Here is a 70459-nt window from a genome sequence, read left to right on the forward strand (position 1 = left end):
CTAAATTCATTTTACTTTTCCTCTGGAACAGTGATTGTTGAGATTGGCTACTTGCAGTGCAAAGAGACTGAACTATGCTGTGCTTTTTGGATAAAACTTTTTCTGCCACATGTATTCCATGTAATATACTTGTACCATGCTTAAATAGTATTCCTTCTCACTGCCTATTAGGAAAGGGATTATAGTATTAATATAGTCTTGAAAATTTAGAATGAAATGTTTATTTTCAGGGAAAATTTTCAAATAACATGACACTATTTGTTAACCCTTACAAGGTTGATGGTGTCTAAGGTGCCCAAATTTCATTAAAATTTCTAATTCTTTAATTTCTACATTTTAGAATGTCAAAAGACCCAGATTTTATCAATTTTACCTGAAGAGACTCTGAAAAAAGTACAGACAAGCGGTTTTTGGAGAATTAAAAAAATTGAATGTCCCAAGTTCTTCAATATAAAATGCATCTCTCTGGCTTTTTAGTTATTTTTTCTACTTTTCCTCCATGCAGTAGATTACTGTTCCATTGCTCATTACAAGCCAGGCATCAGTTTTCAGAGAACAAAATCGCCATCTGCATTTGCAGTATCAATCAGTAACATATATCCTTAGGTCTTTAGATCTGAAAGAGATGTTGGATATCACCTTAGGTCAATTTTACATTTATATTTATGTGTGTGTGTGTGTGTGTGTGTATCATGGTTCTACCATAGATCTACTATGAACTATATGTTGTTCCAGCTAGGGAGAAAAGTCAAGTTTAAGTAGATTTCTGTTCTCCAGAGATACTAGTCTAGTGAAGAATCAGAATTTCTCATTGCTATGATTTGAATGTGGTTTCTCTCCTCTGAAACTGATCTTGAAATGTAATCTCCATTACCAGATATTACAAGAACAAAAGTGGAACCTGTAATAGGTGATTAGAGCTCTGCCCCCATGAATGGATTAATGCATGCATCCAATCAAGGATTAATGTGTTTGATTTTCTCAAGGGTATTTTTTCTAATATCCTTATGAGAGTATTTTTCTCATACTTTGAATCAGAGTATTATTTTTCTAGAAGTTCTTGTGGGGAGCAATCCGGACTAGACTGTTACTCGAATTAGGACTTATTCTATGCATCTGCTCTCCCACAATATGGCGCTGGGAGAGAAGTAAACAGCTTCCGCACAGCTGCCTCCAGTTCAACCAATTAACTGTAGGACTTGCTCCTGATTGGAGAGCAGCTTACTCGGCGTGTGGGCAGCCGAGTTGGGATTGGCAGAGAAGGACTATAAAGGAGGAGAGAGACGGCATGCACCAGGAACATCTATGGGGAACACCTAAGGGGAACACCTGTGCAGCCCCCGAGAGAACCGGCCGGCAGTGTGCCGCTCCCCTGCGGAAGTGGGGAATGCGGCCAGGGGGAACTGCCCTTCCACGGAGGTGGAAGGGATAGTAGCCAACCCGGGAAGAACCAGCAGCAAACCCGGGGAGGGCCGAGCAGACGAAAGAACAGCGCAGGGTTCAGTGTTGCTCCTCCACGAAGAGGGGGAGCGACATAATGGTGCCGTGACTCGGATAGGAAACCTGACTCGGATAGAAAACCTAGGACGGATAGGAAACCTAGAACGGATAGCAAACTTAGGAGGGAAGAAACGGGAAGAATTGGGAAAATATCGGAGAGAGAAACTAGCAAACAGCCTAGGGAAAATATCGGAGGGAGAGACTAGCAAACAGCCTAGGGAAAAGCCGGACGAAAAGGGTGCCGGAAGAAGCTATTGAAAGCCTAGGCATAGACTCAGATACGGACTACGGACTACGGGGGGAAGCTGGGAGAAATCTCTAAGGTCGAAAGCGAAAGTGAAAGCTAGAACAAACAGACTCGGATGCGGACTGTGGGGAGAGGCCAGGAGAAATGAGGGAGGAGTATCGTTGGAGGAAAGTTTGGGGAAACATACCGGGTAGAGAAAACTGTTAGGGAAATTGAAGCCGCGGGGGGCAGGCCAAGGCGGAAACGAAAGCCACTTTGGGGTTCTCAAGTTAGCCCGGGAATAGGGGACGAAAAGTTGAAACCAGAAGCTGAGACGTAAGCCAGATTGGGATCCGTCTGATTAGCCCGGGGAGCAAAGGACGGGAAGCCAAATCGTGGGGCGGAGACGTACGCTGGGTTGAATTCGCCAGGCTAGCCCGGGGAACTTGGATTGAATGCTAGTGGTGGAGACGCAAGCTACGCTGTGTTACTCGCGGAAGCCGCCGCGTGCAGAGAGCACGGGGCGTGAATAGATAGGGAACGGGGCTGGCGTAGGCCGTGGTGCGGACGCGAAGGGCGTGGAGACCGCGGAGCGCGGAGCCAAGCCGCACAAAGCCGGGAAGCCGCGCAGATGAGGCGCGGGCTGAAGCGGCTCAGAGCCGGCGAGGCGCGGAGAAGCAGCCTCGGGGCGGAGCCCGCTGGCGGGGCGAGGCGCCGGGAAGCTGCGCGGAGCCGTGAAGCTGCCGGCAGGGCGAGGCGCCGGGAAGCCGCGGGGATAAGAGAAAACAGAAGTTTGGAAGTGAAGTAAAAGAGAAATGGGAATGCTGGAAGATAGAAGTGAAATGGGAGAGGTAGGAATGCCCGGAGATAGAGAAATAGAGAAAAATAAGGCCTCCCCTCAACATGCCAATTAGAAGGCTTGGATTCGGTCTGCCTAATCAAGTGAGGCGATGAGCACCTGCGGGCAGCTAGCAGCTTATGCGCCGCAGGTCACCGAAGACAGGCACGAATTAACATCAGTAAGGCTTCCCCACAATACAATAATATTAAGCTTGGATTCGGTCTGCCTGATTTAAGGCGGTAAGCGCCAGCAAAGCTCGACCAGAGTATGAGCTGCAGGTCACCGAAGATAGGCACGAACCAACACTAATAAGTCTCCCCCACAATAAGGCAATGAGAAGGCTTGGATTCGGTTTGCCTGATAGGTCTTGTAAGTCCCCTGCAGGCAGAGCAGAGCATGCGCTGCAGGGCACCGAACACAGGCACGCATCAGCGCCTAAAAACCTCCTCACAACATGGCGAAGAGAGGACCCGGATTCGGTTTGCCTGATAGGACTTGTAAGAGCCTGTGACAACTCTAGCAAGTAGAGCAGAGTGTGTGCCACGGGACACCGAAGACAGGCGCGTATCAACGCTAAAAAATAAAAAGAAAGGGGGATCTGTGGGGAGCAATCCGGACTAGACTGTTACTCGAATTAGGACTTATTCTATGCATCTGCTCTCCCACAATATGGCGCTGGGAGAGAAGTAAACAGCTTCCGCACAGCTGCCTCCAGTTCAACCAATTAACTGTAGGACTTGCTCCTGATTGGAGAGCAGCTTACTCGGCGTGTGGGCAGCCGAGTTGGGATTGGCAGAGAAGGACTATAAAGGAGGAGAGAGACGGCATGCACCAGGAACATCTATGGGGAACATCTAAGGGAACCCGTGCAGCCCCCGAGAGAACCGGCCGGCGGTGTGCCGCTCCCCTGCGGAAGTGGGGAATGCGGCCAGGGGGAACTGCCCTTCCACGGAGGTGGAAGGGATAGTAGCCAACCCGGGAAGAACCAGCAGCAAACCCGGGGAGGGCCGAGCAGACGAAAGAACAGCGCAGGGTTCAGTGTTGCTCCTCCACGAAGAGGGGGAGCGACAGTTCTGGATGAGACGTTTCTGAGTTTCTCCCATGCCCCTGCCTTTGCCTAGGTGATGCCCTACACTGCCTCAGGACTCTGCCAGCAGTAAAGTGGTCCCCAACTGGGTCCCTATTTTTGGGCTACAAATGTCAGCCAGAATAAACTTTTTCTTTTGAGAATTTATTCAATCTGTGTTACTGTGTTTTTAGCAGCAGAAAATAGACAATGAGAATAAGCGCCAATATCAGTATTAAAGATGTTGATTAAGATATTTATGAAGACACTTTGGCTCAACCATGGAGGTGATAAATGAGAATATTGAGTGAATGAAAATATTAAGTTTGCTAATTCAACAAAACACTGATTTAAAAACCACTCATCTTGTTTAATTCCTTAGTTTTTTTCTGGTTACTTTCACCTTTATTATTAAAACATTTGTCCTTGTTTTCTTTTTTTAACTTTTATTTAATAAATATAAATTTTCAAAGTACAACTTTTAGATTATAGCCACTTTTTCCCCCCATAACCACCCTCCCACCCACAACCATCCCATCTCCCACTCCCTCTCCCATCCCATTCTTCATCAAGATTCATTTTAACTTATCTTTATATACAGAAGATCAATTTAGTATATCCATAGAGAATTGGTATTAAGCGAGTGTGACATATAAAATCCTAGAGTAGGGGCTTGTGTTGGGGCATAAATCCAGTTAAGCCAGCAACTCCAGGCATCCAATACGAATACTGATTCTAGTTCCAGCTGTTCCCTTTCTGACCTAACTCCTTACTAATGCATGTTGGAAAGCAATGGAAAATGGCCCAACCTGTTGGACTCCTAGTACCTACACCAGAGACCTGGATGGAGTTTCAGAATCCTACTTTCAACCTGCCCCAACCCTGAGCATTACTGCTATTTGGGGAGTGAACCAGTGAATGGAACATCTTTCTTTATTCTCTCTTCTCCTCTCTTCTCTTTCCTCTCCTCTTCTCTCTTTCTCTCTCTCCAACTCTATTTATTTCAAACAAATAAACGTTTTTTAAAAATTCTGACAAAATATGTATCTCTTTTAAAAAAGTCTCAGCAGTATAAGCACAGAAGTTTATACCATTAATGCTTACATTAAAAAAGAAAGAATTGGGGCTGGCATTGCGGCATAGTGGGTAAAGTAGACACTTGAGACACCTTTATCCCATATAGGTGGTGGTTAGAGTCCTGGATGCTCCACTTCCAATCCAGCTCCCTGCTGATGTGCCTGGAAAACCAGAGAAGGATGGCCCAAGTGCTCAGGCCCCTGCACCCATATGGGAGACCCAGAAGAAGCTCCTGACTCCTGGCTACAGATCTGCCCAGCTGTGGTGGCCATTTGGGGAGTGAACCAGCAGATGGAAGATTCTCTCTCTCTCTCTCTCTTTCTTTCCCTGTAAAGTCTGTTTTTCAAATAAAAATAAAGAAACAGCGGTCTCAAAGCAATAATGTAAACTTCCCCATTAAGAAAATGGAAAATGAGGACCAAATTAAATCTAAAGGTAAATAGAAGATAGAAAACAATCAAAATAAATCAGTCAACAAAGTTAAAAATAGAAAAAATTAAGAAAAACCAATGAATGTTTTCTTTTAAAAATGAATAGATTTAATATGTGTATTGACCAAACCCAGCTACTTTTTAAATATACATATGAAAGAAAAATAACAAATTTCAAATATCAATGAAAAGGATTTCACAAAAGATCTTACAGGTACTGAAGGAAGTGTATTATGACTAATTTGACCTCCATGAATTCACCAAATTAGATAAAAATGAAAAAAAAAAGAATGTGAAATAGCAAAGCTCATCTAAGAAGAATTAACAGTATTGTATATACTAAATAATTGAATTTATGATTAAATATTTCCCACAAAGAGACTCCCAGGCCAACTAGAGCAAGTGGATTCTACAGGATATCTTAAAAAAAATACTAATTCTTGACAAACCTACCAGAAAAGTGTCCAGCTCATTTTATGAGGTCATCATTAGCTTGATATCAATATTTGACAGAGTCATTACAAGAGAAGATGAAAAAAAGATATCTCTGATATCTCTCACAAATATGAACATAAATTCTTTATCAATATTAGTAGATGAAATCCATCAGTGTATTGAAAAAATAATTTTGATAATATGGGATTTGTTCCAAGAAAGAAAACTTGATTCAACATTTAAAAATTGATTGATGTGAACCACCTTATCAACAGATGTAAAAAATGATTATCTCAACAGATACAGGCAAAAGCTGGACAAAATTTAATACATGGACATTATAAAAACTTTCACTAAACTAGGAATGGAAGGAAATGTTTGCAATTTGATGAAGGTGATCTAGAGAAGCCTGTTTATATTCACTTACTAATGGAAGATCAAACTCTTCTCCACTAACATCTCAAAAAAAAAAAGCAATGATGTTCATTTTTACCATTTCTATTCATCATTCTACTGAAAAATTTAGTCAGTTAAATAATGGTAGAAAAATAAACTCAAAGAAAAAGCAACAATAAATATTAATAAGTCAATTGATTCAGCTTTTAGGATAAAAGATCAATATAAATATCCAGTGTATATCCAAATATTGGCAATAACAATTGAAAAGTTATAGAAAAAATAACATTGATAATAGCACTGAAAAACTTAGTTGTGAAACCACAGAAAATATCTGAAATAATCATATGTATCTAATTACAAAACACTGATGAAACTAATTAAAGTATACCCAGATAGACAAACACTGGTGTTGGGCTTATGGGCTGAAAATGTATATTGTTAAAGAAGTAATTTTCTCAATAAATATCTATATTCAGTGCAATCACAATCAAAACAGCAGATTTTTTAAAAAAAATTGTTTATTCAAAAAGCAGAGATACAGAGAGAAGGAGAGATAGAAAGAGAAAGAGAGAGAGAGAGAGAAACAGAGAGTCTTCCATCTGCTGGTTCACTCCCAAAATAGTGCAATGGCTGGGACTGGGCTAGGCCTAAGCCAGGAGCTTCTTCAGGGTCTCCCATGTGGATTCCAGGGCCCTAGTAATCGAGCCATCTTCTACTGCTTTCCCAGATTCCTTAGCAGTGAGCTGGACAGGAAGTGGAGCACATGGGACTTGAACCAGTGCCCATATGGGATGCTAGCATTTTAGGCTGAGGCTTAACCCAGTATGCCAAATCTCTGGCCCCAAAAACACAGTTTTTGAAGACACTGTTAACCTGATTTGAGGTTGTATATATTTATATAGAGATTCTACATTAGCCTACCATCTTTTAATAAATTTTTTAAAGATTTATTTATTTATTCGAAAGTCAGAGTTATACAGAGAGAGGAGAGGCAGAGAGAGTGCTTCCATCTGATGGTTCACTCCCCAGATGGCCAGAATGGCCAGAGCTGTGCTGATACAAAACCTGGAGCCAGGAGCTTCTTCTGGGTCTCCTACATGGGTGCAGGGGCCCAAGCACTTGGACCCTCTTCTACTGTTTCCCAGGCCATGCCAGAGAACTGGATTGGAAGAACAGCAACCAGGACTCGAACCAGCGCCCATATGGGATGCCGGTGCTTCAGGGTGTGCACCTGCTGCGCCACAGTGCCAGCCCCTTAATAAACTTTTAAAACTAAAATAATCAAGTTAGTATAGAACTGCCAAAAAATAGACATGTGGATTAATAAAACTACTTTAATAGAAACTAATTAATAGACTTCAGATGTAGACTCACAATACATATTCAGCTAATTTTTACAAAGTTAAAAGTACCAATTCTTCAAAAGAAATGAATTGAAGTCTTCTCAACAAATCGTGCTAGTTCAATTAAAATTAACATAAAAGTAACCTCACCTCATATCTTGACTGTACATAATATCCAATATTAAATGGATGACAGATCTAAATGTAAAACAAAACACTATAAAGTTTCCTTAGGAAGTAATAAGAAAGAAAAATAATTTTACAATTGGGTTAGAGGATGGTTTATTTTTCAATATGACAGAAAAAACATGAACAATGAAGCAATAATGAAACACACACTAATAAATGAAATTATCAAAATTCAATACTTTTGTTCATCTTGAAACATGATTAAGAGAGGTGTGTCATAGAATTATGGAAAATGTAATTCCCAATTACACTTTTGGTAATGATCTTTTATCTGGAATAAATGGAAAACATTTATAACATAGAGATCATCCAATTAAAAATTAGATAACTCATGTGAATAGGTAACTCATCAAAGAGAAGATTTACAACTAAGAATATAAATACCTGTTGAACATCTTAATTAAAATTACAATAAGGGGGCCAGTTTTGGCATAGCAGGTGTAGCCACCACCTGCAGTGCCAGTATCCCATATAGCTGCTCCATTTCCAAACCAGCTCTCTGCTATGGTCTGGGAAAGCAATGGGAGATGGCCAAGTCATTGGGACCCTGTGCCCCATGAGAGACCCAGAGGAAGCTCCTGGCTCCTGGCTTCAGACTGGTGCAACTCTGGCCATTGCAGCCAATTGGGGAGTGAACCACTGGATGGAAGACTTCTCCTCACCATCTCTCTTTGCCTCACTTTCTCTCTCTGTGTAACTCTGACTTTCAGATAAATAAATAAATTTTTAAAAATCACAATAAGGTATCATGACATACTACCAGAATAGCTATTATTTTTAAAAAACAGAAAGATTAATATGATCTCATGGATTCAGAACTTTTAGAAATATCACAAATTGCTGGCTGGAATGCCAAGCAATGCAGTCATTATGGAAAAAGCCTTTTCAGTGTCTTATTAATTTATACATACCTAAAGACACTGAGATACTACTTCTGGTTATTAACTCAGGAGATGAGAAGACATAAGTGCACAGATGGCTGGTGACATACTTACAAGCTTCATTCACAGGAACCCTCAACTTTAAAACAGCCCAAATACTCAACAAATTGGATTTGGACTAAGAGATATTGTGGCCTATGCATACTTTGAGTAATAACTCAAATAAAACAACAAATCACTGGCATATGCAACAACAGACCCAAATATCCATAACAGTCAACTCAGTGTGGACATAAACGCTTATGCAGTGTGTAGCCACATGACTTACTGGAAGAGGAAAAATACAGAAACTAAACCTAGACAGTGATTGCCCAGCCCTGATTTGATTAGTGATGGGAATAGGTGGTAGGACTAATTGTAAAGTGACAGGGAACATTTGGAATGATGAACATGTATACCTCAGTTACAATGCTGGATCTACCACTGTATAAATTCAGTAAACCACATTGCAATGTAAACCAAGAAAGTTTGGATACAAACTAAAAACTTTGGTGAACTGCAAAAATGTAAATGGAGTCCGTTAGAGAGGTAGAAGTTGTACATGTTTGTCGCTCCCCGTCTTCGTGGAGGAACGACACAGGACCCTGTGCTGTTCTTTTGTCTGCTCGGCCCTTCCCGGGTTTACTGCTGGTTCTTCCCGGGTTGGCTACCGACCCTTCCACCTCCGTGGAAGGGCGGTTCCCCCTGCCACATTCCCCACTTCCGCGGGGGAGCGGCACACCGCCGGCCGGCTTTCTCGGGGGCTGCACGGGTGTTCTCAGATGTTCCCCTTAGATGTTCCTCGTGCATGCCGTCTCTCTCCTCCTTTATAGTCCTCCTCCGCCAATCCCAACTCGGCTGCCCACACGCCGAGTAAGCTGCTCTCCTCCAATCAGGAGCAAGTCCTACAGTTTATTGGCTGAACTGGAGGCAGCTGTGTAGAAGCTGTTTCTTCCTCTCCCAGCGCCATATTGTGGGAGAGCAGATGCATAGAATAAGTCTTAATTCCAGTAACTTAGTCTAGTCCGAGTTGCTCCCCACACATGTTATGGACTAATCCTAAGAAAACTTTGGAGATGTTAGGGAGAAAGTTTGTAAAACTGAGTAACCCTTGGCCTTATGGTTAAAATCCCCATGACTTACATTGGAGTACCCAGGTTCAATTTCCAACTCCAGCTCCTGATTCCAACTTCCTGATAATACAGACCTGCAAGTCAATGGCAATGGTTCAAGTGACTGGATTCAGGCCACTCATGAGGGAAAACTGGACAGAGTTCTCAACTCTGAGCTTGTGCCTAGGCCAGTCTTGGCCATTGCCAGAATTTGGGGAGTAAACAAGTGAATTTTCTGCTGTCTGTTCCTGTTTTTTATTCTCTCTCTTTATCTACCACTCAAATTAATTTAAAAAAATAATAATCAAGTCAGCAAATGTGAATGTGAACCTTCTATACTGGCTGCTTGTTATATAGTATAACCATATAATTTCTGGTTTGAGTATAAATGGTGAACTTACATAAATTGAAGTCATTAACTTATGTATGAAGAATTGTAAAATAATTGTCTCTTCCTAGTTTTAAGGAATATAGCATGAATAGCTCAAAGAAACACTGTTCCATTTTCTTGTTTACTTTGATTTAATTTCAAAATTAATGTCATAGTCAAAAGCTATTAAACAAAATAATGTAAAGTAAAAATGAAATCCTATCCCAGATTCCTTCACAATAACCTCCCTGGAGTGGGCATTTGTTCTCATGGATTGAAATGCCAGTTTAATGTGCCAGAGTTCCGTATCTGCCAGTTAGGATTTGATAGCTGATTCCAGCCATTTACCAAAGCAGAACCCTGGTAGCTCCAGGTAACAGCTCAAGTAGTTGGGTTCCTTTCTTCTGTGTGGTAGACCTGGATTTAGTTCTTGTCTCTGGCTTTTGTCCTGACTCCTCCAGACCTTTGCCAGCACTGGGAGTAAACTAGATAATGAGAGCTCTCTCTCCACTGCCTCACCCCATCTGTCTCTTCGCCTTTCAAATAAATTAAATTAAACCAGAATTCTCCAAACTTAAAAGTATCCATTTAAGAGACATGTAAACAGTGATTGTGGACAACTGACTTGCTGTGTGCTGTCCACGGGCACAAAGTAAGTTGCATGTTTTAGGCATATTCTTTCAAGTTACCTGTGTTCAATGTCATGTGCTTAGATGAATCTAGTAAAGTTGTTAAGCACACCTCCACTTGACAAGCCTGAAGGGCTAGAGAGTGGACTGTTAGAATGGGAAATTCATGTTTCTGATCACTCAGGGTTCACATAGATGATCAGGCTTTCCAGGGCTATGCTTCCCTATGTACATCTTTCTTTCAAGAAAAAAAAAACAGACTTTGTGTGAAACAGGTTCACTGTGCCTTGGTTACCAGTGTCTGAGCCTTTTGGCACAGAAATCTCATGCACACAAGTTGCATAAAGCAGGTGTAGTACTCATGGATAAACAGCAAGGGACAACAGATGCCTAGGGCAGAGAGCAAGCCCGGCCAGTGAGGTTCAGGACAGCTGTCTAGGAATGACAGGACCTCCACTGCGTATTTCCCACTTGAGAGCTCCAGAACCCCAGGGCCACGTGAGTATGCACTTGAAGTGTTGAAGGACAACCTGTTTGTAAGGGAACTGGGACAGTAGCAGGCAGCTATGGTCCCAATTTCCACCCCATCTCCTTTTTTTCTCAGCAAAATTCATGGTTATTCTTCAAAGCTAAAGTGAGAAATGAAGAACTGGTGTCAACCCAAAGCCATCTGGAGACCTGTCCAGCACACTGCATGTGAGAGCCTGCTTTATTTCATGTATTCCATGAGCCTGTGCACAGTTAAACATAAAAATAACAGCTCTCAGACTTCACCACAATTAAGGTTTAGGAGTCAGGATTTCTTTTTTGGAAAATCCAAGTAAAAATGTGAAATATGTGAGTAAGCAACTCTAAAGACAAAGTTGAATCTGATATGTTTGGAAAAGATAATTACTGACATGCACACTGAAATACTAATGAAAAAGAAAACATTTTGGTCTTCAAGGATTGAGAAAGTGATTTTTCCTTAAAAAGAGAGATTTTGTTCCAGCTGTAAGTGGTCATCCAAACTTTCGTCTTAAGCAGTTTGAAATTGATAACAATATTTTTCCAAAACAATTATTATCTAAAGATAATTAAATAAAAGACATGTGACTCTAAAATATTGACCATTTCAATGATGACTTTACAAAGAAGATATGTAGGAACTTCCTATATCTAGATATTTAGTCTGCTACTAAATTATATTGAAAAAGCCTCTATCAGGAGTAATTATTTCTGTTTGTAGGCCATTGATATATTTGCTTTATTTATAGATTGATTTTCACCTCAGAAAATCAGCAGAATTATCACAAGTAATATTTCATCTAATGTCAAAGAAATTAATTTATTCTTTTCCATATTTACATCTATGGAGTTGTTCTATTTTCCAATTGTCATTTTTCAACCATGGCCTCTCTCATTGACCCAGAAAAAGCCCCCTTCCATGTCATAGATTGGTAGCTGAAGTTGTGTTACAGGCATCTTCTTGGTTGTGGGACAGATTCAAATGCTCACTTTGCTTACCTTGCTTTTTTTGCCTACACTAAACCAAATCTTTTCCTAACTATCCACACAATCACTTCTCCCTCCCCAGTTATTCATAATGTAAATTGTGGTGAGAGGTATTATGTTCAAAGTACCAAGGGAACAGTGCCTAGAATTTTTACACAAGCAATGACTGCATGTCATTTCTGAAACTTATTTTAAGATCCTAGAGTCCCAAGTTCATATTTGGCATAGATGAGTAAGAAAAACTCAGGTTCATGCCATTAACTTGTATTATTTCTGTTTCATTCCATTCTCTCTCTTCCTTACAGAATGATAGTAGCAGTAGTAGGTATCAGGTGCTGACCCATTGTATCTGATATTCTTTTTTTTCAGATATTATCTCCTGCATGTTATGTTTTATTGTATTTTATTTTCCTGTTGGAGGTGGAATTCTGTTTCTCCTTTTTTAAAGATTTATTTATTTTGAAAATTGGACTGAGAGAGAGAGAGAGAGAGAGTCTCATCTGCTGATTCACTCCCCAGATGCTCACAATGGACAGGTCTGGGCCAGGCCAAAGCCAGTAGCCATGAATTTCATTTAGGCCTCCCACTTGGGTAAAGGGACCAAATACTTGGGACATCTTCCACTGATATTTCCAGGCCATTAGTAAGAGCTAGATCAGAAGTGGAATAGCTAACACTTACATGGGATCTCATAGGTGGTGGCCTTTACCCAGTGCCCAACAAGACCAGCCTGGAATTTGGTTTTTCAATCATAAATTATAAATTTGGAATTTGGGTTCATAAAACCACCCCCATACACTTGGACAATGCCAGACTCATATCTCATCAGCCCACATAAGAAAATAACACAGATTTATAATATGGAAATTGGGAATGAAATTAACAGAATTGGCATTTGTCTTAGTGCGTTTTCTGTCACTAACAACACAATACAACAGATTGGGCAAAGTACACAGAAAAAAGACTTACCCTGGCTTGTGACGGTGGTCCAGGTTTGAGAGGCCACACCTGGTGATGGCTTTCTTGCTGGTGAAGACATCATCTTGCAGGTGGAGGGCACCAGTCACTACGGAGCTTCTGTTGCTGGTCTGTTCTCAAGATAATCTGTTAACCCAACATTCACATGCATAGGTTAACCCAGTCATGAGAAAGTCCCACCTTGGTCCCACTTCTTAATATCTCATAATGGGGATTAAATTTCAACAAGTGTCAGAGGAGGCAGATACATTTAGACAACAGCAGCAATCTAGAACTGTTTCAAATATCATCTGACCACGTGCTCTTCTTATAAAATTTTGTAGAACTCATTACTGAGACATTTTGTAAGCTTCACATGTCATGTTTTGGGTCCAACATATTTTAGTTTATTTTTATTCATTACACATAATACTTTTATTAAGCCATGGAGCTAAAATTATAACATGTCATTTGTATAGGAATTATTTTGAAAATATAATGAGACTATAAAAATATCTGGAAATAATATTTGCTGGAATAACCTTAATCTATTCCTCTGCAGTATGACGGATTTAAAACAGGTACATGAAAGAAGTGGTAAAAGGAATTGGATGCTATCTATATATTTTATGAATTAGTTTCTCATTTTTAAAAATCAAAAAGAAGCTTCAAGACACCAAGAAGAGAAATCTAGAACAAGGTTGGTTCATATTCAGTGTGTTATTGTTAAAATAAATTCACACAGTACAGTTATCTAGTACCTACCTAAAGGTTGAAAATAACAAGTGTCTGGAGCAGACAAAGTGATACAGCAAATTAACCAGGTGTTCGGGATGCTTGCACCCCATGTTGGACTACCTGGGGTCAAGCTCCAGCTCTGCTTCTAATCCAGATTCCCACTAATTAATCCTAGGAGTCTAGGGCTAATGGCCCAGGTGCCTTGACTTCTGGGGTCCATACAGAGCACCCAAGTGGATTTTCTGAGCTCCTGACTGTACTTTGGCCCAATTCTGGCTATTGTGGGCCTTTGGAGAGTGAATCACTGAACTGAAGTTTCTTTTTCTCCCTCTCTTCTTCTCTCTCTGATTTTTTTCTGTCTTGTTCTCATCTTTTCTGTCACTCTGCCTTCCAAGAGTGTGAAAACAAACATGTTAAAAAAAAAAAAACAGCAAGTGTCCAGTTGGTCTTGAACCCCAGCTGGCATTCCTTATTGAGGTATGATTTATGAAAAGACAAGCATCTGCAATTTCCAAGAAAACTGCTGATCTTTACTATTAAGAAATTCCTGGATACTAATGAGTAACTTTTCTAGGACCTGAGAAAGCAAGATTATGAAATGAAGAGCACATTTAAACATTCACCTGTCTCAATCCCACTCACTTTTCCTTTTTCTTTAAAATATTTTCTGACAGATTTATTGTTTTTAATTTATTTGTTTATTTGAAAGACAAAGAAACAAAGACAGACAAAGAAATCTTGCAAGCATGCTTTGCCTTCGGAATTCCTGCCACAGTCAGGATTGGGCCAGTGTGAAGCCTATGCCTGGGAAAGCAGAGGGAGGCAGCCCAAGGACTTAGGCCCCTGAACCCACAATGGAGTATTGAATAAAGTCCCTGGCTTCCGCTTCAGCCTGGCCCAGCCCCGGCCTTTGTAGCCACCTCGGGGATGAACCCCAAGATGGACAATCACTCAGAGAGAGAGAGAGAGAGCTCGCGATGCCCCCTGCATTGCTTCTCTCCCCAAAAGGCTTCAATGGCTAGCCTGAGCCAGGCAGAAGCCAGGAAGCAGGAGCTCCAGTCAGGATGCCCGCAACATAAGGGGGAAGGGTCCAGAGTACCTGGGCCAACAGTGGCTGCGTCCCTGGGTCAAAGCCTGGAGCAGTGGGACTGGAAGCGGCCCTGTGGCATCGGACACTGGACAAGGAACCGTGCATATGCGTCACGCGGCGCCATGGCGGCTTCGCATGAGGAGTGCGCCTGCGCCGGAGCTGTGACCCGGAAGTGCAACCGCACGCGCGGCCCCTTCTGCCCAGTGGTGCTCAGGTGGGAGTCGGCGCCGCGTTCTCTCCTGCCCAGGGCCTGCATGAGCCCTGAGGAGCCGTTCTGAGCGACGCTGCACGCCACGCCTGGGGAGACCCAGCGCCCCCAGGGTCAGGCCCGGATCAGGAGGGGCTGCGGCCCGAAGCGGTGGGTTCATTTCCTTGGGATTCTGTTAATTTCTGGGCTCGGTCCTCTTCTTCGGCCGCTTCTGGAAGTCTACACCTCGGGACTCAATTTCTGTTCCTAAGGAGCAGTGGCCTTCCTGTCACGGGGTAGGCGGGGCCCGGGTGCACAAAGCGGGGAGGGTGTGTGTGTGTGTGTGTGAGGGGTCGCGGGGACGGAGGAGGAGAGAGGGGGCCAAGGGGGAGAATGAAAAGGGGGCAGGAAGGTGGGGAGGCGAGGAAGGGAGGGGAAGAAACGCGCGTGGGGGAGAGGAAAGGGAGGGGAGAGTGACAGCAGTCCCTGGAGCAGCGGCGGGGTGGGGGGGTCGGGAGGTTGGGAGAGGAACTTTTCCCGCAGCCCCGGTTCCGTTTTTGGGGGTTTTCTATCCTTGGCCGGAAGTAGCCTTGGCCTCTTCAGTGAGAAGAGGCCGTGACGGCCTCCCTTATCCAGGTTGTTCGGGAGTGTAACCTGTGTGCAGGAACACAGGGGCATGGGGCGCTTGAATTAATATGCATGTAATCTGACTTTTCACAGTCTGCACACACGGAGGAGAAAGAAACGTAAGAGGAACCCAAGAATCGCTCTGTGCTCTGTTCTAGCTTGCCCCAGGCTTCTGACACCTCATACTAAGTACTAGTTTTTTTTCTTCTGTTTAAAGATTTGTTTGAGGGCCGGCGCTGCGGCTCACTAGGCTAATCCTCGGCCTTGTGGCGCCGGCACACCGGGTTCTAGTCCCGGTCGGGGCGCCGGATTCTGTCCCGGTTGCCCCTCTTCCAGGCCAGCTCTCTGCTGTGGCCAGGGAGTGCAGTGGAGGATGGCCCAGGTGCTTGGGCCCTGCACCCCATGGGAGACCAGGAGAAGCACCTAGCTCCTGCCATCGGATCAGCGCGGTGCGCCGGGCACAGCGCGCCGGCCGTGGCGGCCATTGGAGGGTGAACCAAGGCAAAAAAGGAAGACCTTTCTCTCTGTCTCTCTCTCTCACTGTCCACTCTGCCTGTCAATAAATAAATAAATAAATAAAAGATTTGTTTGAAAGGCAGAGTTATAGATGAGGCGGTGCGGGAGAGATCTTCAATGTATGGGTTCACTCCACAGGTGGCTATAATGGTCAGAGCTGCGCCAGGCCAAAGCAGAAGCTAGGGACTTTATCCAGTACTCCAGTGTGGGTTCAGGGGCCCAAGCTCGTGGGCCACTTCCTCTACTTTCCCTGGCATGTTAGCAGACAGCTGGATCATAAGTCGAACAAAGGGTGTGGGGGCGCAGAGCCGATGAAACTGCTGCCTCCAGTACTGGCATCCCATATGGGTGTTGGTTCCAGTCCCAGCTGCTCCACTTCCGTTCCAGCTTTCTGCTGGGGCCTGGCAAAGCAGTAGAAAGTGGCCCAAGTCCTTGGACCCCTGCACCTGTGTGGGAGTCCTGGAGGAAGCTCCTGGCTCCTTGTTTCAAATCAGCTTAGCTCCGGCTGTTGCGTCCATCTAGGGAGTGAACCTGCCGGTGGAAGACTTTTCTCTGTCTCTGTCTCCATCTGCCTCTCTGTAATTCTACTTTTTAAATGAATAAAGAAATCTTAAAAAAAAAAAAAGTGTAACAGGCAGGAATCCAGTTGGCAACTCTATGGAATGACATTGTTGCAGGCAGTGTCACAACCTGCCATGGCACAAGGCAGGTCCCTGTAAGTACTTTTCTGTCCACTGTTTCTTTTTAGCTGAGCAAAAACAGGATACGTGAATTTAATCACTAATATATATTTAATAATTTTCATTGTACTTTATACTTACATTTCTATAGTTATTATAAATGATAACATTTAGTAATTATGGAAGCATTCAAGTTTTTTGTTTCTCTTTATGTGAATTTTGGCATATTCTACGTTTCAAGGAATTCACATAATTATCTTATGAAATTTTTGGTCACAGAGTTAGTTGTTCATACTATTCCTTTACATTAGCTTGATCATGGGGTCGTGGTGTCACCGTTTCATTAATAATATAGTAATTTGCACCTTTTTTTTCTTGGTTGGTCCTGATAAGGAGTTCACGAATATTGTTGATGTTTTCAAAGAACCAAATTTTAGTTTTGTTGCTCTTTGTCTGCAGTTGTACTTTTTTCAGTTCCATTGACTAGTACTTCTAACTTTCATGGTTTATTTTCTTCACCTGGCTTTAAATGGTTAAGTTGCTTTTCTTCCTCTGACTTCTAGGGTGAAAGCGTAGTTCATTGATCTTGGTTCTTCTTTTCTAAAATAGGCATCTATTAATATGAATTGGCAGGATACAGTTTCAATTTAGTTTGAAATATTTTTTATTTGAGATCTATAAACGTGTTACTTTGAGGTTTGTTGATTGTTCTCCAGTTTTTTGTTATTTTCCAGCTTTTTCATACTGACTTTTTAGGTAGTTGCATTGTGATCTGAGAGCTTACATTGTGTGGCGCCTCTTAGGAGTTGAGGTCTGCTGTGCACCCATGAACGTGGTCAGAGTGGATGTGCTGTGTGGGTCTGAGAAGTGTGTCGTGTTCTGTTGCTGTGAACGGAGCATCCTCTAAGGATCCATTTGGCACATGGTTGATTTAGGTGCTTTTCTGTTCAGTTACATCCTTACTGATTGTCTAACTGCTGATCTGCTAACGAAAGAGATGTCTTGACATCTGTGAGTGTAATAGTGCATTTGTTTATTTCTCTTTGTAGTTTTAACAATTGTTGTTTATGTATTTTGGCATGAGGTTTATTTTTGAACTCACAATCGTACTCCATTGAAATGTGTATCGTCTATTCTTTCATGAATCCCAAACCATCTTGGTTATCATAATTTTATTGTAAGTCTTGAGACGCAGTATTGTGGTTTCACCCAGTTCCTTGTTTTTCATGGTGGACATGATAGTCAATTGTCTTGGGTTTTCCTGATTACAGTCAGGTTTCTTTGTTTGTTTTTCTCAAAAAAAAAAACTCTTATTTAGATTATCTTAAACCTATGGAACCATTTTACAAGAAACGGTATCAATAATATTCAACCTTCCAATCCTATACACAGTGTATTTACTTAGATCTTCTTTAGTTTCCTTCATCAGCATTTTAATCTTCAGCCAACATATTTTCTATTTTATTCATAGAGTTATAAGTTTTCATTTTTTATGCTATTTTAATTTTTATATCAGTATCTACCTGTGCATTGATGGTAGTATACAATTGATTTCCTAATAAGTAATTGGTTTTTATAGATACTTTATTTATTTGAAAGGCAGAGCTAGAGGTCTGTTCACTGATGGTAGTACACACTTGATTTTCTAATAAGTAATTGTTTTTTTAGATATTTTATTTATTTGAAAGGCAGAGCTAGAGGTAGAGGCAGAGGGAAAGAGACAGAGACAAATAGAGGTCTTCCAGAGGTCTTCCAGGTTCACTCCCCAGATGGCTGCAGTGGCCACAGCTGAGCCAATCAGAAACCAGGAACCAGGAGTTTCTTCTGGGTGTTACAGGGAGGTACAGAGGCCCAAGGACTTGGGCCATCTTCCACTACTTTCCCAAGCCATAGCAGAGAATAGGATCGGAAGTGGAGCATCCAGGACTTGAGTGGGTGCCCATGTTGGATGCCAGCACTGCAGGTGGCGGCTTTACCTGATGGGCCATAGTGCTGCCCCTGTAATTGATATTTTTACATTACCCTTCTACCCACCATGGTGTTGCTAAAATAATTTATTATTCCTAGTAGCTCTTTAGAAAATGCTTTTGGAACTATTTGTAATAATATGTCTTCCTGATTTTTTAGTGGCTTAAATAACAAATGGCTGTGGCCTCATTGCGATGGCTGCAAATGGCCCAGAAGTATGTGGAGTAAAAGTCCCTTGCACCTTCTGCACAGTTAGCACCAGTTGCTGCGGGTACACACATATGCTGTATGGATGTGCCTGCTTTCTGGATTCTCCAAGCAGAGAACCCTGCTGTGGGCCCCATTTTCCTGTGTTTCATAGTGGAGCTGGAAGGTGCAGCTGAAGGTTCTGGGTTGACTCCAGACTGTGCCCTGTACTGAGTGACTAATTTATTCTCCATGCCTCAGTGTCCCCAATGGGGCCATGGGGTTAACAGCAGTGTGACCCCGTGAGACTGCAGTGGAACTCTGAGGAATTTTATGGGACAGTGCTTTGTGTTATTACTGTTCTTTACTATTATTTATGTTATTTGCATCATTATTATTTTATTCTCATGAGTCTTTTGTTTGTACCTTGTTGCTTTCTTCTGTTTGCTTATTTTAATTTTGCAGGACTGGCATTGAGACAGAGCAGGTTAAGCTGCTGCCCATGCTGGCATCCCATATGAGTGCCAGTTCAAGTCCTAATTGCTCTACTTGCAATCCAGCCCCCTGCACATGCACACTGAAGACAGCAGAGGATGGCACAAGCACTTGGACCACTTACACCCACATGGGAGTCCCAAATGGAATTCCAGGCTCCTGGCTTCAGCCTGGCCCATCCCTGGTTAGTGAGGCTATTTTGAGGGTGAAACAGCAGATGGAAGAGATATTTCTCCCTTTCCCTCCCCATTCTCTCTCTGTATAATGTTGCATTTAAAAAATTTTATTTATATCAAGGGAACAAATTTCATATACTTCATATACACACTTATAAGAACATAATGATACTTCCCACTACACCCTTCCTCTCTCCCTCACTCCCACCCTGCTCCTCCCTCCTTTTATTCTTTTAATTTTTACAATGAATACTTTAAATTTACTTTATTTAGTGGAGGGTTAAGCTTGTGATTATGAAGAATTCAACAAGTAGTAAGTAGAAAAACTATTCCTCTAGAGTATAGACAAGGGCTATAAACAATAACCAAATCTCAAAATGCCAGTTTTGCTCATATACATCATGTTCCTTTGGATTATGTTAGTTACCACAAATCAGGGAAAACATATTTGTCATTTCGTGACTGGCTAATTTCAGTAAGCATAATGGTCTGCAGTTGCATCCATTTTATTGTGAAAGACTGGATTACATTCTTTTTTATGGCTAAGTAGTATTTTATCATGCATATACACCACAATATCTAGTCATCAGTTGTTGGATATTTGAGTTGATTTCCTATCTTACCTATTGTTAGTTGAGCTGCAATAAACATCGGGTTACAGCATCTTTCATATGCTGATTTCATTTCTTTTGGGTTACTTCCCAGGAGTGGGATGGCTGGGTCATATGGTAGGTCTGTTTTCAGATTTCTGAGGAATCTCCATACTGTCTTCCATGATGATTGTACTACTTTACATTCCCACCAACAGTATATTAGGGTGCCTTTCCCCCTACATCCTTACCAGCATTTTTTTTATATTTTTATGAGAGCAATTCTGATTGGGGTGAGGTGAAACCTCATTGTGGTTTTTTATTTGTATTTCCCTCATGGTCAGTGATCTTGAGCATTTTTTCCTCTGTCTATTGGCCATTTGTATCTCATTCTTTGAAACATGCCTGTTCATATCCTTAGCCCATTCTTAACTGGATTGCTTGTCTTATTGTTGGTTTTCTTGAGCTCTTTATCCTCAATATTAATCCTTTATCAGGTGTATAGTTTGCAAATATTGTCTCCCATTCTGTAGGTTAACTCTTTACTTTGTTGAGTATTTCCATTGCAGTGCAGAAACTTCTTAGCTTGATGTAAAGCCATTTGTCCTTTTTTGCCTTTATTGCCTGTGTTTCTGAGGTCTTTTCCAAGATGTTTTTGGCTCGGCCAATGTCTTACAGTCTCCCTTATTTATCCCTCTAATAATTTGATGATTTCCAGTCTTAGTTTTAGATCTCTGATCCATTGTGAGTAGATGTTTGTATCAGGTGTATGGTATGATGGGTTTGGTTTCATACTTCTGCATTCAGCAATCCACTTTTTCTAGAATCATTTGTTGAAGATACTGTCCTTTCTTCAGATAGTTATTTTGCTCATTTGTCAAAGGTTATTGGTTGTAGATGTTATGGATAAAAACTTCTGGGGACTCTAATCTGTTCCATTGGTCTAGATATCTATTCTTGTGCAAGTACCAGGCTGTTTTGATTGTATCATGTAATATGTACTGAAAATGGTGTTCTGATGCCTTCAGGTTTATTTTGTTGTTGTTGTTGTTTAGTATTGCTTTAGCAATTTGCAGTCTTTGTGATTCCATATGGATTTTAGGGCCATTTATTCCAGATCTAAGAAGAATGTCTTTGGTATTTTGATTGGAATCACATTGATTCTAAATTGTTTAGGGCAGGATAGACATTTTGCTTATAGTAATTCTTCCAATCCATGAACATAAAGATATTTCCGTTTGGGGGTGTGGTCTTCTATATCTTTCTTTGATGTTCCACAATTTTTATGTAGAGATATTTCACATTCTTGGTTATCCCAAGCTATTTAAACATTTTTATAGTTATTGTCAAAGGGACTGATCTTACAAGTTCTTTCTCAGCCATGGGATTTTTTGTGTATACGAAAGTTATTGCTTTTTGTGTGTTGGTTTTGTATCCTGCAACTTTGCCAAACTCTCTTATGAATTCAAATAATTTTGCTGTTTTTTTGGTTCTCCTATATATAGGATCATATCATCTGCAGGAATAATTTGATTTCCCCCTTTCTAATTTGTATCCCTTTGATTTCTTTCTTTTTTTTTTTTTTTGCCTAATGTTTCTGGCTAAAGCTTCCAGACTATATTGAATCTTATTGGAAATGCTTCCAGCTTTTCCCCATTCAATATGATGCTGAATGTGGGTTTGTCTTATATTGCCTCAATTGTGCTGAATTATATTTTTTGTATATCCAATTTGCTTTCGTATTTTTAATCATGAAAGGATGCTGTATTTTATCAAATGCTTGCTTTGCATCTATTGTGATAATCATATGGTTTTTATTCTTCAATTTGTTAATGTGATATATTACATTTCATTATTTGCATATGTTGAGTGATCCCTGCATAGCAGGGATAAATCCCATTTGGTCGGGGTGAATGCTCTTTTGGATGTGTTCTTGGATTCAGTTAGCTAGGATTTTGCTGAGGATTTTTGTATCTGTGTTCATCAGGGATATTGGTCTGTGGTTCTTTGTTGTATCATTTTCTGGTTTTGGAATTAATGTGATGCTGACCTCATAGAAGAAGTTTGAGAGGATTCCCTCTATTGCAGTTATTTGAAGTAGTTAAAGAAATATGGGGATTAGTTCTTTTTGGTAGAATTCAGCAGTGCAGTCATCTTTTCTTTGTTGGCTTTGTTTGTTGGGAGGGTCATTATTACTGATTGAATCTCTGTCTTGGTTATTGGGTCATTTAAGTTTTCTATATATTTATGACTCAAATTTGGTAAATTTTAAGTGTCCAGAACTTTATCCATTTTTCTAGATTCTTCCAATTTGTTGGCATATGAATTCCTGACAGCTACAAGGTGTCCATTGTAACATCTCAATTTTCATCTCTGATTTATGAGATTGTTTTGTGGCCTATGGTTTGGTCTATCCTAGACCATGCGCTGATAAAAAAAATGTGGGTTCTGCAGCTTTGAGATGACATGTTCTGTCAGCATCATTTAGGTCCATTTGGTTAGTCAGTAATGTAGATTAGCTCTGTTGTTTCTTTGGTTGATCTGTCCACTGATGAAAGTGTAGTATGGCATGTGGCTTGTTTAAAACTTTTTAAGCATTTAAATATGGAAACCCTAGGAATTCAGATTGAGCTTAGGTGAGAAACTTCCATGGTGTCCACCCAACATGTATTCTCCAAACGTGTGCTCACACCCAGCTATCGTTTTGAGCCAAGGGCCACAGTGGTCACCAGACAAGCTTGGGAAAGGGAAGGCTTTTCTGGACCAGGATACTGAGCACAGTGGCCATAGCCTGTCCCAGTGAAACTGTGCAAGATCCCACTATGCCTGAGCCTTGGTTCCAAGCACTTACCCCACCATCCTGTTTGACTTTACTTAAAAGACACAAATTCTAGTTAATTTGCTAAGAATGTCAACAGCAAACAGGGTGTTAATCCTCAACCATGAGGCTGCTCTCCTGAGTTTAGAACAGGAACAACTGTACTGGTCACATACTCATGAAGCAGGCCCTGCATTTTCAGTTCCATAGTGTAAATGGGCGAATTCTGCACTTACCTACAATATACTATGTATATGCACAATGGAGTGTATGCATGGTGATGGCAGTATAGCATGTACTAGTTTATAATTCTCATTTCCATTTTCATTTCCTGGTTTCCGTCAAATGCACATCCTTTCATTTTCTATTTCTGAGCAGTGAGTTTGATCAGGGCAGGGTAACCATGTAATTTGTTTCTTGGATATTGTCTTACATATTCTCTAAATAGGCTTCCCACTGTCTAATTTTTTTTTTGACAGGCAGAGTGGACAGTGAGAGAGAGAGACAGAGAGAAAGGTCTTCCTTTGCCGTTGGTTCACCCTCCAATGACCGCCGCGGCCAGCGTACTGCAGCCGGCGCACCGTGCTGATCCGATGGCAGGAGACAGGTACTTATCCTGGTCTCCCGTGAGATGCAGGGCCCAAGCAGTTGGGCCATCCTCCACTGCACTCCCTGGCCACAGCAGAGAGCTGGCCTGGAAGAGGGGCAACCAGGACAGAATCCGGCGCCCCAACCGGGACTAGAACCCAGTGTGCCGGTGCCACAAGGCGGAGGATTAACCTAGTGAGCCACGGCGCCGGCCCCACTGTCTAAACTTTCGGGATACAAAACTTTTGAAATTTTAGGTTAGTAAAGTTTATGAATTTTTTAAAATTTTTATTATTTTTGACAGGCAGAGTGGACAGTGAGAGAGAGAGAGAAAGGTCTTCCTTTTTCCTCCAGTGGCCACTGTGGCCGGTGCACCTATCTGATCTGAAGACGGGAGCCAGGTGCTTCTCCTGGTCTCCCATGCAGGTGCAGGGCCCAAGGACTTGGGCCATCCTCCACTGCATTCCCGGGCCATAGTTTAGAGCTGGACTGGAAGAGGGGCAACCGGGACAGAATCCAGCGCCCCGACCTGGACTAGAACCTGGTGTGCTGGCGCCGCAGGTGGAGGATTAGCCTTTGCGCTGCAGTGCCGGCCAAGTTTATGAATTTTTAAAAAATTATTTCTTCCCGCCGGCGCCGAGGCTCACTAGGCTAATCCTCCGCCTAGCGGCGCCGGCACTCCGGGTTCTAGTCCCGGTTGGGGCGCCGGATTCTGTCCCGGTTGCCCCTCTTCCAGGCCAGCTCTCTGCTGTGGCCAGGGAGTGCATTGGAGGATGGCCCAGGTGCTTGGGCCGTGCACCCCATGGGAGACCAGGAAAAGCACCTGGCTCCTGGCTCCTGCCATCAGATCAGTGCGGTGCGCCGGCCGCAGCACGCCGGCCACGGCGGCCATTGGAGGGTGAACCAACGGCAAAGGAAGACCTTTCTCTCTGTCTCTCTCTCTCACTGTCCACTCTGCCTGTCAAAAAAATAAATAAAAAAAATTATTTCTTCCCATGAAAACACTCAGGTCCCCAAAACATAAACCTAATTTCTTTAATTTTGATTTATATTTTAAGGATAGGATTTTTGTGTAAGGTGAAAGGTAGGGGTCTTGCTTCATGCTTCTTCACATGGAAATCCAATTTTCCTATTTATTTAATAGACTGTCCTTACTCCAGGGATTGCTTTTGGAACCTTGATCAAATATAAGTTGGCTGTAGATGTTTGGGTTGATTTCTGGTGTTTCAATTCTGTTCCATTGGTCTATCCATCTGTTTCTGTACCAGTACCATGCTGTTTTGATTACAACTGCCCTGTAGTATGTCCTGAAATCTGGTATTGTGATGCCTCCATCTTTTTGTTGTTGTTGTTGTACAAGATTGCTTTAGCTATTCGAGGTCTCCTGTGTCTCCATATGAATTTCAGCATCATTTTTTCCACATCTAAGAAGAATGTCTTTAGTATTTTGATTGGTATCGCATTGAATCTATAAACTGCTTTTGGGAGAATAGACATTTTGATGATATTGATTCTTCCAATCCATGAGCATGGAAGATTTTTTCCATTTTTTGGTATCCTCTTCTATTTCTTTCTTTAAGGTTTTGTAATTCTCATCATAGAGATCCTTAACGTCCTTGGTTAAGTTTATTCCAAGGTATTTGATTATTTTTGTAACTATTGTGAATGGGATTGATCTTAGCAGTTCTTTCTCAGCTGTGGCATTGCCTGTGTATACAAAGGCTGTTGATTTTTGTGCATTGATTTTATATCCTGCTACTTTTCCAAACTCTTCTATGAGTTCCAATAGTCTCTTAGAAGAGTTCTTTGGATCCACTAAATAAAGACTCATATCATCTCCAAAGAGGGATATCTATGCTTGTTTTATTTTCCAGGCTTATTGCAGTATAACTAACATAAATTGTTTATTATTATATCGCAGTGTGTGTTTTGATATGAAGTTACTTAAAAATTCACTGAAATTTCACATTACCTTCATTGCATTTCTACACAAACTTTTTGGAGTCTCCTTGCACTTATAATACACTATAAAAGGATAAGCATAATAAAGCTAATTAATCTATCACTTTCCTGGTGTTTTTAAAAGACCACCGTTCTTAGCAGATCCCACGTATACAATATAGTATGTCAACTGTGGTTTCTGTACTGTATATATTAGATGTTCTAAATTTTATCTCATAACAGTAGATATGTATTGTTTGACTAACATCTCCTCATTTCCTTGCTCCCAGCCCACGACAAACACCGTCCTTCTCTCCTCAGTCCAGTTTGTTTGACTTCAATGCATTCCGCATCTAAGTGTGTTTGTGTAGTAGTTCTTGTTTTGTGTCTTATTTCACCCAGTGAAATATCTTCCAGTTCCACACTTTTGGTTCCATGTTGTAATTAATATCAGGATTTCATTTCTTTTTAAGATTTGGAAAGGGTGCCACTGTGTGTTAATCACATGTTTCTTAAGCATCTGTCAACAGACACTTGGGTTATTTTTCCAATCTTGCAATTATAATATTTGATACAGCAGCAGCAGAAGCTGATGGCTTAAGTAGTTGGTTTCCTGCTACCACATTGGAGACCAGTATTGAATCCAGCTTCTTCCTGGCTCAGGTCAGCCCTAGGTGTTGTTGGTATGTGAGGAATGGACTACTGGGTGTTTGGGTATCTCTTTGTGGCTCTGGTTCTCTCCCCCTTCCACTCAGCTCAGTCTCTCTTTCTATATATATATTTCACCTTTGAGAGACATAAAACTCTTTGAAACTATGGGAAAATATTATGGACAATTGGTGCCCTATCAGTTAGATCAATTAGATTCCCTGGTGTCACACAATATGATTGGGTGACTATTGTTCACAGTAATCCATTATGTATTTTATGAGAAAATGGAAGAAAGGAGCTCAGGGTTCCAACCATAAAATAGAGTCACAAGATAAATGTGTATTTGATCAGTTCAATTTGTATATGTGTATTGAAATGTCACGCTGAAGCCCATAAATATTACAGATGCTAATAAAAATGAAAATATCAACATTTTATTTGGTGTATAAAGTTAAGGGGTGTTAAAATGTTTAATATCACAACTAATATTGCACTATTTAGAAACATTTCATTAATATCGAGACAAACATAATCTGGAAGTAATTGGTCTTACCAAGCCGAGTGGAAAGGCTACCGTGGTTTATTTTAAGTTGGTGGTGAAAATTTATTTTAGATTGTTCCCTTCAGTTAAGAAAAATGGAATTAGAGCAATACAAAAATGTGAAACCAAGTGATAGACTGTTTTTTAAAAATTGAGATTTTACTGGTGTAGAGAATCAATACACAGACATGTTGATGTGTACACAATTCTTTTTTTTTGTTTTGACAGGCAGAGTGGACAGTGAGACAGAGAGACAGAGAGAAAGGCCTTCCTTTTCTGTTGGGTCACCCCCAAATGGCCGCTGCGGCTGGCGCGCTACTGGCAGCGCACTGTGCTGATCTGAAGCCAGGAGCCAAGTGCTTCTCCTGGTCTCCCATGCGGGTGCAGGGCCCAAGGACTTGGGCCATCCTCCACTGCACTCCCTGGCCACAGCAGAGAGCTGGACTGCAAGAGGAGCAACCGGGACAGAATCCGGCACCCCAATCAGGACTAAAGCCGGTGTGCCAGCACCACAGGTGGAGGCTTAGCCTATTGAGCTGCGGCGCTGGCTGATGTACACAATTCTTAACATACACTCCAAAAATCTTAAAAAGTAATGAATTTTTTTCTTAAATTTGATATTTTATTTTGAAGATACATATTTTTAATTTATCGTATACTTAAAGGCTTAATGTTCCACAAAAACACAGTAGAGTTACAAAGGAAGAATATATGCAAGGACAATAAAGAGTAATCAAATTTAAAAATAACTATACTCATCCACAATAAATTTGCAGTTTTCAGGCTCCTCTCAGAAATGGTGTACCCAGGAGTATCTGCCCAGCTGTAAATGTCACGTGTTTTAATGTTTATTACATGCTTTGGAGAGTTATGTGATCACCACAGAATAAAGTCAGCATATTTGCATTGATGAAAAGATATTTTATGAGATTCCTCATTCTCCACCAACACAGACAACTGGTGATTTAAACTTTTCTTAAGAGATTTGCCTTTTCTTACGTGTCTGTATAATTGGATTCATACATTAGAACAGTGTTTAGTCTTTTGATTGATTTCTTTTTTTAAAGATTTATTTATTTTACTTGAAAGTCAGAGTTACACAGAGAGAGAATGAGAGGCAGAGAGAGAGGTCTTCCATCCACTTATTCACTCCCTAATTGGCCACAACGGTTGTAGCTGCACTGATCCGAAGCCAGGAACCAGGAGCTTCTTCCGGGTCTCACATGCAAGTGCAGGGGCTCAAGGACTTGGGCCTTCTGCTGCTGCTTTCCCAGGCCACAGCAGAGAGCTGGATAGGAAGTGGAGCAGCCAGGACTTGAACCGGCCCCCATATGGGGTGCTGGCACTACAGGCTTGTTTTTTTATGGTACCAAATAACCTGGTTCTGTCAGTTTACATTCCTTCAGAATGTGATGTGGGAGAGTGGACTTGAGGCAGCAGAGAGATTGGCAGGGAAAGTGACTAGGTTCTGCCTCTTTGGGAAAGCTGATGACTTTGTGTGTCCCCGCAGCAGCAGACAGAGTGGCAGTGGTACTTGCGCCAGAGCTTGGAGGTGGTGGCCAAAGTGATGGAGCTCCTTCCCACGCATGCCTTTTCCACACTGGTAACTCACCTTGGAAGCAGAATGGAGAGTCTGGTTATTCGCTTGCTCATGTGGCATGGCTGTTGCACTCACCTGTATACCTCCCTCACCCTCTCCCTCACTCTGTGTCTATGTAGTATCTATATTTTTTTTTGGACAGAGAAAAATAATTACCATAATTGACTCTCAAACTTAACAAATACTAACATCTATACACAATAAGTCAACTTTTGGGAGCTCTATTTAGTCTTGCTGTAACAGGAATTTTTGCAATGCCTTAATGCCTAACACCTTCCTCAATAGGTCAGAGGTGGCCAGACATGCAAAAGAGATGTTATTTATAAAAGTTAGATTGCAGCCGGCATCGCGGCTCAATAGGCTAATCCTCTACCTGCAACGCCGGCACTCCAGGTTCTAGTCCCGGTTGGGGCACCGGTTCTGTCCCAGTTGCTCCTTTTCCAGGCCAGCTCTCTGCTGTGGCCTGGGAGGGCAGTGGGGGATGGCCCAAGTGCTTGGGCCTTGCATCCACATGGGAGACCAGGAGGAAGCATCTGGCTCCTGGCTTCAGATTGACACAGAGCGCCGGCTGTGGTGGCCATTTGGGGGTGAACCAACAGAAGGAAGACCTTTCTCTCTGTCTCTCTCACTGTCTAACTCTGCCTGTCAAAAAAGAAAAGTTAGATTGCTACAACGCTCACCTCTTCAGAGCTCTCTCTTGGCAAGTTGCTGGCTTTCTCTTCCTGTATTTATGTGCTGGAATCATCTGTCATTCTCTAAATGGTGCTTATTATTGGGAGAGATTTTATTTAATTCATTTCTTCCTCAAAGGCGAGATTGCTTTTGGGGGTCAGCTTTGGTGCTGAACAATCTAGGTGTGTCTTGGGTTCTGAATAGTGGAATGTCATTTTACTGTGCCATCTGCCCTCAGTAGGGGCCTGTCATTTTTTTTTTTTTAATCTTAGTGTGGTGAGTGTAGCGGCCTTAGAAAGATTGAGCTTACACAGTCCTATCTGCTATATGAGCAAATGGACTTCCAAATGCTTTAGCCCATTTTTTTCACTTTGCCATGCACTTTAATAAGTCATGTCTCAGATTTCTTTCAAGCATGGGGTCTTGGATTTATTTGTAGATAGATATGGTCTTGTCTCAGAGTCTTAGAAGGTATAGGTCATTTGGGGGCCTGATGTCCCCTGGTGGGAATGTTATAGTCAATACCCAACATCCTTTGCTTAAAAAAGGAAGGAAGGGAGGAAGGGAGGGAGGAAAAAAAGGAGAGGAGGGGAGGGGAGGGGAGGGGAGGGGAGGGGAGAGGAGAGGAGAGGAGAGGAGAGGAGAAGAGAGGAGAGAAAAAGAAAAGAAAAGAAAAAGAGCCAGGTGTTTGTTACAGTGGTTAAACTGCTGCTTGGTTCACCCAGATCAGAGTGCCTGGGTTCAAGTCCCAGCTCTGCTTTCCATCCCAGCTTCCTGCTAGTGCACACCCTGGGAGGTTGCAGATTGTAGCCCAACTGCTTGACCCCTGCCCATCCACCTGGGAGACATGTATGGAATTTCTGGGCCCTGGGTTTTGCCTAGTTCATCATTTTAGGAGAGTAAAGCAGCAGATGATACAGATCTCTGTTTCTCTGCCTTTTTGAATAAAAAAGTGTTGAACTGATATATTGTTGTTTTTTATTCTATATGTTAATTGGTGGTTTTAATTGTAGAAAATGGGGCTGGTTTTGTGGTGCAGCTGGTGAAGTACTGCTTGGGGTGCCAGCATCCCATACTAGAGCACGAGTTTGAGTCCTGGCTGCTCCACTTGTGATCCAGCTCCCTGCTAGTGCACCTGGGAAAGCAGAGGAGGACAGCCCAAGTGCTTGGGCCTCTGCCACCCATGTGGGAGATGTGTGGAGTTCCAGGGTCCTGGATTTGGCCTGGCCCAGTCCTAGCAGGTGTAGCCATTTGGGGATTCAACCTGCAGAAGGAAGCACTGTTTATCCAACCCCCTACCCCCCGCACCAGTCGCTCTGCTTTTCAAATAAGTAAATCTTGTTAAGAAATTGTTGGGGCAGGGGCACCTAAGGGGAGCATGCTGCTCCTGGCTGAATAGAAAGTTACAGGAAAATTGCTCCTGTCTCCCATAAGTACTTGTGATGTTTTAATATTAGAATGCTCTTAAAACTTGGATTTATGAGTATTTAAAAAAAATTTTTTTCTGTTTTCAGTTCCCAGTTCTTCACGACAATTTAGAAGTCTATTTGGGATTACAGCAATTTATAGTTACTTCAGGGTCAGGTAAACTAGATTTTATTTTCTAATTTCATAAAACTAAAAAAGAAAACTGGACTGATAGTAGTTCCTGCCACCTGTGCTGTCAGACTGTGATTTGTCCACTGCAGCTCCACCCTCATCCCTGCACAAAATCTCCCCCCACTTCTAGACAGGGAAAACTAAAAACCCACACTCAGCTGTGGACAGGTGAAACAGGTTATAACAGTGTTTCCTAGCAGAGTTTGGGATGGAAGCTCATTTGGAGCAAAGAGGTAAGACTTTTAATATCCTGGGGTATTTCCTTAGGTCCTTTGAGTCAACAAGTATGGAAGAAGGTGACTTTGGACTTTGCTGTACTCTGGCTGGCCTGGGTGCTAGAATCAGGGGACTTGGGAGCTGCCTCCAAGCGGGCTGAGTGTGGTATGCCCTGGGCAGCAGTGCTCTCTGGCTCTCCTGTTGTGAGTGGCAGGGGAGGCCCTGACTGGGGCTGGCTGGGAAGGCTTTGGCTGCAGGTTCCAGGCCTCGCCATGCGGAGTGCGGGATTAGCGTGTTTTAGTTTTTCATTGATGACTCTTTAAGTGCCAGGTGCTGTGTTACTTACTTAGGTTGTTGAAGTCTCTCAGCTGCCTTGTGAGGTGTTAGGTGTACTTAGTAGATACTTCTGTTTCAGAGAAGAGGAAATTGCTCTTCAGAGACGTTCATTTCTCATGGGTCACATAGCTGGTTAATGCTACTCCCAAGATGATGTTTGAGGGTGATGGGACTCAACATGTCCCAAGTGTAGGCTCTGGTTTTGTAGAGGGGTCAGGACAGCATACACAGTGTTTTGTAAAAGGCACTTTCAAAAGAAACATGCCTTTAAAGTACACTGGCCGCACTCATGAAAATCATTTGACCATGCACAAATGCTGCCTATGTTTCTAGAATCCATTTCTGGACATAATTGTGCCCAGGTAGTATCTCCCTCAGGGCCACTATTCAAATTAGATTGTATTCAGGGCCCTAAATATATTCTTGATCTATTAAAGAAAAGAGGGCCCCTGGGCTGCTTGTGGGCTGTTATAATGGGCTGTTGAGCATCATGTAGAGTCCGTCGTGAGAAGAAAATCTGCAGTGAGTCTTCAGTCCTTTTCCTGGGAAGTGACTGATGACTCAGAGGTTCTCCTCCTAGAACGATCATCTCATTTATCTTCCCCTAAACCAAATGGCACATACCTGCCATCATTGGAGCCCATTAGCCGGCAGTTTCACAGAGTGCTCACTCCTCCAGGTCAATTATAAATCTCACCCTCAGCATGGATCCTTGCTGCACACTCCAGTGGCGAACACTTTGCAGGCCAGAGGAATACTTACTTCCTGTTGGAAAATGAGCTTTCTGATGCATGATGAAGCATTGCCCTGTCCCGTGGTGGCTCAGAAGCCAAGTTTCCAATGCGAAAGCTATTAAAACATTGAAACTGAGGACAGTTTGTTCCCTGGTTCCCATGGCCGTTTGCCCGCCCCCTCCCCCCCCAGACAGCCTCCACGCTATATTCGTCAGGCTCATTGCCTCTCAACAGAAACAAAGCCATCTTTCCCCCAGTGGGTTACAGCCCCTCCTTTAGCCTGCATTTATATTCTACCCCAGCCTTGAACTCATGGTGGAACCGTGTGGATGGCAGCCAAATCACAGTTCTTGCCCTCTTCTGCTGCTGTGATCTTTCGTGACAATTGGGTATACATTTTGGCCAGCAGCAAAGCCTACAGGGATGTTCCCCAGCCTAGCAGGAAGTCCCCCATCTTTCGTTAGAACATTCAAATTCAGAAGGCCCATGTGCTGTTTAGTATTTCCTCTACTTCCACTTCCTCGGTAGCCCAAGACAGAGTGCATCGTATGGCTGTGGCACACCATGGTGCACCTCTCTACCCTCAGCAGGGCATCCTTTCCTCTCTGCCTTACCTGCTGTTGGTTAAGAAACCCTCTTACTGGGCTGGGCTTTGGCACAGCATTCAAGTCACCTCTTGGGATACTTGCAGCCCACATTGAAGTGCCTGGGTCTGAGTCTTGTCTGTGCACCCAATGTCTGCTAATGTGTTCCCTGGGAGGCAGCGGGTGATGGCTTGAAGATACCCTGTCACCCTGTCCCCCATGGGACAGCCTGTCATCCATGGGGGAGACCTGGATGGTTTATGATTTTTTTGGTTCTTTCAGAGTAGAATACTTCAAATGTTAGTTTTCATACCTCTCCCTTCCTCACCCTTAACCCCCCCACCCAAAAAAAAGAGAAGACTAAATTATGTTTAACATTAAGATTTTTCTTTTTTCTCAAGAATGGTTTGCCAAGGAGCTATTCTTTGGATGTGGCTCAGGGCACATCCAGGCAGCTTCAGGATGGTTTGCTTTATGGATGGGAGATAAAACTTTTGTGCGGCCTTGACATTTTATCCCTCTAAAGCTCTCTGTGTTGCAATATTCGCATCTGAAGCTTCTACTCGGCAGATGATCTGTGATTTTTGGGGGGTAGGGGGTGGAATCTGTTTCTATTGGCCAAATGGAAAATGCAGGTAGATCTGAACAACTTGACAGTGGGACACTGGCCCACCTCCTCAACTTTCGTCGGTTCCTAGTATGATTTTCTGGTGGTAATGGTTAGAGCTCTAGGCTGCAGTGGACGGGGGTGCAGGATTTGATTTGGGAAAGAACCAGCTGCAGGTTTCATGAATGGGAATGTTAGCTGGCACACCTTAAGATAGGAAAGCGGCTGTAGGGGCGCCGGGGGCATTGCTGGGGCCCAGGGCATCCTGACCCTACTTGGAGCAGCTCAGCTCTCGGGCCCCGACTGTCATGGCCAGGGGCACGGGGTCGAGGCTGGGCTTTCTGTGCACAGTGCACTCGGTCCTCACCCAGGGGCCCGGTCCCGCCCTGCCCTGCCCCAGTTCTGCAGCTGAGACCTGGTGGCTGGAGTGGCCCTGGGCTCCCACCGGCCCTGTGTGTCTGGGCTGGGCTGGAGGATCGCACCAGGCTGTCCCGGGCCGAACATGCCCTGGGGCCCCCACTCCTGTCCTTTCTGCCCCAGGAGGGCGCAGGGGTCATGTCTGTGCCCCGCTGGGAGTTCCTGTATATTTTTCAAAGGAGTTCATCTCATTTTTAGTTTATTTAAAGGCAGAGGAGAGGAGTGAGCTCCCTTCTGCCAGGTCACTCTCCAGATGCCCGCAGCAGCCAGGGCTGGGCCAGGCGGAGGCCGGGAGCCGGGAGCTCCATCCGGGGCCCAGGTGCTTGAGTGTCGCTGCTGCCTCCCAGAGTGTTCCGGACGCAGCTTTGTGCTGGTGAGGAGGTGAGGCGTTTGTGAGACAGGGCCAAGGGGCCGCCCTGTGGCTCAGCGGGTTAACACCCTGGCCTGCAGTGCCGGCATCCCATATGGGCTCCAGTTCCTGTCCCAGCTGCTCCACTTCCAATCCAGCTCTCTGCTGTGGCCCGGGAGGGCAGTAGAGGATGGCCCAAGTGCTTGGGTCCCTGCACCCGTGTGGGAGACCTGGAGGAAGCTCCTGGCTCCTGGAGGGGGGGGGGTCTCGGCATCTGCTGGGACCCCTTTCTTTCCTCTGCTCCTTGACCTCCAGGAGGGCTGTGTGCCCACCCTCCCCGGCCTCCGACACGCATGGCACCAGCCCAGACGACCTCCTCTGGGGCTCCCCACCCGGCCCGGGCTGCGGCCTGCACTCCACGCCCCACCTCCGGGACCCTGGCATAGGTAAGGCCACGCCCTGCCCTACCACCCCTGTGCCCATGCATTCCCATTAGCCTCCAGGGTGGCAGCCAGTGTGAGTGCAGCTAAGTAGGGTGAAGACCTACTGTGTGCCCTGTGCACCATCAGCGCTGTAACAGCCCGTGTGGCTTTGGGGCTTTCCCGCGTTCCTGGCCCAGGTCTGTGGGCAGGCGCTGGACCAGGGCAGAGGGAGAGCAAGTGCCGGGGTGCAGGGGGCCAGCGGGGCAGGGGCTGGGGCCCCTCCTCCTGCGTTCCGGGGCCCTGGGCGGCCTGCAGGCCTCCTCAGCTCCTCATTCTTTGATTTCTCTATCAGAGCTGACAGACGAAGCAGCAGTGGTGCTGAGGGGTGGGGGTGGGGCCAAGGGAGGGCCTGGTGTGTCTGGGGGACCTGGCGGAGGGTTCTAAGATGCAATTCACTTAACATAGATCTGACGATGTTTAAAGTGTACTGTGGAGTGGTATTCTGTACGTCATGGTGTCCGGCCACTGTCACCTCTGGTTCCAGAATACTCTCACCCCCCAACCCCCAAAGGAGCCCCGCCCCCTGGCAGCCCCTCGCTCCCTAGACTTGCCTGTTCTGGACACTTCCCGCCCAGGGAGCCCCACGCGTGGCCGGCTCGCACGGTCCAGGGCAGTCGCGAGCCCCGCTCTGCTCTCCCCGCAGCATGGCCGACAAGAACAGGGCCCCTAAGTGCAGCTTCTCGGCGCCAGGCCACAGCAGCAGCCTCCTGCAGGGCCTGGCCGCCCTTCACGCGCAGGGCCAGCTGCTGGACGTGGCCCTCACCGTCAACAGAGAGGCTTTCCACGCGCACAAGGTGGTGCTGATGGCCTGCAGCGACTACTTCAGGGCCATGTTCACGGGCGGCATGCGGGAGGTGAGCCAGGACGTCATCGAGCTTAAGGGTGTGTTGGCCCGCGGCCTGCGCCACATCATCAACTTTGCCTACAGCACCAAAGTGACGTTGGACCTGGACTGTGTGCAGGACGTGCTGGGCGCCGCCGTGTTCCTGCAGATGCTGCCCGTGGTGGAGCTGTGCAAGGAGTTCCTCAAGGTGGTCATGAGCGTGGAGACGTGCCTGCACATCGGCCAGATGGCCACGGCCTTCAGCCTGGCGTCACTGTGCGAGTCTGTGGACGCCTTCACGTTCCGCCACTTCCTGCAGATCGCGCGGCAGGACGACTTCCTGCACCTACCGCTCGAGAGCCTGGTCTTCTGTAACGAGGTCGACCTGTTCCGCAATGCCGTGCGCTGGCTGCAGCACAACCCCGCGCGCCAGCCACATGCTGCGCCACATCCGCTTCCCGCTCATGCAGGCGGCGGAGCTGGTGGACAGCGTGCAAACTCTGGACACCATGGTAGAGGACGCGCTGTGCCACCACTACCTGCTCGAGGCCCTCAACTACCAGGTGCTGCCCTTCCTGCATCACGAGATGCAGTCGCCGCGCATGGCCGTGCCCTCCGATGTGCCCTCGCTCGTAGCCTTCGGCAGCACGCCCTACACCTGCAGCGACAGCGCTGTCAGCGGCAAGGTGTATCAGCTGGCGGAGCCCGGTGCACGCCACTTCCGCGATCTCAAAGGGATAGAGCTGGCCTGCAGCCACACGTGTGTGGTCGTGCTCGACAACTTCGTGTATGTGGCCGGCGGCCAGCACCTGCAGTACTGCAGCGGCGAGGGCACCGTGGACGCCTGCTACCGCTACGAGCTGCAGCGCAACTGCTGGCTGCGCCTGCAGGCCATGCAGGAGAGCCGCATCCGGTTCCAGCTGAACCTGCTATGCGGCATGGTGTACGCCACGGGCGGCCGCAACTGCGCCGGCAGCCTGGCCTGGGTCGGGAGGTACTGCCCGCGCCCAACGAGTGGGACTACGCGTGCTCGCTCAAGCGCCGCACCTGGGGCCACGCAGGCGCCGCTGCCGCCGGGGGCCGCCTCTACATCTCGGGCGGCTACAGCGTCTCGATGGAGGACAAGAAGGCGTCGCACTGCTACGACCCCGTGGCCGACCAGTGAGAGTTCAAGGCGCGCATGAGCGAGCCGCGCGTGCTGCACACCACGGTGGGCGCCGGCGGCCTCATCTACGCCCTGGGCTGCCGCATGGTCCACGTGGACTGCTGCTTCAACGAGCTGGCCATCCAGTACTACGTGCCCGAGACGGACCAGTGGGCCAGCGTGAGCCCCATGCGCGCCGGCCAGTCAGAGGCCGGCTGCTGCCTGCTGGAGCGCAAGATCTTCATCGTGGGCGGCTACAACTGGCACCTGAACAACATCACGGGCATCGTGCAGGTCTACAACACCGACACGGACGAGTGGGAGCGCGACCTTCACTTCCCAGAGTCCTTAGCAGGGATCGCCTGTGCCCTGGTGCTGCTGCCGCGGACCGGCGCCAGGAGGTAGCCCCCAGGTCCGGACCTCCCTCACCCACCCCCTCTGGACGCCCACCTGCCTGGCCCCTCAGAGGGTGCCTCAGGCGGGCAGCTTGGCCAGCGCATGCGCAATGAGAGCTCCGCCTCCCCTGCTGGCTCGGGGTGGGGGTGGGGTCCCTCCTAGGCAGGGTTCTCTCTGGCCTTCCTCCTCCCTTCCCGAAGGGAGGATTTTCCCCCTGCCTGCCCTGCGGGGCCCCGGCTGGAGGGCGGGCACGCGGTGCCTGGTGGTGGCTTTGCGCGGCTTGGCCTCGCTCCTCTCCCCGCCTCCACCCCGGCTCGCACCTGAGCGTGCTGAAGCTGAGCCCGGATCCCTAGGATGCAGCCCCCCCACCCCAGCCAACCAGCATGAATCCCTGCGTGCACCCCGCGGCAGGGGCCCCGGCAGCCCTGCTGGGCCTTCCTTGCTGGGAGGGCGACCCGCACCGCGGTTCCCTGGCTGACCTCCCTGTCCCGGCCCCCACCCCGCCGGGGACAGCTGCAGCCCCCTTTGTCTGAGGTCTGAGCCTTGGAACCTTGGCTTTTTTGTGATGTTCTCCTTTTTTTTTTTTTTCCTTTTTAAGAGGCCAGCAGCCGCCATCTTCCGAACGGGTTTTGTACTCTCGTGGCTCGTGGACGATGGATGCCGCGCCTCTTGACCCCACTGGCCGTGTAGCGAATTAACTTCTGGCCTCAGCGGACGGCGCCACCGAGCACTTCCCGTTTATTTAATAAAAATGCTATGGTGAAAGAAAAAAAAAAGAAAGGAACCCAGGGCTGCAGGTGAGTCAGGAGGAGCTTTGGAAGAATGTCACCCCTGCCTTCACCCCGTGGGTGTCATGGCTCAGCCAACTTTGGCTTGCTTTGCATTATGCCCTCAAGGAGTGGGAGGGAGACAGTGAGGCAGCAGGTTTGCCCCATTTGCCAAGTTATGCCAAGGTGGATGGCTCCCTCTGGAGGCACTGAGCTACCTAGCATGCAGTCGAGACTGAAGAATGGGCAAGTGGTAGAGGGAAGTGCTGGGATAGGCGGAAGGGGGAAGCTAGCTCAGGGAAATTTTTAAGCTTTTTGATAACTGTTAAGGACCATTCTCAAATGGAGACTTGATTTGGGGAGGTGCTTTGGTTTTACTTTTAAGAGAAGCATAGAATGCCTCCCTTATATGCTTAAAAATATTTAAAAACATGTTTAGATACTGCTGAGGGTCCTGGGCTCAAGGTCTGAAGTACAATGAGTAAGTTGAGAGCTAGTGGTGCCGGTGGAGGCTGGTGGGAGAGGGCGTCGCAGGTGAAGATGGCTGCCTCTAGTGAGAGCGAGGGGCTCCTGCTGCTGAGTCAGCAGCCTTCCCACATTGTTTGCTGAAAGAAAAGCGGACCTCATCTCCCTGGGGGCCTGTCCTACCCCTATACCGGGGGGTATTTTCTCCCTGAGGACTTGTTTCCCACAGAGCCCTGTTTGGTTGCAGTAAAGCACCAGGTTGTAGAAATCGACCCCAGGAGTCAGTTGCCTAGCTGTAACTCTGGAAGTCCCATGGACATTCAGAAGGTGTGTGATCCTGGTATTTTTCCCAACTGAGGGATTAGGGCTGTGTCATTCTGTGGTCCACAAAGGCAGTGACCCTCTCACATGACAAGCATGGCCAAAACTCCCTCCTGGCTCTCATCCTGTGGAGGGCTGGCTCCCCCTCCTGGTGGCCTGTGTAGGGCTGCCTTTTTTTTTTAACCAAAGGATTAAGTGTGCTGTATTATCATGAGTAAGGACATTGCACTGCAGGAGTAAGCACGTCATGGATACATAGAATGTTCTATCTTCAGAACACAGGTACAAAATAAGTTATCCTTGCTTTGTTTCCCATCCCAGGAGGAGCACAGCATACAACGTGAGTGGACAGAGTGGCCAGGGAGCAAGCCAGGGGAGAGGCCATGGAGGGGACTGTAGGGCACTGAGTGTGGCGGGGATTTGCCCAGGACATGTCAGAGTCCTTGGGGATGCCACAGGGAAGGAGACCCCAGACCTCTCCAGTTAGCCTGCTGCGAACGAGCACAAAGTCCCACCTGATCCAAGAGCGGTGGCTGTGTGGGAGTTGGGCTGATGTAGGCTGCTGAGGGGGAGGCTGGGCAGGGACAGGCTCAAACAACCTCCAGCAGGCCGCCCATGCTCCTGCTGCTGCTGCTGGCCTTGGGTGATGGCAGGAACATGGGGAGCACAGCCCAAAGGCATGGTTTTTCTCCTGTGGCATGACAGATGGCCGGAATGATGGCCCACCCAATGCTGATGAGGCCTCCTCCCCTTGCCAGGCCACTGGGAGGGGTCCTGTAGGCCGGACCGTGGACTGTGCTCTGTGATTTGTCTTGGGGTAGCAGTGCTGGGATCCTGCACACATCCCAGTGCAGGAGAGAGTCTGGGGGTCTGAGGGCCTGGCTGTGTATCCCCTCTGCATCACAGTGACTTCTGTGACCTGGACTCTACTGAGTCTCATGAGAGGCTCTGCTGTACACAGTGCAGGTGCGGATGCATACTGAGTGGGGCATCAGTGATGGCCACTCAGGGTCATGCACACAGCGGGGGCTGGGTCAGTGTAGGTCAAGGATGAGCATATCAACACCACGGGCCAGGTGGGATGAAGAATGGCTCTGCATTGGAACCCTGGGGTGGTTCTGAAGGAAAGGCTGCAGGACAGCACCCTCACTCTTTCCTGCCATCACCGTCTCTCCTCTCTCCCACTCTGGGGTCTTCGAAGTGAAGTTCAAAGCCAAGTTTACTGAGAAAGACAGTCTCAGATGAGGAGAGAACACTGGGGCCCCCGTGCCCTGGAAGAGCTGCCCTTCCTCCATTCTCCCTGCTGCTGCCCCCTTCCCTCGTACCTCCTATCCCCTGAGAACATTTCTTAGTAGGAAGCCAAAGAGGGAAGAATAAATGAACAGAAATAAGTGAGTTGCCTATTACGTGAGAAGCCATCTGCATCTGCTCAGAGCCCATGTGTGGAGGCACTGGGGGGATCTGGTCTGGGTGGGCCATCTCTGGGCGAGTGATTTGCCTTGGGTCTTTAGGGAGTGGGAGATAGGAGGGCTAGAGGAATGGAGGCACAGGCTCAAACCGTGGGACATGGAGTGCTTCCTCTTTCTAGAACTCCAAGAACTTGCTTATGTCCAAAGCAGGGTCAGCCTGGAGATGTGGGCATGGATCTGCCTCCCGTGTGTGTGTGTGTGTGTGTGTGTGTGTGTGTGAGCATGTGGGCATGTGTGTTATTCAGTAGGTGTGTGATTGTGGTATTTTTCCCAACTGAGGGATTAGGGCTGTGTCATTCTGTGGTCCACAAAGGCAGTGACCCTCTCATATGACAAGCATGGCCAAAACTCCCTCTTGGCTCATCCTGTGGAGGGCTGGCCCCCCCGCCTGTGTAGGGCTGCTTGTGGGCTGAGAGGCTGGCCTCCTGGACTGAGGCGCTCCTGTATGTGTTCATTGGAGAAGGAGAGAGCAGGTGATTTGGAGCAGGTCAAAGCTGGCCTTTGTGTCTCTTCTTGTTAGTTCCTTCCTTGTATTGCCCCCTTGTTTTTGTTTGCCTGCTTTTTGAAATGTGATCCCTTGTAACGGTGCCCTGGCCAGAGTATCCCCCTTTCCAGGCTCCTGTCTCTGTGGGGGCTATCCCAGCCCCTATTGCCAGCCCTGTCACTTGCAAGTTAATGTAGGATCTGAGGCAGCATTAAGTTGCTTCCTCATCTGCCAGCTCTCATTCCTGACAGTTACAAACAGTGCCAGTCCCAGGGTGCTGTGTGCATTCTGACAGCCCTTACAGTTGGGAACGGAATGGTGGGAGTGGATGCTCACAAGGACAGCACGAGCAAGTGAAGCCCTGAGACCCACCCTGCTCTAGGTCACCTGAGTCATCTGTGGTCCACTTGGTCTGTACCAGGGCTGTGCTGGCCGCTGGGCATCGCCAGTACTGCTGGGGACTCAGGAGTCATTAGCTTACCTCCTTATGGGCGTGGGGTGTCATGAAGAATGCAGGAGGGGGTAGGAGGCCTCTGGAACAGATGGTGCCTGCTGAGCATGAAGCATACGTAAGACGTAGCCGGCCCTGGTGGGGCAGAGAGTGAAATGATGTGCAGTCAAGGCAGAGAAGACAGTTCATGCAGGGGAAGAGATGTGAGGCATGGGACGTTCTGTGGGCCCTGCTGATGGAATAGAGGGAGGAGGCCACGTCCCACAGGGTTGATACTGGGGAGTCTGGGCCCCCGGCTCTTAGCAGGGGAGAGCCTCTGGGCTCTGGCTGCTTGCTGAAGGGAACTGTGTGCTCTGTCTGGGCTCTGGGAAGGTGGTGGAGGAGCCCCAAAGGAGGGTGGCTGGTTCTGGCTTCCTAACAGGGTGAAGACAGAAGCGGTGGTGGAGAGCAGGTGGGAAGCACACTGAGGGAGCCAAGAGGCTGCAGATGCCCTGGGCAGCAGGTTTCAGGAGGGCTCCCCTGGCCTGGTCATGCTCACTGTGGACACTGGTGAGGAGAGGGAGCGCACTGTGCAAGGAAGTGACCGAACAAGGATGCCCTTAGCCTTCCTCTAAGCCTCTCCCTTGCTCAGAAGTTACATTGATGAGAAATGAAGCTGGGGGCCTTCGATTCCACCAGCTTTGTGGTGTCTGTAGTCATCCAAACCTAGTTTACAGGCTCTTAAATGCATTCCTGCCCTTGGAATAGTAGATAGCACCCCTACCCCCACATCCCCATTTTAAAGATGAGGAAACTGAGAAGAGTTTGATGAGGCACTGAGCCAGAAAGTGGCAGAGAATCGGGTCTTCTGCACCCAGCTTCTGTGCCCTTAAGTACATACTGTACTACATAAGGTCCTCCTGGTTGGGGTGATGACTGTACCCCTGTTTTCTTAGCCAGGCCTATCCTGCCTGTGGGCCCACAGATTTCCATCTGAGACAGGGCCATGTGCAGATGGCAGCAGGTTTGGAGTCATAGATTTAGCTTTAGCCCCAGAGATAAGACTCATGTTGGGCAAGATCCCTGGTCCTCCCCAGGTCTGTACCTTCCTGGATGAAGAGGAACCAGATGAGACCCCTGGTCCCCATTACCACAGCCAGCTATCTGTCCCTGTCCAGCCACTAGAGCAGCCAGGGGGTGGCATTGGACCTGGGAAGTACTTAGTGGCTTGCTTTGTTTTTGCAGTTGGTCTTGCTGCCGCAGGCTGTTGTCTTGTGTAACAGAAGCTTGTTCTTCCCGTGAACACCTGTGGGCTGCTGTGTTCCAGGACACAGGCTGAACATCACGGCGGAGAACGACTGTCAGTGGCTGCACTGCTCCCTCAGAGACTTGAGCTCCCTGCTGCAGGCTGCAGGCCGCCTGGCCAAGTACTTTATCGGGGATGTTTGCCGCGAGTTTCAAGGACGTCCTCACAGTCGTGGACAGGTAGGCTGGCAAGCTGTGGGAAGGGGCCATTCCTTCTTCAGCTCTGGGGCACCTTGTGTGTGCCCCTTTCACAGTAACAGGAAAAGCAGCGTACAGTCAGAAACTGTTCTCAAAAGTGGCTTTGCACATTTTATCTCATTTCATCCTACAAGGTGCTTAAAAAGTTCCAGGAAAATGGAATAAAAAATATGTTTTGGTATAAAAATTTTTGAAATGCATGCATACAGGGGTATTCAAAGAGTTCATGGAAAGTGCATGTTATGAAAAACTGCACAAAATTTCAAAAAACTTTAATTACCTTCATATTCTTTGAGATACAGATAGCTCCATTTTATCGTTGAACAGGTTATGATTCAGAGATGGCAAAGACCCTGCTCAGGTCCCATAATTCACAAGAGGGCGCACCGGGATGGTAGGCAGCTTCCTGAGTCCGAATGCTGCACACTTCCCAAGCTACATCCAGAGTCTGCTTTCCTCCTCTTCCTGCATGGGGCGCAGAGGCGCTGGTGTCCCCCGGGGATAGGCCCATTACCCATGTTTACTGTCAGTCATCTTCACCTCATGTATACAGTGAGGTGATGTAGGAGAGAGCCAGAGTTATCTTTTTTTTTTTTTTGACAGGCAGAGTGGACAGTGAGAGAGAGAGACAGAGAGAAAGGTCTTCCTTTGCCGTTGGTTCACCCTCCAATGACCGCCGCGGCTGGCGCACCACGCTGATCCGAAGGCAGGAGCCAGGTGCTTATCCTGGTCTCCCATGTTAAAAAATATTTGTTTATACATTTGAAAGTCAGAGTTACACAGAGAGAAAGGTCTTCCATCCACTGGTTCACTCCCCAGTTGGCTGCAATGGCCGGAGCTGTGACGATCTGAAGCCAGGAGCTTCTTCGAGGTCTCCCGTGTAGGTGCAGGCCATAGCAGAGCTGGATCGGAAGTGGAGCAGCTGGGTCTCAAACCCACATGGGATGCCAGTGCTTCAGGCCAGTGCCACAGTGCCAGCCCCTAGAGTTATTTGACGGGAGACACTTGCTGTTTGACCTTATTTGAATGAAGTGTCAGGAGCTGCGCCTTCTCCATAGCCCACGTGATCAGCAGGGTCTGCGCTGTCTGTGAGGCAGACCTAATATTAAGAGTGCTTTACCAGGGGTTGGCGCCATGGCTCACTTGTTTAATCCTCCACCTGTGGCACTGGCATCCCATATGGGCGCCAGGTTCTAGCCCTGGTTGCTCCTCTTTCAGTCCAGCTCTCTGCTGTGGCTCGCGAGGGCAGTGGAGGATGGCCCAAGTGCTTGAGTGCCTCCACCCACATGGGAGACCAGGAGGAAGCACCTGGCTCCCGGTTTCGGATCGGAGCAGCTCTGGCTGTAGAGGCCATTTAGGGGGTGAACCAATGGAAGGAAGACCTCTCTCTTTCTCTCCCTCTCTCTCACTGTCTAACTCTATCTGTTAAAAAAAAAAAAAAAAGACTGTTTACCATAGAGGTACTAAAAGACATTTAGAAATCTGTCTTTAATGTCAAACAGGCTTTTTTTTTAACTTTTATTTAATGAATATAAATTTCCAAAGTACGATTTATGGATTACAATGGCTTCCCCCACATACCGTCCCTCCCACCCACTACCCTCCCCTTTCCCACTCCCTCTCCCCTTCCATTCACATCAAGATTCATTTTTGATTATCTTAATATACAGAAGATCAGCTTAGTATACATTAAGTAAGGATTTCAACAGTCAAACAGGCTTTGAAGAGTTACACCAAATGCACATTTGTGTAACCCTAGTTAGCACCATGGTTTCCTAGAACTTCACATGAACCTTGGCTTTTATTAACTCTCGCTTTGTTGATTGCAAGTGTCCTTTCTGACAGCTCTCCAACCCCAAACAATCTGTGGTTTTTCTTGTTTTTTCTCCAAAGATGTATATATTTATTTGAAAGGCAGAGTGGCAGAGAGGAAGAGAGATCTTCCATTGCTGGTTCACTCCTCAAGTGGCTGCAACAGCTGGGGTTGGGCCAGGCCAAAGCCAGGAGCCTGGAAGCCTATTTGAGTCTTCCACATAGATGACAGGGGCCAGGCACTGCTGCTTTCTCAGGTACATTAGCGGGGAGCTGGATCATAAGTGGAGCAGCTGGGACTTGAACCTGTGGTCACATGGGATGCGAGTGTTGCAGGTGGAGCTTAACCTGCTGTGCTACCATGCTGGCCCCAACCTGTAATATTTCTATTTGGAGTAAAATCCTGCTTTCTCCTTTCAGAGAGGAGCATTTTTCAGAGTGTGGTCGCTTTTCAGAGGTGCCAACTTCCAGTTCTCTCTTTGTACCTGCACAGTCAGCCGGAGGGGAGGATTGGGCAGTTTGCCTCTAGCAAGTTCCCAAGTTGGTGGCTACATTCCCAGGTTTCCATAGGGGAAGCACAGAGATAATGTAGCCAGGTCTTGGGTTTTTTCCCCCTTTACTTAGGAAAGAGATGTCTGTCTCCAGCAAGAGGGGCTCTTCCAGTTTCCTGAACAGTGCTGGTTATATTGTACTGTATTTTTTGGCAACCAGTCAGCTCAACAACTTGATCCTAAGAGAATTGGACTTAAAAACACTTCAGTTTATTCTAGAAACATTTGTTTCTCCCTCTTCTAAAGTTTGATCATAAACATTTTCTTTTTAAGGTTTTTATTTATTTAGTTGAAGGTTAGAGTGACAGGGAGAAAGGGACACACACACAGACAAATCTTTCATCTATTGGTCCACTCCCCAAATGTGTACAGTATTCCAGGCTGAAGCCAGGAGCCAGGAACTCCATCCACATGCCCCACATGGGTGGCAGGGGCCCAAGCACTTGAACCACCACCTGCTGCCTTTGGGTTGCATTAATAGGAAGCCAGATTGAAAGTGGAATAGCTGGAACTTGAAGAGGCACTCTGATACACAATGCAGAGTCTCAAGTGGCATCTTTTTTTTTTTTTGAAGCTTTTTCCGTATTTGTTTGAGATGTACAGTTACAGACAATTAGAGGGAGAGACAGAAAGGTCTTCCTTCCATTGGCTCACTCCCCAGGTGGCCACAATGGCCAGAGCTGCGCTGATCTGAAGCCAGGAGCCAGGTGCTTCTTCCCAGACTCCCATGTGGGTGCAGGGGCCCAAGCACTTGGGCCATCTTCTGCTTTCTCAGGCCACAGCAGAGAGCTGGATTGGAAGAGGAGCAGCCAGGACTGGAACTGGTGCCCATATGGGATGCCAGCACTACGGGCGGAGGATTAACCTACTGCACCATGGAACCAGCCCCTCAAGCGGCATCTTAACCTGCTGTGCCACAGCACCCACTCCAGAGTTCTCAAATCTTCAGAAAAGTTCAAAGTATTATACAAGAAATACCCAGCACCAAACAAGGATACTTCAAAAACTTCATGGAAAGTTAAATGAAAAGTATGAGTTTATTTTGGTGCAAAAGCAACTTTGAATTCCTTGCATAGTTGTTTTCATCATATGCATTTCCCATGTATGTTGAAAAAAACTTTCTGTGCCAAAACAAACTCATACTTTTAATTCCATTTATCCACATACTTAACTGAAGTATTCTCATATTCTGCAGTGCACATTTTCTTTCTTATGTATCTGTCTACTTGAAACATTTCCTTTTAAAAATGATCTTTAAATGAAAGCTAAGATGGTTTTATCATTATATGTATTTATAGAAAGATCCATGTCAGCCTATTTAGATAAACCATCCAAAGAGCATATCTGCTTTTTAAAAACATTTTTTTTATTCTTGTTTTGTGTTCATTGTAGATGATTTGGAAATAAAGGGCAGTAGAGGAAAAAGGTAATCCATCATCTACCTCTTCCATCCCATCCCCAGAGCAAATGGCACCAATGAGCCTGTTCCGGTGAAAATTCTTCCAGTCTTTCTTCTGTTAGGAGAAGACCCTTAAAAAACAAAGTTAGGGGGCTGGTGCATTGGTGTAGTGGGTAAAGCCTCTGCCTGCAGTGCTGGCATCCCATATGAGTGCCAGTTAGAGACCAGGCTGCTCCACTTCCAAACCAGTTCTCTGCTATGGCCTGGGAAAGCAGTAGAAAATGGCCCAAGCCCTTGGGTCCCTGCACCCATGTGGGAGACCTGGAGGAAGCTTCTGGCTCCTGGCTTTGGATTGGTGCGGCTCTGACTGTTGTGGCCAGTTAGGCTGTGAACCAGCGGGTGGAAGACCCCCCTGCCGCCTCTCTTTTCTCTCTGTAACTCTGACTTTCAAATAAATAAATCTTTTAAAAAAACCTAAGTTAGAATATGCTCTGTGTATATTTTGTTACAGCATTTTCATGTTTCTAAGACCTCTATATTTGTCATTAAATATTCAAGCATCATTTTATTACATATATTAATTGCATTCTCTGGATATTTATATTGTTTTGGAAATTTCTATAAGTAGTGCTTAGTGTAAGTGTCCTTGTCTGTCAGTCTTCATACACATCTCAGATTATTTTCAGGATATAATTGAGGTCTGATCTTGATTCCTTTTTGTATGAGGGAAAAGCTGTCCTTGGGACCTTTCTGTTGGTATCTTGTCCACTTTGTCTGCTACAGGCCATAAGCTGAATATTTGTCTTGCCTATTTCTTTGCCAACAGGTTGGTCAAAGTCACTCTGTATGGACCTCAGATCAAATAGTGCAACACTGAAACTGCCGTGCCACCAGTATTGAAACCAGACCTCATTGCCATGTAAGTATAAAGTTGGATGTTTGCCCGTTCTCCGGAGAGACCATACCTACCCTCTTTCACAGGGACAGTAGCGGCTGCTGTGAAGGGGAACACTCCCAGACAGAGAACGATGGTTGTGCTCTGTGTCTTGGGCAAAGGTGACTGGGATTTGTCAGGCAGAAGAGAGCTGGGGTAGATTGTATAGAGCAGAGCTTGTGGGAGCAGAGACTGTCCAAGCTGAGACAGGGCCTGCGGCTGGGAGGTGGTAAGCAAGTGGTGTGGTGGGAACCGAAGCAGGATCAGTGCATGGGGAATGGTGTGGAAACACCTGTGTGCTGTGAGTCTCAGGCAAGAGACTGAAACTGTGGTATGTGGAAAAGACAGTTTCACACTCACAGGTGTGTGTGTGTGTGTGTGTGTGTCTAGCAGGCAAGCAGTTAATTCTGTAGTGGACACCAGCTGGTGTTCTCTCAGTTCTGTTCTTCAGGTTCCATAAATTAAGGGATCCGTTGGCATGACTGCCCTCCCATGCTTCTCCACCAGTCACAAATCCCAGGTTATCTGAGTGTCTAACCAGCTGGTTATAAATTGGGGTTCCCACAGCCCCCTCCTCAGGGTCAATTAGTTTGCTAGAGAGGCTCACAGAACTCAGGGAAGCACTTACTTGTGTTTACTGCTGTCTTATAAAGGTTGTTACAGAGGGTACCAGCAGGCAGCAGGTGGAAAGGGCAAGGTGTGAAAGAAGGGGTCTTCCTCCCCACTCCCCCAGGATCCTCTGCAGTTGGGAGAAATACCCATGGGTTCTTGTCTCCTGTGTTTGCCAATGGAAGTGTGAAGGCAATGACTATTTATTTATTTATTTATTTAAAAGACTTATTTACTTGAAAGGCAGAGTTACAGAGAGACAGAGGCAAAGAGGGAGAAAGAGAGGTCTTCTACCCACTGGTTCACTCCCCAAATGGATGCAATGGCCAGAGGTGGGCTGATCCAAAGCCAGGAGCTTCCTCTGGGTCTCCCACATGAGTGCAGGGGCCCAAGGACTTGGGCCATCCTCCATTGCTTTCCCAGGCCACAGCAGAGAACTGGTTCAGAAGTGGAGCAGCCGGGACTTGAACCGGCCACCCATATGGGATGCTGGCACTGCAGGAGGCGGCTTTACCCTCTATGCCACAGCACTGGCCCCAGAAGGCACTCATTTAAGTAGAAATGGGTTTCTTGGGCTGTGCAAGACAGAGCAAGGTTGTTTCATGACTGAAAACCAGGCTTCCACATAAGGCATAGTCCTCACACATTTTCTCGTTCAGGGAAGTCATACAGATTCATTGAATTTCCAAGACATTCTGGGAATGTCACTGAGCCCACCTGCAGGGGCATCTGGTTGATTGTAATGAGATAAAATAGGGCTGTGTGGTTTTGGGGGAAGGGTTATCCGGAAGTTTGCTGAAACAAGGTCTTTGGGTTTGTGTAGAAGCTGCATATGTAGGCCTGCTGGAGAGGTAGGGCTGGAGGGTCCAACCCTCTGGTCTTAAGGCTGGTTCTCCTGGACGAGTTCCCGTCCTGTGGTTACTGGGGGCTTCCCCAGAAATGCTTCATGTTCACATGGGCTCTGGAGGTGTGCCTGAAAGGGCCTGCCATAAGTAATGGAGACCATCTCTGTGCCACCTCGGAAACTTGGCTGGACCTAAGGACTAAAGGCCAACATTTTAACAGAAGATATGTATGTATCTTTAAGCATTTTATTGAAATACAGTACAAAAATATTTTTATTGCCCTAATTTTTTTAAGATTTATTTTATTCTGGGGCTGATGCTGTGGCATAATGAGTAAAGCTGTCACTTTGCAGTGCCAGCATCCTATATGGGTGCTGGTTTGAGTCCTGGCTGCTCCGCTTCTGATCCAGCTCTCTGCTATGGCCTGGGAAAACCATTGAAGATGGCCCAAGTCTTTGGGCCCCTGCACCCACATGGGAGACCCAGAAGAAATTCCAGGCTCCTGCCTTCAGAGCAGCCCACTCTTCTATTCTCTGGTTCATTCCCCAAATGGCTGTAACAGCCAGGGCTGGGGCAGGCTGAAGCCAGAAGCTAGGAGCTTCTTTTGGGTCTCCCATGTGGGTGCAAGGGTCCAAGTACTTGGGCCATCTTTCACTGATTCCCCAGGGGCATTAGCAGTGAGCTGGAATGGAAGTGGAGCAGCTGGGACCAGTGCTCATGGGATACTAGCACTGCAGATGGCAGCTTAACCTGCTGTGCCACAGCACCAGTCCCACAAAGATAGCTTTAAAAGAAAAAAAAAGAATTGTAGACATATCACCTTGTCCATAAATCCTCGAGTGTATGTGCATATACCCTAGGAATAATATAATTCTCCTATGTGACCATTATACCATAATCAACATTCAAAAAAATGTAACGGATGCCATAATATTATGTACTGTATGGAGTATAGTCTGAGCTCAGTTTTCCCCAGTGTTACCAGGAATATCTTCCTATCTTTTTTAATCCAAACTTTACTAATGAAGCACACATGAAGCATGTCGCCGGTAACCTTGAGCAGTTTCCCATCTGTGCATGTGTGTGCACATGTAGGAGAGAAGACTAATGACTGACCTTGTAGAGAGTCAGACCTACAAAATTGTTTTTAAGGAGCATTCTGTAGCCTGGGTTTGTCCAGTGTCCACTGTGTTAGATGAAGTTAAACATTGTTACTAGATAGTTGCTGGTGTCTCTCATCCTAGCAGGAGGTGCCTAATGTGGATTTGCCATGTAGTTGTTGGTGCTGAGTTTGGTTTTACAGTGGTGTCGCCTGTGTCCCAGCTCCGAGGCGTGGCAGTCTGCAACAGTGCTGCCCCGGGCCTGGCCTCGGACTTGACTCACAGGCTCCCCTGGAAGGAGAAAGGCGCCCAGTCTGCAGCAGGAGTTCCTGGGAATGTGTTGAGTCAGGAAGGGAGGAAATGCCCAGCCATGAGAAAAGAACGCTTGGAAGGGTTTAGCAGGATAATAGTGGGTTACACCGTGGTCAGTGAAAAGAATCCGTGCATCCATAGTGGGTTAGCAGAAAATGCGGGGAAGGGAGGCTCTTCTTAGGGGAATGCCAGCCAGGGAAGAGAAGAGGAAAGTCGGAGAAAGACCAGATGCAGCCCCCAGAGTAGCAGTGTTGGAGGCAGGGATCTGGAGCCAGACAGCAGGAACAGTATATTACATCGTCTCAGAGTGCCCCCCAGTGGCCTCACTGCTGTAACTGCAAGGGAGTAATTCCATTGTAGGTGGGTTGGAAACTCTGAGACAGCTCTTCTCTTTGTTACAGACCTGTTTATTGTCTCTGATGAACAGTGAGTCTTCTTAATGTCTGTCTTAGTGCACGGATCACAGAAGTCAGACAGCCTGCGCCTCAGTTATCGTCCAACCAGATAGAACATATGGCATGATGGAAGTTCAAGTTTAAGAATCTTTTTTTTTATAAAGATTTATTTATTTATTTGAGAAGTAGAGTTACAGACCAAGAGAGCTTAGGGTGACAGAGTTCAGAGTCGCAGAGACGGTGAAGGAGCTGGAGGAAGGGACCCTGGCTCGGGGCAGAAGCTTCAGGCCTGAAGTCATCCCAGGAATCGTCACAGAGTCTGGCCTGGGTGAAATGATTGGCAGCTGGGAGCCAGGTTCAGCTCATGGCTGCCTCCGTGTAGTTCTGCCAGTCCCTGTCTCCCAAGGGTGGGGCTGAGCTGACACGCCCTCTTCCCTTTCCAGGTCCAGGACAAGTTGCTGCTGTCTGCGTGCCACCTACTGGTCTCACTGGCCACCACTGTGCGGCCTGTCTTTCTGATCAGCATCCCTGCAGTGCAGAAAGTGTTCAACAGAATCACCGATGCCTCTGCCCAGCGGCTGGTCGATAAGGTGAGGTCTGGTCTCCCCAGCTGCAGGAAAGCAGAGGAAGAAGAGTGTGGCCTCTTTGCACTCAGCGGGCAGCTTGTGTCCACAGAGTTCTTACCTGGGCGGCACTGGCAGGTGGTCCTCAGCGATCCTCGCAGCGCCCTTTCCAGTGTAGTCAGGGTGCAGGCCTGTAGTGGGTGAGAAGGCGCCCTTGACAGGCAGACGGCTTTCGCTGCCTCGACACCTGGTAATTTGCTCTGTGGTCTGAGGGTTCTCTATGGTTTTTTGGTCCAAACCAGTCTAGGTTTTGTTTGTTGTTCCTGTGTATGGTTTTTGAAAAGCTTCAGGCAGTGTCTTAGACCCCTTCTAGGAGGTTCAGGTTCGAATGAACAGAGAGGAGTGGAATAGGAGGGGAGCGCCGGGGTGGGAGTGCTTTGCTTTCCTTGCACTGCGGCTCTGTGGGTGGGGAGAGATGCCAGCCGGCTCTGCTCTCAGCAGCTTCTGAGAGTGTGGGCAACCAGCCGCTGAGGGGCTGCTCCCCTGTAGAGCTTCCAGTGCCAGAGGAGACGGGAAGGAAGAGGGCCAGGACTGGCACTGGGGTGCGCTAGTCCCAGACTTGGTCTTACTGCTGCATTTCTCTGTCCTCACCGGCTTGCCTTAGAGTTGGACCACAGAGCTGCCGGAGTCCCCGGCTGGGGCTCTGGGCGCAGAGTGTGCAGTGGTCACCGGCGGCCGGGCTTGCTGTTGCTCTTTGACCTCCGATGGATGCCTTTGGGGTCTCTTTTAGGCATGGGTGTTGGTGTGCCGAGCCCTCTCTAACATCTTTTTTTTTTTTTTTTTGACAGGCGGAGTGGACAATGAGAGAGAGAGACAGAGAAAAAGGTCTTCCTTTTTGCCGTTGGTTCACCCTCCAATGGCCGCCGCGGCTGGCGCAATGTGCTGATCCGATGGCAGGAGCCAGGTACTTATCCTGGTCTCCCATGGGGTGCAGGGCCCAAGCACTTGGGCCATCCTCCACTGCACTCCCTGGCCACAGCAGAGAGCTGGCCTGGAAGAGGGGCAACCGGGACAGAATCCGGCGCCCCGACCAGGACTAGAACCCGGTGTGCCGGCGCCGCAAGGCGGAGGATTAGCCTAGTGAGCCGCGGCGCCGGCCCCTCTCTAACATCTTACTGCTTCCGTGGCTGAACCTTCCAGAGAATGAGCAGCAGTGGCCTGTGTGCTCCATCAACCACCCCAGCCTCATCTCCGCGCTCTCCCGGGACTATCGCGACCTGAAACCCAGTGACGTCACTCCACAGAGAAAGGTGCCACTGGATGACAGTAAGTGACTGTTGACCCATTTCTGATACTTGTAAAAACAAACAAAGCAATTCACCTCTACACACTGGGAAAAAGAATTACTGTCTTTCAAGATTGACTCTGATCTTTTTCCAAATAATTCAGAGGTTTTGAAAGCGCCTGGGATCTTTACACACAGCACCTGAAGTTTGATTGTTTATATTAAAGAGGGGGGGAAAAAGAACCAGAACTCTTGTTCAAGTATGTGGTGTCAGGTTTTCTGGAAAGTCTTCCTGAAATAGCAGATAGTAAAACATGTTTGCAAAAATACAGTTTGTTTTCACAGTAAGAAAAGGTTGAAATATTTTTAGATGATGTCATTTGTAGAATGCTTCATGAATTAGTAGATATAATAAAGAATACTCTATATTTTTAAGAACATTACTTTTATAATCAGGAAGATTAATATGTGCTCATTGTACAAAAATATTAGAATAGTATAAAGAAGGAAAAGGAACATTCCTGAATTTGTCAATTTTAATATTTTAGAAAATAACCATTATAACTATGCCTTGTTATTCTTTCTTTTTTATTTTTAAATGTATCTTATGTTATATGCTTATAGTTGGATAATAGTAGCTTACCTATGTTTTTAAAAATTACATTCTTTTTATTTGAAAGGCAGAGAGAGAGGGAGAGGGGGAAAGAGAGAGAGAAACAAAGATGAGACACCTCTCCTCTGCTGGTTCACTCCCCTGGTGCCTGCAATAGCCAGGGCTGTGCCATCCCAAAGCTGGGAGCCAGGTCAGTCTGAGTCTCCCACATGTTGGTAGAGACCCAAGTACTTGAGCCACCTCTGCTGCCTCCCAGGTTGTACGTTTGCAGGAAGCTGGAATTGGGCACAGAGGCGGGATTTGAATCCAGGCACTGTGACGTGGAGTGCGGGTTTCCCAAGCTGCCTGCACCCACTACTGTACAGCGCCTGCCCCTAGCTTACCTACTGAGGTAAACACTCTGGGCACTCAGGTCTCTGTCCATGGCTTCCACATGCCAGGGTTCATCCAGGTACAGGTTGAAAATATTTGGGAAGAATGCTGCATTTGGACTGAACATGTACAGGGTTGTTTCTTGTCATGCTTCCCTAAAACGACTTAGCATCGTTAGGTGTTAAGTAATCTGGAGATGCTTCCCTGGGGCCTGTGGGTAGGGAATGGGCCTGGGTGCTCTGCAGGCACTGCACCATTCTGTGTAAGGGACCCAAGCATCCACACATGGCTCTAGGGGGTCCTGGGACCGGTCCCCCATGGCAGATTTGCATCCACATCCAATCTCTGGCTGTGCCAGCACCCGACTTCAGACTCTGCTCTGTGATCCTGCTTTCTAGTTTTTTTCAAAAACTGAGTAATTCTTTGAATTCTCCCATCAGTTTATGAGTTAGGGACTGTTAATTGTCTTAGTTTGTTCGCGAGGAAACTAATGTATAGGAAGATTAAACAGTGTGGGCATTACCTGTGCAGCTGTTGTGGAGTCATGCTTTACGAAGCTGAAGGCTCTCCTTTTCTCACTTTACCGTGCTTGGTAATTATTTCAGTCAGCATAGGCTAGGGTGAGCTCTGTGGTCACAAGCAACCCAACAGCTTAGTGGCTTTAGTGCAAGAAAACATTTCTTTTTTTTAAAGATTCATTTATTTACTTGAAAGTCAGAGTTACACGTGGGGGGGTGGGGGGACAGAGACAGAGAGAGAGGTCTTCTATCCACTGGTTCACTCCCCAATTGGCTGCAATGCTGGAGCCGCGCTGAACCGAAGACAGGAGCCAGGAGCTTCTTCAGGGTCTCCCTCATGTGTGCAGGGGCCCAAGGATTTGGGCCATCTTTTACTGCTTTCCCAGGCCACAGCAGAGAGCAACATTGGAAGTGGAGCAGCCAGGAGTTGAACTGGCGCCCATATAGGATGCCAGCACTACAGGCGATGGCTTTACATGCTGTGCCATAGTGCTGGCCACAAGAAAACATTTCTATACATTAAACTTGGGGCTTAAGGATCCAGCTTGGTGAAGGGCCCATTTCAATGTGTGCCTACACCAGGAGCAGTGGTTCTTACAGCTTATTGTCCAGAGCAAGCCTTAAGACCATTTCAGAGGGTTGGAAAGTGTCATGTCAGCTGAGTGACAGTGATGGTTTGCTGGGAGAATGTAGCTAAGAGCATGGTTAACATTTGTTGAATGGGTTGAAAACTTTGTGTACATTATTTCATTTGGTCTTCCCTGTGATCCTGTGAGATGTATCTTATCCTTTTTCCTGTCCCAGCTTTATAATTAGAAGTAGCTTCACACCTATGTAATAGTTGGAAAAGTAAGGTGAATGGCTTCATCTGTTCAGTCTGGGTGTTCTGTGTATCTTTCACCCAGCTTTTACCAGGTGTTGTTTTGCCACGGTGGTGCTTTCTTCCCACCAACACACACCTTTTTAGAGAAGGACAGACGTCACCACTTCCGTGGTGAAAGTGTTGCCTTTCTACAGAACGAGGTGCTGTCTGCACTGTAAGCAAACACCATCAATGCAGTCTAGATGTGGGACGGTGTTGAAGTAATGGCATTTAACATATACACCACATTAAAATTTTCTCCAGTAGTTATTACCAAAATACTTTTTTTTTTTTGCTTTTGAAAAACCAAGGCTGTATTCCAGGGTCGCATCTCTAGTCTCCTTTCATGTAGGAAAGCACCCTCATCTCTTCGCTTTCATGACCATGGAATGTTTGGAGAGTCTAGGCGTGTTTCTTTCTGCACGTTCCATGGTCTGTTCTGATTGTTTGGAGCAGTTTCCGGTGCAGTGACATGTACTTGCCGCATGATTGACAGTGGTCAGTGTACCTGCTTCGGCAGTGTCTGTAAATCTGACCATCAGAGAGGCGCTGTCTTGCTGTGGCCTGGCAAGTGGAAGTTGCCTAGGCTCCTAGAGAAAGTGGCGGGCCCAGGGCTCACTGCTGGGTCTGAGGGGCTCCCTTGCCTGTCCTGTGGAGATGGAGCCCAGTTCACTTCCCACACTCCTCTTACACAGACCCGCAGTGCTTTCTGAGATTTCTAAATAAATGTTCGTTTTTGTTTGAATTGTCTTCGGGGGCAGAGGTCTCTCCCCCTGGAACTGTGGTTTCCTGGAGTGGGAAGAGTTCACATGCTTGGAGTTGTTGTGGGTGGCTCCTCAGTTAGCAGTGTTCACTGCCCAGTGCCGCTGGCCAGCGTGCTGGCCCAGGCTTACTGTGGGCCGCTGTCTTTGTCCATCTTCGGCCTTCCAGGTGAGGTGGTGCTGTCCACGTTTTCAGAGGAGGAAACTGGCACTCAGGATCAAGCAGAGCTGGGGGCCAGACCCAAATCTCTTACCTCCTGAGCATGACTTTCTGCTCCCCACTCCCTGCAGCTGCGTCAACCCCCACAGAGGTGGCTGGGCTGTGGGGTGTAGGGACATTCAGAGCGTGCTGCCAGGCGGAAGCAGGCTCTCAGCCGGCTTTGGGTCAGCCTCTGGAGGTTGCGAGGTTAGGTGCACCAGGCTCAGGCTGAGCCATGGGGTCCCCTGGGGAGGCTGGTGGGAAGCTCCACTCCACATGTGCTCGGAGCAGTGACAGCTTCCCTGTCCTGGGTCTTCTCCTCGCCAGGCACATTGTTTACCTTGTCCCAACTTCATGTCTGAGCTGCACCCCGGCAAAGGTGGGAGTGCCAGGCATCCAGCCCAGCGTATGGAGCTGTCTGGGGACTGCGTGTGGCTCACAGCCAGGTGTTTCTCGCTGCCCATTGCTGCCACTGCTTCAGTGTTCCCTGCATGCTGCATGGTTTCAGAAAGTGCACTCATGCACTGGGGCAATGTCAGATTGTGTCACTCAGGATGATCCGTGTCATCAGGCCGCAGGCTGCTAGGCTGAGGACTGGACAAGCCGTCTGTGTGCATGAGCACACTGGAGGAGCAGGCTGACTGCACGTGTCCATTCTTGCCTGTGGTGATTCGCTCACTGGCCCATTTGGCAGTGTGGAGTTGCGATTGAATCTCAAGCACCTGACCTGGGATCATTTTGTTTTATTTATTTTTTCCTGTGGACTTGTTGCTGGGGGGTAGGGGCAAAAACCTGAGCAAGCAGGTGGGCAGCTGGAGTCCTGGCATCAGAGAGAGAAGTAAGATAAACCAGTACCTAGAGAGCAGGCTACAGAGAGAAACCCTGGCACCCTGGCCTGCAGAGGCCCTGCTCCCTTGGCCGGACTTCCTGGTCGTCTTCTGGATGCCTCTGCAAGTTCCCTCCCCTCCCCCATGCTCCCTCGCATCCTGCTTTCCTCAACCGCATCATAATCGGCACCCTGATCTCAATTTGCAGCCAAAGTGATCATCCACCAGACACTTAGTGTCTTAGAAGACATCGTGGAGAATATCTCTGGGGAGTCCACCAAGTTCCTCCAGATCTGCCACCACTCGCTGCAGGAATCCGTTCAGGTCTCCCGGGCCCTCTTTCCAGCTTTTATCCATCAGTCAGGTAGGAGCTGGCCCAGAGGCCTCACTGGTGGATGGCACTCCCAAGAGCCAGAGCAGTTGGTCAGAGGGGGTAGCACTCACGGCAGCTGCTCAGTGATTAAGGGAGGGGGAGCTGTGCTCAGGGTGGGCACCGTGGTGTGCATAGGCGCAGCTGGACCCCTTGGGGAAGGGAGCAGAGCCGTCAGTGTGGCCTTGGCAGTACTGTCGTGTGGCTCAGAGTCGCTGAGGCCCCTGGCCTGGTTGGCTTTTTTGAGTCTGCCTTGGCCACTCTGGAACGTGAGCAGACATGGGAGTCACAGGACCTTCCACGACAGCAGCGAGAGAATGTCTTCAGCTTAGAGCTGCTCAGCTCTTCAGTGGGGCAGTTTGACTGAGATCGTGTGGCCTGTCCCACCTGGTCACGGTCACCGACAGAGGCTCACTCCTGCCCTGGGGCCATTGGCCAGCATCATGAGAGCACTTACCGTGGTCTTGTCGGGCTCCCAGGAGGGGACCAGGGGCTTCACTGTCAGCACACACTCACTGATGGCCGCTTACAAGCTCATTCTGTGCAGTTTGAGATGTGGGATTGGAATTGCACTACATGTATCCAGTGTTTTCTGCAGTTAATCCATTTAATGGAGCAGAGCTGTGCAGCTGGTGTATACCCTCATTATCCACTTTGAGCCACTTGCCCCCTGGCCCAGGCGCAGGGGCTGTGGTCATGGAGAGAAGTGGCTGAAGCCCCAGGCGTTGATCCCACTGGACAGTGGTCAGCGTGCACACAGAGTGATCCATTGTGCTGGAGGCCGGCCTGTGAGGGCTTCGGCTTGATGTTTGTTTCCTGTGGGGACCCGGGGAGCAGAGGTCCCATGCACCAGAGCCTTGTTCTCTGCATGTGCTTTATCATTCCTGCTTTCTGTCACTGGCTCTGGTGGTGCAGGAAGCCTTGAAGAGAGAGTGTAGATTGTGGAAGAGTCCACTGAGCGTGGGCTGTGTACCCCTCGGAGCCTCGCTGTGACCTCCTGCCTTGCTCTTTCCCTTAGATGTGACTGATGAGATGCTGAGCTTCTTCCTCACCCTGTTTCGAGGCCTTCGAGTCCAGATGGGCGTGCCTTTCACTGAGCAGATCATACAGACTTTCCTCAACATGTTTACCAGGTAACTACCGGCCGCTGCCTGAGGATTTTGGGTTCTAGGGAGAAGCAGTGGGGCCTGGGGCCATCGGCTGCATTTTGTCACCTGCTGGTTGGCAGGGAAGCATGGCTTTGGTGACTGTGTGCCGTCCTCTTGTCTGCAGAGAGCAGCTGGCGGAGAGCATCCTGCACAAGGGCAGCACCGGCTGCCGCGTGGTGGAGAAGTTCCTGAAGATCCTGCAGGTGGTGGTGCAGGAGCCTGGCCAGGTGTTCAAGCCCTTCCTCCCCAGCATCATTGCCCTGTGCATGGGGCAGGTGTACCCCATCATCGCGGAGGTAGGAGGGCCGGCGGTGCTGTGTGCCACTCCCGTCTCGAGATTGGGGAGTATTGAAATAGGAAAAGGCGTTGTGTTTTCAAGTCATTTTAATATTCTTGTGAAGTAGTTTTTCCAAGAAAGATGGCATTTAGCTTTGTACAGTCTCTCTGTATTGATTAAATCCATTAGAGCGGTGTGGTGTGCGTGTGCCAGGTTGACCATCACAGGTTAGGTCGGTAAGATCGGTCAACACATATCACCAAGTATGCTTCCCTCATAAGAGTGTTCACAGCCTGTAGGGTGTGAGGCAGCTTCCGTGTCACGGGCGAGCTCTGTGCCCTCAGTCCCTCGGTGTGGTACCTGCCATGGTCCTACAGATGGAACTTCAGTTGTGAGTTAACATTTCCAACTGTCTGTTCTAAGAACAAAGTAAGTTCAGTTGTTGTGTTAGTCTGCTTCTTGTTACTTTGAGATGCCTTAGAGGAGTGTCTTTGGGAAAGGAAAGGCTTATTGAGGCCATGGTTCGGGGGTTATAGTGCAGAGGGTGTACTTAGTAATCAGGTGTGTGATAGCCACTCTCAGGTGCCACAGTTAGCTCGAATCTCCTCTCTCAGTCCATCCACCATTCACACGGAGACATCGGAGTTTCAGTGGCTGCACGAGTTTAGGGCAGACCAGCCCCGTAGCGGCCACAATGTTTGCTTCGCCTCAGGAAGCACACGGGAGCCCTGTATGGCTTCCTGCCACGGAAGCCTGTGGCCTCTGGTGTTGGTTTCATTTTAATATATCTGGGCTTTATAACTTAGAGTTCTACAAAGACCTCTGGAATAATGTGAAGTGCCTGTTGCCCACTGATTTGGAGGTTTGGGGCTAAGCTGGGAAACCCTGCTGAGCTGCCTCCCCCTCTCCTGCTGCGCTCAGAATCTTTGAGGCCAGGAAGAGCGAGCCGGGTCCAGAGAGCGAGCAGCGCGGTGTGCGGCTCCCCCAGGAGGTCCTCCTGACGGCTTCTTGGTGGTTCCTGAATGCTCTGTAAACTTCGCTTTCCTAGCTGCTTTTAAGACATCTTGTTTTTCGTTAGCCTGAGAGGTTGCCTAACACCAGCACATTAGCTGGAATTGAGTTTTTGCCCTAGGAAAGTGAACGACACAACCAAGATGGGACGGTCATATTGGCATTTTTCAGAACAGAGAATCTGTGGTCCTAATTGGCCCCTCACTCAGCTGCCTTTTTGTCTGGTGTGTAGAGTTGAATGCTTCCTTCAGAAAAAGGGCCCCTCAGCCCTGACGGGGGTGTCTGTCTCCAGCGTGGGCCATCTCTGCCGAGTGATCCTGATGTGCACGGTGACACTGTGGGCTTTGGTTTTCTGCACAGAGTGTGTGTGGGAAGCTGGTGCCCTGCTTGCTGGCAGCAGGCATCTCTCTGGCCTCTGTCACAGGGCCAAGGCTGCAGGAAGGGAAGGGCTGAGCGTCCATGTGTGTGTCTCCACAGCGGCCCGCCGCGGATGTGAAGGCCAAGTTATTTGAGCTCCTTTTCCGGACCCTCCATCACAACTGGAGGTACTTCTTCAAGTCCACTGTGCTGACCAGCGTGCAGCGGGGGCTAGCCTAGGAGCAGAGGGAGAACGAGCCCCAGTTCAGTGCCATCATGCAGGTGAGGGAAGGGCCGAGAACAGGCGTGCCCCACCATGGTCCATTGGCCCGCCTGTTCCTTGGCTGACTTCCTGGCGCATGGTCCCACCTCCTCCCACCTGGCCATTGCAGCATGTCCTGTCTTTGAAGCCCAGCCCAGCTTCTCACTATGTAGGGAGCCTCTCTCTCTTCTGTAAACAGGGCTGATCCTGCCTGCTTGGGGTGGGGGTGGGGGGCTAAATAAGATCACATTTACAAAGTGTTTGGTGCTTACAGGTGTTTGACAAGTGTCACTTCCTTACTGCCTGTCTCCTGCCCCCCTGCACCCACCCCCGGCACTAACTCACACTGAGGGGGTGGGGAGCGGCCATCAGCAGAGGTGCTGCCCTGGGAGCGAGCAGTGGTGATGGTTCTGTCTGGTAGAAAAGTGAGCTGTGTGGGTCCCGTGCTCCTGGCAGTGGTGGCCCCTGTGGGCAACACTGGGCTTCTGGGAGCTGCTGTCAGATGCTCCCTACCTTTTGCACTCAGCTGTCAGGCTTTTGTATTGTTTTTCTGAAGACTGATTTTAAAGATTTATTTGTTCATCTGAAAGGCAGTTAGAAGGAGACAGAAAGGGTGTGGTCTGCCATCCACTGGTTTGCACCCCAAATGGCTGTAATGGTTGGGGCTGGGCCAGGCCAAAGCCAGGAGCCAGAAACTCCATCTGGGTTTCTCACATGGGTGCAGGAGCCCAAGCACTTGGGCCATCGTCCCCTGCCTTCCCAGGTGCATTAGCAGGGAGCTGGGTTGGAAGTGGAGCAGCCGGGACTCAAACAGGTGCTCATATGGATTGCTGGTGTCGCAGGGAGCAGTTTACCCTGCCGGGGCCCAGGCTTCTGTATTCTGAGACCCAGACTAATGGGGGCTTGGAGGGGGGCTTGTCTTTGTTTTTTCACTGTGCTTTTCCTCATGGGGAAGCCAGAGGAATTCCTACCCCTCCTCCCTTCAGCCAACACACACCATGCGTGTGGGCATGCATGTACAGTGTGCACACACACACATACAACACACATGTGGGAATTCCTGCCTGGAGAGCTTGGGTTGGAATAGCCAGGTACTTGTTCCCCACCCCCTACCTCTCCAGCACTTCCCTGGCTCAGGGCTGCTCATAGCGTCACAGTTTGGCAGTTGCTTATGTGTAGCTATGGTTTGGTGGGCAGTTCTACTTCTGAGTATTTTACCCGAGATGAACACAGACAAACATTAATACAACCTGAACACAGGTGTTTATAAAGGCTTGTTTCCTGATTGCCCCAAACTGGGAAAGTGCAGATGCCCATCTGCTGGTGAATGGATGTACAAACGGGCACATCCGTGTCATGTACTAACTCAGCCATGGGAAAAAACACATGGCTGGTACAGATAACACCAAAGATGGATTTCAGATCTTTCACCCCATGTGAAAGCAGCAGGTTCCCAAAGACAGGGACTCAGAGCTTTGTAGGGGGGGGTGAGATGAGGTAGAAAGAAGAAGCAGGACCCAGTGGGGAAGACTCAGGCTGAGCCTTGTGAGGAGCACTCCTCAGGTCTGACCGAAGGTCGGGAGGCCTGGGGCAGCAGGTGCGCTCGCCGTGGCCCTCCACATAAGGGCAGGCTTGTGCTTAGGGTCGAGGGCCTGGAAAGACTTGGTCTGAGGGGCTTAAGATTTATGTATTTATTTGAAAGGCAGACTTAGAAGCAAAGGCAGAGAGAGAGAGAGAGGTCTTCATCCACTGGTTCCCTCCCCAATTGGCCACAATGGCTGGAGCTGCACTGATCTGCAGGCAGGAGCCAGGAGCTACTTCCATGTCTCCCATGTGCATGCATGGGCCCAGGGACTTGGGCCATCTTCTGCTGCTTTCCTAGGCCATAGCAGAGACCTGGATCGGAAGTGGAGCAGCCGGGATTTGAACCGGCACCCATATGGGATGCTGGAACTGCAGGTGGCGGCTTTACCCACTACATCACAGTGCCGGCCCCAGTCTGAGGGGTTTAAATGCTACTTATAAAATGGTGGGCTTATTTCCGAGGCTTTTGGACAGTCCTTTCTCCAGCCTGACATCCACCTTTTGAAGCAAAATCTCTTCTACTTGGAGACACTCAACGCCAAGCAGAAGCTGTACCACAAGGTAAATGCTGTGTCTCCTTCTTCAGCCTCGGGTCGGGCACTGGGACCTGCCGTGGCCCCCACTCACTGGTCTCTCTCTGCCCACAGAAGACCTTCCAGACCACTATGCTGTTCCAGTTCGTGAACGTGCTGCTCCAGGTCCTCGTTCACAAGTCCCATGACCTCCTGCAGGAGGAGCTCGGCATCGCCATTTACAACATGGCCTCTGTGGACTTCGACGGCTTCTTTGCAGCCTTCCTGCCAGAGTTCCTGACTGTGACGGTGTGGATGCCAACCAGAAAAACGTGTTGGGGCAGAGTTTCAAGATGGATCCGGTGAGGTGAGAGGGCTGAGAGTAGGGCCAATGTGGGCCAGGGGCGGGGGCTCATCAGGGCCCGGGCCTGGTTGTGCACATTCTGGAGGTTGGCCACAGTTTGTCCAGTGGATGCCCCGGGGCTGGGCTGCCTTTCGGTGGAGGGGCACACGCTCTTCCCCAGTCTCGGCTTCTGCATTGTCGTCTCAGCCACGTGTGCCCACCTCCTGGGCCTAGCACTCAGCTCCTTTGTCCTGACCTGTGCCGTCGCCCTGCCCTCGTCTCCTCATGGGGAGGTGCTCCTCCGAGCCAGCACTGGTGTGGTAGAAGCCGCGCCGGGTACTCTTGCCCAAACTTGCAGACAGGCGGAGAAGATTGGTGCCCGGCAGCTGTGCCCGGGGGGCCGGGGTTAGAGCTGGGGCTGACCTGCGGCCACCAGTCCTGGGAGTGGCCCTCACAGCACGCACCTGGGCCGTCTCCACCTGACAGCAAGCATCGCTGGTGATGCGTGCTGTGCCGCTGCACGGTGCCCGGCATCTGCTGTGGCCTCCTTCCTGGGCGCTGCCTCCTCCTCCTGCCGCAGGTGCCCCAGTCTCTGGGCCCAGCAGGCTGCTCGGGGAGCTTCCCTTGTGAAATAAGCAATGTTCCTCTTTATCTGCCTGATCCTGGGTCAGGTCAGGGGAGGTCCTGATGGCATGTTCGTGCCTGCGCGTCAGCGTGGAGAGCCGCAGCTGCTCCAGGGGAGCAGCCGTAACGACTCTCTGCTTTGTGATGTGCAGCAGGGCGGTTTCTTCTCACATCCTACTTACTTTTGTCTTGGATCGGCTTTTACTTGGGTTTGTCTGGTCCTCTCCTGAGCTTCTGGAAGTTCACTTCAGCTACTTGGGTATTTTTCCTTCCTTGTATATTTTTTAAAGATTATCAATTTATTTAATTTATTTAAAAGGTGAGTAACAGAGGGATATTCTGTTTGCTGGTTCACTTTCTAGATGGCCACAACAGCCAAGTCTGAGGCAGGCGAAAGCCAGGAACCAGGAACTCCATCTGGGTCTCCGCAGGGACCCAAGTGTTAGGCCACCTTCTGCTGCATCCCCACGTGCATTAGCAGGGAGCTGGGTCAGAAATGGAGCAGCCGGGACTCAAATCAGTGTTCCCATATGGGAGGCCAGCATTGCAAGCTGTGGCTTAACCTGCCGTGCCACAACCCTGCCCCGCCTCCCTTTCATCAGAGGCTGGATTCTGTATTATCAGTTTCTAACGACATGAATTTCAGTCAACTTGTTGATTTTAAAACTTGGCTTCTGCTTCTACTTACACATCGGAAGCACTTGGGTGTGTATGAAAAAATAGGGAAGCACACTCAGGTTCCACTCTGGAACTTCTGATTTGCTGTTTAAAAAGCAACCCCCATGGTGCTGGTTCTAGTCCCGGCTGCTCCACTTCCGATTCAGCTCTCTGATATGGTCTTGGAAAGCAGAAGAAGATGGCCCAAGTCTTGGGTCCCTGCACCCGTGTGGCAGACCCGGAAGGAGCTCCCAGTTCCTGGTTTCGGGTGAGCCCAACTCCAGCCATTGTGGCCTTTTGGGGAGTAAACCAGTGAATGGAAGCTCGCTCCCTTCCTCTCAGATAAAAAGGCATTGCCCCTTCTGTTCGTGAATTCACTGTGAGTTTGAAGCCGCTGCCTGGAGTCTGGGTCCACAAGCTCCTGCCTTCACCCAGTCTTGCTGGGAAGATGGGCTTGCAGTGTGCTTGGAAGAGGCGGAGGGTCACGTGGCGGGTGCCCGGGAGGCACTGGGATCCCCTGGGGGTCCGTGCAGAGGGTGCACTTAGCAGTCAGGAGCAGAACTGCCAAGGACAGCCGAGGACAGTGCCGCTTTCTCACCATTCCACCCCTCAGCCCGGGAGAGACGCCATGGGCCCTGCTGTGGGACTCCTCTGCCAGCCCCTCCCCTGATTGCCTTGAAATCTCGGCTCTTTGTCGGAGATTCACAGACTCGTGTTTTTGTTCTTGTTTTCTCAGCATTCCATTGTGATACTAAGAGACCAAGAGGCTTAATGAGCAATAAAAGGCTTATGTTGTTATAAACCCTGGTGCAGAGCTTCTTTCCACTCGGGCCTCTGCCTGGCCAGCATCCTGCTGGGGAGCAGGGTGGCGAGGCTTGAGGCCTCCATGGCGGGCCACTCGGAGCCACGGGCAGACCAGGACCCCAGTTCTAGTGAGGGCAGGAGTGGCAGCCTGGACAGCCGGCCCATGGGGGAGGTAGCACTGGCATCCAGGCCCGCTCCTTCCCTTCCCAGGATGCCCGGCCAGAGCTGAGGGTTCTGCGGGGGCGGGAGGGGAGGCCTCTTGATGGAGCACCCAGGGGTAGAGGGTGGAGTGGGGATGGCGGGAGGGCGAGTGAGGGCAGGGGTGGAGAGCTCCCTGACAGGTCTCAGCGCCAGAGCCTTGCCCAGCTGTCCACGTGCATGGTAGGTACCCATCCTAGAGTTTGCAGCACTTCCTGTGGTAGGTGTGATGGGCGGGGCTCCCTGGAGGAGTTGGGGGTGTGGTTCCTGAGAAAGAGGAGGAGTCATTGTAGGCAGGGAGAGAGTGTGGGCTGATGGCTTCTATCGCTGTGGGGGTGCTGGGCAGGTGTGAGCAGCAGAGGGGTGTGTGTGCGTGTGCACGTGCACACATGTGAGTGTGCCACAGCCACTTGATCCAGGTCAGAGCTCGCTCCACGGTTCAGGAGGGAGGGAGGTGCAGGGGCTCTCATGCATTCCTACACCTGCTGGGGATGAGGGCTAAGGGCATGGTCTGGCCCAGTGGCTGCCTGTGAACCCCACCCATGGGCAGGAAACTCCAGCAGGACTTGGGGAGGCCTTTGCTTCTGTGTGGGGTGGAGGGACTCCCATTGCTTGGCTGTGTGCAAGCAGAGGCTGGGTGACCCAGGGCCGGGCGGTGGGGAGGTCACAAAGGCCTCTGAACTGTTTCTTGCCCTCAGTGCTCTGGGGCCTGGCCCAGAGCAGGCCTTAGGACATGTGCCTGGACTTGGATTTGTTCTCGGGTCCTGGGCGAGCACGGGAATCGGGTGGTGATAGAGGGGACAGAGATTGACAACAGTGAGCCTTTTGAGCAGTCTCAGGTGGGGGCTACTGAACAAGGGGCACTGCTCCCCCTGCCGCCTTGGAGGGTGAGGGGGCTGTCTGTCTCCACGGAGGTTTTGTGGCCCACATCTATCACTGGCACAGCTGCTGGCCGCGGGAACTGATGATGCCTCTGTATAATACCATCTTTTCTGGGGTCTTTCTTGACCACTAGCCTCATGGCGGTGGAGGGCTAGAGGTTCCTTTTTTAAATTTTTATTTATTTGTTTGAGAGGCAGAGCTACAGACAGAGAGGGAGAGACAGAGAGAAAGGTCTTCTGCTGGTTCACTCCCCAACTGGCTGCAATGGCTGGAGCTGCACTGATCTGTAACCAGGAGCTTCTTCTGGGTCTCCCATGTGGGTTCAGAGGCACAAGCAACTGGGCCATCTTCTACTGCTTTCCCAGGCCATAGCAGAGAGCTAGATGGGAAGTGGAGCAGCCGGGATTTGAACCGGTGCCCATATGGGATGCTGGCACTGCAGGTGGCAGCTTTACCCGCTATGCCACAGCAGCAGCCCCAGAAAACTCTCTAAAGTAGTCATCAACCCTGTGTGCCCACAGAAAACCAGTGCTGATGTGTCGTTTCCCACATTTCCCTGCACGTGTGCAGATTGGAGTGTGAGATCATTTTGCTCCCCCCATTTTGTTTTTAAATTGAGCTCCTGCTTTTTTGTAGCCTCCTTTTTATCCACTATGTGGTGACAACTGCCTACGAGAACATGACTTTTTTTTTAAGCTTTATTTATTTGGAAGTCAGGGAGAGAGAGAGGTGCTGGTTCCCTCCCCAAATGGCCACAATGGGCCAGGTTGGGCCAGGCAGCAGGCAGGAGATCCATCCTGGTCTCCCACGTGGGTGGCAGGAGCCCAAGCACTTGGGCCCCGGGAAGCCTGCATGAGATCATGGGGAGGGGGATTACCACAGCTGAACCCCCAACCAGGACATGTTCAGCAATGAGAGAGCTTGTCAGTGACAGTGCTGGCACAGCAGGTGCAAACAGACCAGGTCCTGTAGTCCCACCCGAGGCAGCCAGGCTCACTGCGCGGTGGGAGGGGCGGCAACCCTTCCTCTTTGGAAGGCGGGCCCAGGCACTGGTTTGACCCCTTGGACTCCTCTCAAAGGAAGCCACTGCCCGGTCCCGACGTTGAGAGCCTGCAGGGCCCAGTCTGTGTCTCCAGCACCCTGCAGAAGGCTTGATCTGGAGCAGGGCCCCCCGAAAGGCTGAGTGCGCCGTGGTGGCTTATGCAGCATCCAAGCAGGACGCCGTGTCCTTGCTGGCCGCTCACCTGCCTGGGCCACCACAGGCCTGATGTGACCTGGCACTCCCTCCCCTCCTCCCCCAGTCCGTACCATCTCCGGGATAGCCTGCCTGCCTGTGCATTTATCTCCAAACACCTGGCCTTCGGTGGTGGTGTGGGCATGGCAGGGGCCGGCCCTGAGCTTCTGAGAGCCCTGCGGACAATGGTGGGGGGAACTGGAGACAGACGCATGTCCTCATCAGCCCCCACCCCGCTCCAGGAGGGTGCTGTCCCCACTGCAGAGGCAAACTCCGCGGGCGGCCACGTGGAGGCTGGGGAGTCGCAGTGACCTTGCTGTCAGCCTGGAAGGGTGCGCGGGGAGCGGCACTTCCCATTCTGGATTGCGTGTGCGCAGCATGTTAATCGTCCTGGTGAGCCTGAGCCACCCGGGGCAGTGGCCGGAGCCCGGCGGAAGCTCTGGGCCTGTTCCCGGAATTATCTATGCCGCCCAGCACAAATGCCAGGAGGACATGGGGGCTCAGAGAGGGGGCGTGGCTGGCCCAAGGCCACACAGCCACAACTGAGACCCAGCGCTGGTCTGCTTTGGCCACCGTGTGCCCGCGTCACTCATAAACCTCACGCTTTGAGTCAGGGACGCAGGACATCTGTCACTGCCTGCCAGACAGGACCCTGGTCACACATGGTCTTGGTCCCAGCCAGGGGCGGGGCGGCCACTCTGCCCATCTCCCCGCCTAGCCTGGGCTGAGCCGCACCTTCCTGGCTGCTGCAGGAACGGGACCCACGAGCCCGGGACCTGGGTCCCTCCCGGGGCGGGGTGGGGGTGGGGGCTGGCTTCCTTGTGCGCAGCAGGGCTCCGTCCCTGGCAGGGTCTGCGCACACCTAGGCTCGGACGTTTGCTCGAGGGTGGCACAGGCGGGGCTGGGCTGGGGGGGAGGTCACGTCCTGGGTCAAGGGCAAGGCAGGGAGCAAGAGGAGGCCTGAGCTGGTGTCGGGTTCTGCACGACAGCCTACGCGTGCGTGTCCACGAGCCCACGAGTGTGACGACAGGGTGACTGGCAAAATGGATTCTGATTGGACTTAGGGGCACACGAAAAATTAGCCAGATTCCATCCACTGGTCCAGTCCCCAGATGCCTGTCGCAGCCAAAGCCAGGAGCTAGGAGCTCCCCCCGGGCTCCCCTGTGGCTGAGGGGACCCAGCACTTGAGCCACCAGGTCAAGTGTCGCCTCCCAGACTGCGTGTTAGCCGGACGTTCGGTGGGAAGCACAGGAGGGCATGGGTCCCAGGGACCCTGGTGCGGGTCGCAACCCCCTAAGCGGCGCCTGCCCCCGGGCCTCTGTCTTCGGTCAGGAGCCCTATCCCCCCTCCACGCCCCGTAGGGGACTGCCGGGGGACCGGTTAGCCCGGATGTCCAGCTTTGGCCTCTGCGCTGTCTGCAAGGTCACCCCCACCTTACAGACGGGGAACTGGAACTTCACGCGTAGCAGGCGACCTGCCTGAGGCTGTGAGCACTCCGGCATTGCACAGGACGCTGTGTGTGCTGCCCGCCCGCGTGCTCTGTCGCTCTATGTGACATCAGCCCATGCACTCCAGCGCTCTCTGTGACGTCACCCTGTGTGCTCTGTCCCCGCGGCCTCGCGGCGTGGTGCTGATCCCCTCAGCCGGGCTGGTGCAGCGGGCGGCGCATGGCCCTCATGGGCTCGCTGCCTGCCCTGTCCTCCTTCCTCATCCTGCCGTCGTCACACGGTGAGTCTCGACTCTGTCCTGCAGGCCTCGGCGGTGCGGACGCCGGGCCTGGTCCCCAGCGAGGCAGGCCAAACCAACCATCGATGGCTGTTTCCGGTTGTGTATCGGGAAAGGGATAGGGGACACGGGGACAGGGACGGGCGCCCACCTCCGCACGACCGCTCCTCCCGCAGCAGTGCAAAGGCCCGGGGCAGGAGCCAGCCGCACGGGCCGGAGAACATGAGGCCTATATGGCTGGGATCGGGAGAGTGCGGGGCCCTGGATGTTATTTACATTGTACATGTGCAATGTAAATTTTTAGTCAATAACAAAAAAACAAACAGCATTGCCCCAGCCCACCCCCGCTCCCCAGCACAGCCTAGGCCGCCAGGGCCAGTGCTCTGAAGAGGTCTCAGCTGGTCCTGTGGCTGCCCCAAACTCAGACAGCCTAAAGCCCCGGGCAGGGGGCGCAGAGGGTGCCTGTGGCGGTGGTCGCCTGGCCAGGGCTGTGCGCACCCGCCGGGGCTCCTGGCAGCGCAGGTCTGTTTTCTGGGATACTGGACCTTGAACATGGAGCCTGCTGCGGCTGTGAGCTTGTTCGTTCAGCCCAGGCCACTCATCTCCCTCTGGCTTCCTCTCCATCTCCAGAAAGCCCTGGATGGAGCCGTTGGGGGTCCTGTGGAGAGATCCCCTCTGTGTGCCCACTCCTGTGCCCACTTACCTACATTTCCTTATCAAATAATAAGGCCAAAAATATCTGGGGCCCAGCGCTGTGGTGCCTCAGTCTCCGTGAGGATTGGTGCTGTCTTGCTGTCCAAGGCACTCACAGTCCTCGTGCAAACTCCCCCTGGGATTTGATGAGTTTGAGGGCCAGGACCAGGGCCGGGCGGGGCTTGGGCTACCACAGAGGACAGGGGCGAAGGGCCCGGGGCGCCGCTCTGCTGGCCTTCGTCTTCTGGGTTTTTCTAGAAGCGTCCCCAGGTGGGCATGGCTGATGCCGGCTTTGCCCCTGGTGATGAACTTAACCCTCAGGCCTGCTCTTCCCCGGGGGTGGGGGCTGGCTCCCCTGGCAACCAGACCCCTCCCGAGCCTGAACGGGAGTTCTCCTTGTGGAACAAGAGATGCTTTTGTCACTTGGGGACTTCCAAGGAGTTTAGGGGTTCTGTGTAGGAACTGGGCTCACGGGGTGAACAGGGAGCAAAACACTCGCTGGTGTTGCCCTGGGGCAGAGGTCGAGTGCTGCGTTTCTTTCTTTCAAAGATTTATTTATTTGAAAAGCAGAGTGATAGAGGAGAGAGAAAGACACACACACACACACACACACACACACACACACACAGCTCTTCCATCTGCTGCTGGTCCACTCCCCAGATGGCTGCAACAGCCAGGGCTGGGCCAGGCAGAAGCCAGGAGCTCCTTCCGGGTTTCCCACCACGTGGGTGGCAGGGGACGAGGATTTGGGTTTGTCCAAGCTTCCCAGGCACATGAGCAGGGAGTTGAATGGAAAGCAGAACAGCTGGGACTTGAACTGGCACTGTAAGCAGTGGCTTAACCTACTGTGCCACAACGTGGGCCCCTGCTTCTTAAAGATGTATTAATTTATTCGAGAGAGAGAGAGATCTTTCATCCACTGCTTCACTCCCCAAATGGCTGCAATGGTTGGAGCTGGGCCAGGCCAAAGCCAGGAGCCAGGAGCTTCATCCAGGTGTCCCATGCAGGTGCAGGGGCCCAGGGACAGCCATCACCACTGCCTCCCAGGGTCTGCACTAGCAGAGAGCTGGAGTCAGGAATGGGAGCCGGGATTGTAGCGGATGTAGGCGACTTCACTGCTGGGCACAATGCCTACGCCACCACCTCCAAGTCTGATTCTGACTTTTCTCAATCACTTACAAGCACAGACAGCGTTCTCCATGGGGAGGGTGGGGGACGGGACTGGCAGGGGTGGCATCCGAGGTCCGTGGCGCTTGTTGCAGGGTAGAGGGGACACGTGAGGCAGCAGTCAGAGGCCCTGGGTCAAGCAGCCCCAAGCCTGGGACCAGCCCCTTGCAAACTAGACTCCCAGGAGCCACAGTAGACCTGGGTTCTGAGCTGTGTTCTTGGCCACCGGGGAGACACGGTGCAGGTGTGTGTGTGTGTGTGTGTGTGCGCGCGCACATGCACTGGAACACGTGCTGGGCTGTAGGTCTGTGAGGGCCGTCCTCACGGATTCTCCCTCTCCCCTCTCTCTCTGTCTCGCCTCCTCTCTCTGGAACTCATTGATGACGATGCTGCCCCCTCTGGGAGTGCAGTGGCAGTGTTCTGGTTGTGGTTCTAACCCAGCTGCTCCCACCAACCCCAGGGCTCCCTCCCATCC

The 70459-nt window shown here is 48.9% G+C and overlaps 1 protein-coding gene, 2 long non-coding RNA genes and 1 pseudogene across 7 annotated transcripts; 3 read left to right on the top strand and 1 right to left on the bottom strand.

Annotated features, from left to right (window-relative positions):
• Positions 1–337: 337 nt before the first annotated feature.
• LOC149120571 (uncharacterized) lies at positions 338–15179 on the bottom strand. Of its 3 annotated transcripts, none has more exons than XR_016226196.1 (4): positions 14827–15174; positions 13002–13136; positions 9571–9634; positions 340–616 (listed from the first exon to the last, which is right to left on the bottom strand). It is a non-coding gene; the product is annotated as an uncharacterized LOC149120571 (long non-coding RNA). The 3 variants fall into 3 exon arrangements; XR_016226197.1 differs by lacking the exon at positions 340–616 and adding an exon at positions 7753–9486 and having other exon boundaries at positions 14827–15179; XR_016226198.1 differs by lacking the exon at positions 9571–9634 and having other exon boundaries at positions 338–616; positions 14827–15173.
• On the top strand, positions 15037–32498 carry LOC149120572 (uncharacterized). 3 transcript variants are annotated; one of them, XR_016226200.1, is made up of 4 exons: positions 15037–15175; positions 15725–15750; positions 27010–27741; positions 30568–32498. It is a non-coding gene; the product is annotated as an uncharacterized LOC149120572 (long non-coding RNA). The 3 variants fall into 3 exon arrangements; XR_016226199.1 differs by having other exon boundaries at positions 15163–15300; XR_016226201.1 differs by lacking the exons at positions 15037–15175; positions 15725–15750 and adding an exon at positions 23539–23667.
• Positions 32499–34957: 2459 nt separating this feature from the next.
• Positions 34958–36749, top strand: LOC149120573 (kelch-like protein 26 pseudogene; annotated as a pseudogene).
• A 4478-nt stretch (positions 36750–41227) lies between these two features.
• LOC103344962 (exportin-6-like) lies at positions 41228–64049 on the top strand. Its single transcript, XM_089320824.1, is given in 12 exon segments — positions 41228–41246; positions 42004–42161; positions 49653–49853; positions 50580–50726; positions 51836–52025; positions 56345–56500; positions 57525–57639; positions 57779–57950; positions 59420–59581; positions 61608–61706; positions 61793–61955; positions 61958–64049. Coding segments are annotated over 12 exon segments (1653 nt in total). The 3' UTR covers positions 62029–64049.
• The last annotated feature ends 6410 nt before the right edge of the window (positions 64050–70459 follow it).

Source organism: Oryctolagus cuniculus, chromosome 19 (assembly GCF_051225735.1).
Source record: "Oryctolagus cuniculus isolate XC-2025 breed Fujian yellow rabbit chromosome 19, ASM5122573v1, whole genome shotgun sequence".
Taxonomy (NCBI): domain Eukaryota; kingdom Metazoa; phylum Chordata; class Mammalia; order Lagomorpha; family Leporidae; genus Oryctolagus; species Oryctolagus cuniculus.